The sequence below is a fragment of the Lactuca serriola genome, chromosome 7 (assembly GCF_051521515.1).
Source record: "Lactuca serriola cultivar US96UC23 chromosome 7, Lser_US96UC23_V15, whole genome shotgun sequence".
Classification (NCBI taxonomy): Eukaryota; Viridiplantae; Streptophyta; class Magnoliopsida; order Asterales; family Asteraceae; genus Lactuca; species Lactuca serriola.
Genome location: NC_136414.1, coordinates 129,754,151 through 129,826,239, shown reverse-complemented (window position 1 = coordinate 129,826,239; position 72,089 = coordinate 129,754,151). Strand labels below are relative to the sequence as shown.

Genomic DNA, 72,089 nt, shown 5'->3' with positions numbered 1-72,089 from the left:
TAAAAGGAATTATATTTTTATTTATAATACCATATACCAATGGGTATATGTTATTCATCCCTTAAAACTACACACAGACTCATACTTTACATCTGCATATTTTATACTTTAGCAAAGTACACGACTTAATCCCTTTATACCATCAATAGAGATATTACACCCTTTTTACTATATATAATTATATATATATATATATATATATATATATATATGTATATATTATAAGAAACTAGTGTTATAGAGACAAAGAGAGAAAGAGAGAGAGAGAGAGAGAGAGAGAGAGAGAGAGCTTTGAAGGGTGTGAGAAATGGAGTGACCCCGACCTGCAATTTTTAGCCAGTCTAAGGGCATGTGTCGCGTAATTTCTAAGGGTGCATGTCGTGTGTGTGCTCGGTGGCTCTACCTGGGTACTGACACGTGTCTCTCTTCTGACGGGCCACATCACTCATAACTTCGCGAATCTTGGCGTCTGGGCGCTCGTGATGCGTGCATAAATTTATAAATTTTATATATTTTGTAACTCTCACGTACGAGTCCTGTTTTCGACGTTCTATATACCTATACGGTGGTCTCTGTTATGGAATTAGCGTTTGTGGTGGAGATTTGGATACCAACTTGGATCGTGAGAACACTTTCTGAACTGATATTTCTACCCTATGACTGGGTTGTAAGAAATTCAACCTAGGATAATCCAAGTGGACACATACGATACTAGGCACATAAATTGTAAGCAAAATTGCTAGAAAGATTCTTTGAAAATTTGAAGAAAATGAGAGCTAAATTCCGTGTATTTCTTCTGAGAAGGAAGAACCATTTATATAATAAACGAGGTTAGGGTTTCATTATGGTTGGGTCGTCATGAGTTGCTTTGGAAGCAAGTCAGGGTAATCTGGATTTTAATGGGGATTAGGTAACGAGTTTCGTTAGTTTTACCATAATCACCCTCAAGAATCCTAATTTCCCACTAGCGAGACCCCAGCTAGGGGCTCTTCCCCTTGGACCCCGCTAGGGGCGCTGCCCCTTTGGAAACCCCGGACCCAGGGGCGTACCCCTGGACCCCCGACTTGTCGTCGAACCGACTTCTAATTCGATCTTATACATGCGTGCACTCCAAACAAAACCAAACATATATTAGAATACAAATTATGAAGCCCCTTATCTCACATATTAATTCCAATTACATAAAATGACATGGTGACACTAAAATCACCAACAGTCTCGACGAGAACTACAACTCTCCTTTAGGTTATTTTAGTCGATTCCAACTTTTCTTTCTTCCTAATATTTAGTAAGGAAGGGGTATTCTAAACTGATTTTATAAAAATCATATCTCTCTCATACGAGCTCCGATTTTGGTTTTCTTTGTCTCAAAATCTTATCTCAAGGAGTATTACGATTCTCTTTTTTATGATTTCAACTAATACTCAACTAATCTCTCTGTAACTTTTTTGTCGCAAGTTTTTATGCTTTGTTGATTTTTGTATCTTATAAAACTCATATCCCCTTCATATAAAGTCTTATTTTTATGAAATTTATGCTTTCGGGAACATGCCAACGTGTATTTTGCGAATATGTCATTATATATATATATATATATATATATATATATATATATATATATATATATATATATATATATGTATGTATATAGGGTGAGCTTCAATAGAGAACCATAATTAACCAATGAACCAAGGAACCAATCTTTTTTTCAACTTTTAGAACTTATTTTTTATCAAAAGAAAACTAAAAATACAGAAATTCATAACTTTTTATCCTTTTTCCAATGATATAAAATTCAATTTTTTTTTACGTCAAATTCACAATGTGAATCTTCGAAAATTCACAACGTGAATCCGGATTCACACGGTGAATCCGAAATATATTTTTCACATTCACAATGTTAATATATGAATTTAGATTTTTTTTTCGATAAAGAATAAGCTCTAGAAATTTAAAAAAATATTTGGTTCCTTGAAGAACCCATAATTATGGTTCTCTATTGAACTTTTCCCTATATATATATATATATATATATATATATATATATATATATATATATATATATATATATATATATGTGCGTGTGTGTGTTACCCGGACTTTTCGCGCACTCGATTTCTAGTCTTTTGGTCTGAGTAGCCGTATTTTTATGAATATGTAAGGACGTAATCGTATAATTTATTAATACTAAATAAATTTCACATCCTTAATCTATTACATTCATTTGTTTCCACTATTTCTAACGATGTTTGTTGATGTTTTTCCTTCGGTTGTCATAGTAAGACCCAAGATTCCAAGTAGCAAAACAAGGAAAACCCTTTTAGGGTTTATTTGAAAATCCCATAACCCTAGAGAGGGATTATGATTTCCGTGTATGGGGAAGAGAGAGAGAGAGAGAGAGAGAGGGAAAAATGAAAATAAGAGGCTCCTAAAGTCTCTTAGGATGTAATCACAAACCCTCTATTTATAGGCAGCTGATTAATCCTTAAGCAATTCAAATTCCTAAAGTATAATCATTACATTATTCAAAACATGCCTTATATTTGTTAGGATAAGTAGAAATCGTCTACCTCCTCTTTCTGGGGAGCTCTAGAATATTCCAATTCATCCAAAGGTTTTGATTAATACTCAACCCATTTAATTGATTAAAACTATTTAATTAAATACCAAAATACTTTCCAGCTAATATGTTAATTCATAATAAATTAGCAACTTATTTTTCTCCAATTCCTTATTTCTAATTATGTCATAAGGCCAACCCAAAAGGACCCTATTATTGTTTAGAAATATTACCAACTGGTTAAAGACCTTGTACACTATTTCCAATAGTTTTCCCTGATGCCACTCAGTTACTTTGTAGATGGCACATTACTTAAAATATTAGAAAGTGTTGGAGGGATTCTATCAAGTTGAAAGATGAGTGGAATTCCTTTTGTTTAATGTGGTCTACACTTTTTGACTCTCCAACGTGGATAGTGTACACCGAAAGCTACACAAATCTCCTGTTAGGACTTGATTTGTGGTTAATACTTTACGTTACAAAGCTTTTAGGGTACTCGGTCTACGACCGTGAACACCATGAATTTGGTGGTGTTTGGACCGAAATCACCATGTGATATCGGTGGGCTTAATGATGCTTTCGGTGTGTTTTTGGGTTGGGCCTTTGTATTTAGGTCTAAGTATGTATAGTATTGTTTCAGCCGTGTAAAAAGGTTGGTGATTCCATTAGCTAATTTTGAGTTTAGAGAGATAGAGAGAACCAAGAAACATAGAAATATTATGTACTAGACTATTCATCAATATAGTGTGCATTGAAGATTCGATATTGTGTTCTTAATTCGTCATAACTGTTTTGTGTTAATCATTAGATTGGGATTCCACACCAATTCTAATGATTTCGATTGATACGTTAGTTTGGTATTACAATTTGTATCAGAGCAAGGATTGGTATCAATCGAATTGACCAAATATTAGCGGTTTCTTGGAGTTTTTAAGTTCTATTTGACGAAAATTGTTGTTGCTGTTCTTCGTGTTCTACACTAAAATTGGAGACTTCGATCGAAATTCGTTTTGATAAATCACCAAATTTGTGTGTCCGATAATTTTGGGAGTTTTTCGAACAGGTCTAGACATTTTCGGCGGCAAGTTTAAGTTCTCAGTTAGGTTTAGGAGCTTTCAGCGGCCAACTGATTGACTTCGGTTAAGGCAGCTCCTCAGACTCGACCTTGATGCAGACTAAAATTAACTTTGGAGCTCTCGGTCTCAGCCTCGGAGTTCTCGGTGGTGACTCTGTGATCTCAGCTAGGTCAGCTTCGCTTCTCGGTGCTCTTTAAGTCTTCGGTTCAGCTTCTCGGTTATTGAGATTTCGGCTAAGGTTCTCGGTCAAGAAAGCTTTTTCTTGTTCAGGTTTCTCTTCGGAAAAAGAGTTGACCTTCAAGGTTCTCGGTCAACAGGGTGTTGACTATTGGTGTTTTCGGTCAAAGAGCATTTACTTTTGGTCTTCGGTCAAAATAAAATTGCACAATCAGATTTTTACTGTTGATAAATAATGAGCCTCTACAATAGGTCAATCACCAAGGAGGTAAGTAAAACCTTATGCTCTCAATCCTATGAAGATAATGTTAGGTCCAGTTAAGTGTTGCGTCTTTGGGCTCGTTAGCTAGTCCAAGTTTTGTCTCCGGTATGGGCATGTCCATCCGTGAGTTTCGTATAGGGTTTATTATATAAAGATGCTTGCATGCATTCTGGAAAGTAATGTTTTGATAGAGATTTTATAGCGTACACGTTCTTATCATCTGTAACCCTAGAATCCTCGACAGCGGAAGTTCTTTATCGAGCTCTGCTGAGGATTGAGTTAATTGAATCATTCAACTCTTTCAGATCCATAATTGTGTTTTTGTTTAACTGTTATTGCTTTCTTTATTCGTCTGTTTTAAAGATCTAATCGATCAAAGAGTTTTATAAACTCATCAATTGGTATCAGAGCGGGAGGCTGTGTAATTCATACATATCTCTTCTGTGAAAGAAGCGATTAGGGTTATTCCGCATTAACTGATATTTATTGAGCCGTCACTCCATAATTGACGTATCTCTTTATTTATTCGTTTGCCCTAATATTACATATTACAAGTCTGATCTTTTAAACAGGTTAAACGATCAAGCATGGACGATTCTCAATCTAATCCTATCAACATCTCAAACAGTATTGGATCAACGACGAAGATTCCTATTCTATACATCCAGGATTACGAAGTTTGGGCTCATCATTTTGAAGACTATGTCATCGGATCTGAAGATAATGGGTATCTTATTTGGGAAGCCAGTGTGTCTGGACCATTTGCTCACTCAGGAACATCCAAGATCATTAAAACTCAGAAAGAATATAATGATCTGTTAAAAGATGTTAAAGACGTTGCTCAAGACGAAAAGGAGAAGTTTCAGTGCAACACCAAAGCATTGAGACTGATCCGATTCGCTCTTCAATCTGACACGTTTAGGTTGGTGAGTTCCTACAGTACCGCTAAAGAAATTTGGGATAGGTTGCGAGAGTTGTATTCCACAGAGGAAGATTTAGAGCACTCTATTCAGACGTTGCTTTTGTCTGAGTTTGGAGAATTCAAGCAAAATTCTGATGAGACCGTCACACAGACGTTTGATCTCTTCAATAATCTTCTTAGCAAAATGATCAAACATGATATCGAAAGGAAGCTGATTGAACAGAAGGTCACCTTTTTGAATGGCCTAAGATCTGAATGGAGAGCTGTCGTTTCTACAGTTAAAGCTCATGAGCAGTTCAAGTCATATTCATTGGCTAAACCGGTGGGGATTCTAAAATCCCAAGAAAAGATTGTCATGCAAGAGAAGAATGTGGTCTCAAGTTTGGGGTCCTTGGCACTCCTGTCCAAAAGCAAGAATGTAGTAGAAGATGAAGATCTGAACCTGGAGGACTACGATCTTACTTCAGAAGATTATGCTATGATGGTGTCTAATCCAAAAAGGTTCATCAAGAAGAGGTTTCCTACCAATAAGAATCGAAATTGGCAGGGAAGCTACAGTTCAGAAAAGGTAAGGGAGACGCCGAAGACTAAGGAACCAAAGAAAGAGGTGAAGGTTGATGGAGATTCTGGTGTGAACTGCTACTACTGTGGAGGAAAGAACCATTATGCCAAAGATTGTGTTCTGAAGAAAATGGCAGAGAAGGATGAGGAGAAAGATGAAGAGGCTGTCTTGATGAAAAAGCTGGAAGAGATCAAGAGGAAGAAAGCTGCTACTAACCCTTCTATGAATGCTCTTATTGTACAGGGTTCGGCAGAGGATGACGAGTTCGAAGGCGTGCAGGTGTGGTCAACCGACTCAGAAGATGATGAGGTGAGAAAGCCTTCGCATGGAAAGGCGTATGTGGCAAGAGGTGGTGAAAGCGGCGGAAAGTGTTTGATGGTGACTGACGTATCTCACATGAGGGGATACAATACAGATGGTGGAAATGAGGACACCAAGGAGCGAGAGGACTTATGCTTCACAGCAAAACCTCTTAGTGTGCAGATCAATGAGCTTGATGAATTGATCAAGAAGGTACAATCTCTTTTTATCTCGTTCAAAGTTCCATAGAAATCATATGAAAAGGAATTAAATAACCTAAATTCAAGAATCTCAAATCTGGATAGTTGTTTAACTCAAACACGGGTCACCAATTCTAACCTAACTGACCAAATAAGCAGGGTGTCATCCAAGAGTGAGGAGCGAAGGATGTGGATTGAGCAGAAGGAATCGGAGCTGATTAAGTCTAAGGATGAAAACATTTATTTACAAAGAGACAATTTGAAACTTTTAAAACAAAGAAATGTTTTCTGTTTGATTGCTAAAAGACTTTATGCTAACATTACTCAACTGCATCTGAATTGTGAAATAGGGCAGAAAATGCATCGCATGATTTTACCCTTCCTTGAGTTTAAGGAGGATGAAATCGATGCTGAGGCATACAACTGTGAAAGTGTTGTATCGTCTGATGATGTGAATCCCACTTACATGTATGGTCTGGACAAAATAGAATCTTTCATAAAGTCCAAAGACCATAAGGACATGCTGAAAAATCTTTTGGATGAAAGCGATAAGCTGAAACTAAGGACCGAAACCATACAAAAATTTGACTCATTGAGTGCTAATTTAAGTTCAGAAAATAAAATTGATGTTGAAAACGCATCTGAACTTAATGAGGACAATGATATGAGTGAAATTTATGTAGAGGATGTAGTCGACTGTTCTGAGTTTGTCAAGAGCGAACCCGAAAACCACAAAAATCTTATTTCTAAAAATTCTGTGGAGTTCGCTCGTTTGTCCCAAAATAAGTCCTTGATTCTTGAAGAAAAGGCTGTTGTGTACCAAAAGGTGAGAATAACACCAAATCAGGTGTATAAGGTCACAGGAGTAACCGAGCATCAAACAGCCGAACTCACTGCCATAGTGAACGAAGATAACGCAGATGGCTGTGATGAGTTCTTTTGGTCTGCTCCTATAGATAATGTCGACGAAACATTTGGTTTGTCAGAGCGAACGTCCTGGAAAACAAAAGGAAGATATGTACCAGAGCCACTGAACACGCCTGACAACTTTGACGTGCCAAGCACAAGTGGTACAAAAGAAATACCTGTTGAAGAAGTCACTTCCACAAGCGAAACATCTTCTGTGAAAAGTGAACCGGCTGACAAGAAGCTGAAACAAAAGGCCAACATCCACAGACAGCCAAAACAAGTGAAAGATCAAAAGCAGCAAAGAAACCTAAGATACAAAAGGAATCTCTCTGAGCGAAAGCAGTTTTGGCGCTCTCAAAACAATCATTTCTCTTATCATGATAGAAATTCAAAGTCAGAGAAAAAGGCTTTCGGGCCACATGAGGAACATAACCGAAAGGACAGGTTCAGTCCCGAAAGCAATAGCTACTGAACGTCCAGGTTCGGTCCCTCCAATGACCAAAAACAAAAGGGTCATATCGAACCGCAAGTCAGAAGAAATTCCCATTCTAATTCTTCTAGTTCTCAATTCTCTTCTAAACCCAATTCTGTTCGTGCACAAAACTCTAAATCGTCAACAAACCTGAAAGGAAAATCGAAGATTTCCTCTGTCCAGGAAGACCGAAAGCAGTCTAAAGCCCAAACACCAAAATCTGAAACCAAACCCACTGTTGCTAATCCTAACAAAATCAAAGTGTTTACCATTAAAAGAAAAGATGAAACAACATTAATAAAAAGAACATATCTTATTGATGTTTCTCTTACTATTCCTATTCCTGTGAAAGGCTCACGTGGACCCAAGAAACTTTGGGTTCCTAAATCTGCTTAATTTTTGCAGGTTATAAGTGACGAGCAGTTTGACGAAGAATGGTACATTGACAGTGGTTGCTCACGTCACATGACAGGGAGGAAGGAGGAGCTAAGGGAGTTTCGATCTCTTCAGAATGGTGGTAATGTCAAGTTCGGCAACAATTCTTATGGAACGATAAAGGGCTATGGGATGATAACCAATGGAGACTTCACAATAAGAAAGGTGGCGTATGTTGAAGGTCTACAGCATAATCTCATCAGTGTGTCTCAACTAGTAGGAGGCACCGGTCTCAAAGTTTCATTTGATGATGAAGGTTCAGAAATCATAGAGAAGAAATCAAAAAGGGTAATTCTCAAATCAGAACGCAAATGCGAAATGTTTCCTCTCAATCTCAAACCAATCAAAGGAAATCCAGCTATATGCCTATTATCCAAAGCTCATTCTGACGAAAGTTGGTTGTGGCACCGAAGGCTCTCACATCTCAACTTCAAAGACATCAACAAGCTTGTCACAGGAGGTCATGTTCGGGGTCTCCCGTTGCTCAATTTTGATCGAGAACATTTGTGTGCTGCGTGTGAAATGGGGAAGCAAAGTCGTCAAAGTCACCCATCCATTATAAACACAAAAGTTGTTGAACCACTTGAGTTGCTTCACATTGACTTGTGTGGTCCATCATCTATCGAAAGCATTGGCGGTAGCAAGTATATTCTTGTTATTGTTGATGATTTCTCACGTTTTACATGGGTATTCTTTCTGAAGCACAAATCTGAGGCTACTCCTAAGCTAAAGATGTTTATTAAGCAGGTTGAAGTGCAACTGAGAAAAGTCGTTCGCAATAGCAGGAGCGATAATGGACTGGAGTTCAAGAACAAAGAATTTGAAGACTTTTTGGCAGAAAAAGGAACCAGTCACAACTTCTCAGCTCCCTATACACCTCAACAGAACGGAATTGTCGAAAGACGAAACCGATCCTTGTGTGAGGCGGCCCGAACGATGCTAAGTTTCGCTTCTCTTCCGTTATATTTTTGGGCTGATGCTATTGCTGCAGCATGTTTCACACAGAACCGGTCTTATCTCAACAAGCGTTTCTCTCTTACTCCTTATGAGATCATCAATAACAGGAAGCCGAACGTAAAATTCTTCCATGTGTTCGGCTCATGATGCTTCATCTTCAACTCCAAAGAACATCGTAACAAGTTTGACGTTAAAGTTGATGAAGGAATTTTTCTGGGATATTCTCTTACTTCAAAAGCTTACCGGGTCTTAAATAAGCGCTCTAGGAAGATCGAAGAAACATATTATGTGACTTTCGATGATAACTACATCAAAAAGCTAAAAGCCACTAAAGAAACAATTGGAGAGATTTTCAATCAAACAGGTCAAGTCACGGCCTCAATTGCTAATCTTTTCGATCAGTTTGTAGAATTATTCGATGAACCTGAGAAAGCTACTCTCTCGGAAGCCAAGGCAGCAGACAACAAAGTTGACCATCTGAAGCAAATTGTCGAAGATGCCGCCAAACGAATGGGTGAAGGAGAACAAGTTCCAAACGAACCTCCTGAGCAAGGTGCTTCAGTTGAGGGGGAGAATCCACCTTCTTCAAAACAACCGAGCTCACAAATTGAGGGGGAGAATTCTATTCCAGTTCCACCCGAAAGTTCAACTGCACCCGAAATCCCTTCAGCACCCGAAAGCTCGACAACACCAGAAAATCCAGCTACACCTGAAAGCTCATCAGTCGAGGGGGAGAACTCTAATATGTTCTACGACGACGATAGTCAATCTGAATTGGAAGAAATGGTCAACGCTGAATTGGATCCATCCTATGATCCAAATTACCCTCCTCTTGTTAAATGGACCAGAGATCATCCTGTATCTCAGATAGTGGGTAATGTCTCTGAAAACGTCCTCACCCGGTCTCAACTGAAGGCAAAGCAAACATCTCTATTCTCCAAAGTAGAGTTGTGCATGTATAACTCTTTCGTATCAAAAGTTGAACCGAAGACAGTAAATACGGCTCTTGATCATTCTGACTGGGTTCAAGCTATGCAAGATGAACTCAACGAGTTCGAAAGAAACAAAGTATGGCGCCTCATTTCAACTCCTAAAGATGCCTCAGTTGTTGGTCTCAAATGGGTGTTCAGAAATAAAATGGACAAGGAAGGCAATGTGATTCGAAACGAAGCTCGTCTCGTGGTGAAAGGATATTGCCAGGAAGAAGGAATCGATTATGAGGAAACTTTTGCTCCAATAGCGAGGCTGGAATCTGTTCGAATATTTCTGGCCTATGCTGCACACAAGAACTTCGAGGTCTACCAAATGGACGTGAAATGCGCCTTTCTGAATGGAGAACTTGAAGAAACGGTCTACGTGGAGCAACCTCCTGGTTTTGTCAATGAAAAGTACCCAAATCACTGTTATATTCTGGACAAGGCAGTTTACGGTCTGAAACAAGCACCTAGGGCATGGTATGAAACGCTAACCAAGTTTTTAAAGATGTCAAAATTCAAACAAGGTTCGGTTGACCCAACCTTCTTTCGTAAGAAGGAAGGTAACCACCTTATGATTGTTCAAATCTATGTCGATGATATCATCTTTGGCTCAACGAATCCTAGCTTAACCGCTGAATTCAGAAAGCTGATGGAGACTAAATTTGAAATGAGCTCAATGGGTCCGATTAACTTTTTCCTTGGTTTAAATATTAGACTGGGACCCGAAGGCGTCTTTATCAACCAGGAAGCATACACCAAGACTCTTCTTGCTAAATTTGGCATGATGGGAGACTCAAAGGTTAAAGTTCCAATGGCATTCGGCACCAAGCTCACACCATCCTTGGAAAAACCTGCAGTTGATACTACGCTATACCGACAAATGATTGGGTCTTTAATGTACCTTACCGCTAGGAAGCCTGATATAATGTTTTCTGTGTGTTACTGTGCTAGGTTTCAAGCGAATCCTCGTGAACCACATATGCTAGCAGTGAAAAATATACTTCGGTATCTGAAACGAACTACCTCTCTCGGTTTATGGTATCCATCAAACTCAGGTTTCTTCGTTCAAGCCTACTCAGATGCAGACCTTGGAGGTTGTGGTTTAGATAGGAAAAGCACCACTGGAGGCTGCCAATTCCTAGACGGGAAGTTGGTTAGCTGGCAATCAAAGAAACAGACATGTGTTTCTCTGTCTACAGCCGAAGCAGAGTACATCGCAACAGCTTCCTGTACATCTCAAGTGATTTGGATCCAAAGCCAGCTCCGGGACTATGGACTCAATATGAAAAAGATCCCACTATATTGCGATTCAGAAAGTGCAATTAGGATCTGTCATAACCCAGTGCAACATTCCAAGACAAAGCATATAGCACTGAGGTATCACTTCATTAAAGATCATGTGGAAGATGGGAACGTCGAAATTCACTTTGTTCGAACCACTGATCAACTAGCTGACATCTTCACTAAAGTTCTTCCTGGAGCATCTTTCAATAAAATTCTACAAGGGCTAAGTATGATGGAATCAGAGTCAGTACCAAAAACTATTTCTCAAAATTAAAAGTCGGAAGCGAAATGAACCGAACGTTCGGATTCAGTTCACATGTGTGCCGAAATGAACCTAACACTCGGGTTCGGTCCTATCATCTAATCTTCGCTTATCACTCAAAGGTAGTTTCTTTGGTTGTAAAACTTTTTGTATCATTTTCTCAAATTCATTTCACTTATTTTCAAAGCTATTTTCTTTTTCAAACTTATTTTTTTTGCAACCGAAATAGACCGAACGCTCGGGTTCGGTTGCAAATTTTTTTTTTTGCCGAAATAGACCGAACGCTCGGGTTCGGATCCAAAAAAAATTTTGTGTCTCAATTTTTTTTAAAATCAAAAATTCCAAAATCTTTTTATTTTTTTTAATCAAAAACTCCAAAAACATTTTTTTTATTTTTATTATTAGTTCGATAATTTTTGTTTTGTTTCTTATATTTTTGTGTGGATATTTGTGGGGAATTATTTCATTAGTTAAGTGTCCCTAGAAGCATGCTATTGTATGTGTCCAAAGCCTCACTTGATTCTGAATAATAGCCTTACTGACTTGGTACATACAAACCTTGTCTTCCCAATTAGGCTTTCATATTTATTCTAATCATGAGCTACCTGACTCTCTTCTCACATGAGATAAGAGTTTTCTGCTTGGTCCTTATTTTAACAGCAGAGGTACTTTGGTTTCTTTACACCATCTACACTACTTTTCTCCATATCATTCGCTTCATAAACGTAACCCTTGAGACTCTCAGAAATTACCATTGGGGTTTATGGTTACATAATTTCTGTGTTTATGATCTTAGCTTCGTGTCACTACGTACTAAGTGAAACCCACAATTCAATACCTACTATGCATTGACGGTGAACAATCAATTTTACTCTAAGCTTTCACTAACGAATTGACGGATTTATCAATGAGGATGGAAAGTCAAATCTCTAATTTTCTTTTGTGTGATTCCTATGAAATTGTTAAGTCCTATAACATTTCTTCCCTTGGAATCGAGTTTCAAATTTTTTTTGAGATTTTACATAAACTATTTTATCTAGCCACTTAAATTATTTCAAACCTACTTGTTCAACAGACTGCATTGGTCTCACAAGTACTTCGTTCGATTTCTGTCTTATATCAAGATCAGGAATTCTGAATTGAAGCGAAAGCCACCCAAATTAGCCTGATTAAAAGAAGCCTTTCAACACTTCTCAATAAGTGTCTGATCGTTATTCAACGGGAAACCATATAAACACTTTAAAGTCTCTCTTGACTTTGAAGGAAGAGATTCATGCCCGGGATCCTTTGTTTCGTGTCTTTACTGACATCACAAAATCCCTCATATATGTTGCTTTATTTCCTTTTCTTTTACACACTAAGCACGAAAATCTCTTTGATTTTCCAAAATTCTGGTTTCATTAGTTACAAGGCATAATTTTTAAATGGGATTTGCAGTTATAAGGGAGTTGTGGTTAATATTGATCCACGTGGTCAATTTTTCTTTAAGATGACATTTAATCTAAAAGGGTAAGATGCTGACTCAGGCGGGAGTCCAATCGATTTGATTTTCAAACGACGCTTGAAGGCCAGGCGTGTGAAGTGGAACCGTTTCGTTTAAAAAAAACGGCGCCTGATGGGAAGGCGTGTGAATCGGGACTGACACTCTCTCTCATGCGTAATCATCGGTGCAACCAACTGTCACGCATCAATCACTTCCGAAAAACCCTTCGTATTTCCCTTGAAGATTTGGGACAGATTCTTCTCTCTCCTCTACCTACAGTATAAAAGGTAACTTCAACCCTTATTTACCTCTTTACTGCACCCAAAAATCAGAGAGCAAGAAATTCTTCACGTATTCTGCTATTCATCATCTCTCCCAACTTCTTCACAACAATGGCGGATTCATCATCAGTTCATGCCACTTCCCACATCCTGCCGATTCATCCCCAACAGAGTTTGATCATCGATCTTACTCCTCAGGTCTATGATGCCTTCATGTTCCCGATAATCGAATGCCTCAAGTACTCGCCACTTGCTCCTGCACTCACCAAAGCTGAAGCAGTTCCTATGAGTTCTTATCTCAGATTTTCGCCACTGCTCATTACGACAAGTCAGTCGACAGGATCTTCTTCGATGTGCTTGATCACAAGGCATTAATCTCTAAGCAGCGATTCTGCTCAATTTTAGGGTTTGAACCTGATTCATCTAGGGTTAACCCTGAATCGATTCCGGTGGGTCACATGTTCTCTATGTTCTACAACATGGGGTATACTGAGGTGCTGACAATGGTCACAAAGTTCAAGAAATCGTGCTTGCCTCCTCAGTGGAATGGGTTGTTTACTGTACTGTTCAAGGGTCTATCTGAACGTAGTGTTGGGTCAGACGGTGCAAGTCGTCTGTTCATCACGCTTCTCTATGGGGTCTACAATGGTATCAACCTGGACTATGGGTCGGTCCTATGGCAGCAGCTTATTCAGAGTCTGGCTTTTACTTCTCAGCATTCCGAGATCTCCTATGCTCGTTTCTGGACTCTCATCACAAAATGGGTGATGGACAAGTACCACGTCCCCATTGTTGCTGGTTCTCCAATGTCTTCGATTGGTACTTTCCATACCACGAAGATCATTGTCTCCGACGCATCCAAGTTTCAATTCATTGGCTCTATCCCTGAGTCGATGTATGGAGATGTTCCTGCCGACAGCGGGATCATTAAAACCTACAAGGAGTTTCGTCACTCTGGTCCTAGAGAGCTTACTCCTGAGATGCTCAAGTCCATCCATGAAGCCGACAAGCCTGCTCCAAGGGGAGCGAAGAATGACAAAGGAAAAAGACAAGTAGGTTGGAAAGGGAGCGAAAGGCCCTTCTCCTAAGAAGCGTAAAACTACACAGACCGTTCATTCTCCTCCGCTGAAGAAGAGAAAAAACCCAACCAAGGCGAAAGCTGATAATCGCTTCCTCCTCAAGCGAATCTGAGGAAGATAATTCAGACTCTGATGAGTCTCCTCGTGGCAACACTCCTCCACGATCGCCTACCCCAGAAGTTCACTTTTCCACTTCACCTATCTCTTCTCCACCCGTTACCATTCCTTTTTCCATTCCCCCATAACCTCCACCACTCAAATACCACCTACCTCCATCCCAGTACCCCCACCCATCTTTACAGAAGCAACCACCACAACCGTTGAAGTAAGAACCAACGTATCTGATACGGGGGCTCCTACTACAGCACCCGAACATACTCCAACTACCGAGCCTACACCCTCACCACCACCCTCATCTCCTGCTCAGGCAGCAGAAGACGAAGAACCATTCCTCGGCGGGGAGGATATGACATTTGATTCGGTCTATTACAATCCATTTCAGGTACAGAGTGACGACGATGATGATGCTCCCGTTACCAAGAAGCATCTCAAGGAGCTTAACGAAAAGATAGATTCGCTCATCGCCTCCTCTTCTTCATCACAGTCCTCCATCTCTGAAGCTGCTATTCAGAGGATAGTTGACGCTTTTACTAAGGCTCATGACGCCTCCGTTAGCTCAGCTACTGCCGCCATTGCTGCATCCACCAAAGCCTGTGAGGCTGCGACCGAAAAAGTCGAAAAACTATTTTCTGATGCTTCCTCTCTGTTACAATCTTTACAGGAATCTGTTGATAGCACTAAAACAAAGTTGGAACCAATTGTCAACCAGCTGGCTACCTCAGTTGCATCAGAACTGAAGTCGTTTGCTTCTCTTCGTCAAAATCTCTCAGACGACAACTCCGCCTTTAAGACGACCATTAAGGAGCGACTGACCAAGCTCCAAGAGGATCTTGCTGCTGAAAATTCTGTTATGGATGCTCTTGCCAGAAAGACCACTGCTCTGAAGGTCAAGAGTCTTCAACTCTCCAATTCTCAAAAGGAGATTGAGTCTCTTCGATCTGAAAGAGAGATTGTGTCTTCGTGTGTTTCAGATGTCCACGCAACCATTTCAAACATCCTGGAAGCACATGACCCGATACTCAACTATTCTGTGAGGCGAGATCTTGCAGAAAAACTTGCTCCTGCCCTTTCTCTCCTGAGCAAGATTGAAGGGCTCCTTGCTTTCGTGTCCATTCCGAAACAAGGGGGAGAAAAAGAAAATGTGTCTCAACCGCCTCCTACTTCAACAACAACCAAAACAACCAAACCTCCTCCTACAGGCCAAGCCTCAGGTTCGGGTGTTAAAGACAAGGGCAAGCAAATTGCTGAAGAGAGCGATGATGACAAAGAGACCATTGCCGATCTTTTGAAGAAATAGGGTCGAGACAAAGATGCTGACATCAGCGCTCGTGTGGCTAGAGAGGCTGAAGAAGCCGAAAGAAAACAGAAAGAAGCTCATGATCTTCTCGAGAGTAGGAAAACTCTTTTTCCTCCTTGGACTCTTGAGAAGTTTCTGAAAGAAGCCATAGAAACTCCAAGCATCTTGTGGCTAGAACCGGTGATCTCACTTGATCGTGATAATTCTGTCGATTCTCAGTTCGACATGCCACTAACCCGAAAGGCGTTTGTCTTTCATGCTTTTGACAACATTGCTGAGTTCCCTCATCCTCATCCAAAGGTTGACAGGGACTTAGTCGAATTCTATCTGAGGGCCGCTCAACCACAGTATCAAACATGGAGTGCTTAGAAGATTGTCAATGTTCGGGTTCTAAAGCCGTATAGGGAAGGAAACTTCAGCAACGTTCGGTTTAAGGTGCTGAGAGGATCTGCCAAGACTGAACATGCCATCTCGCTTGCTGATCTTCCCAACTTGAATCCACACGACTGGATTATTTTGCACAACATCCTTCTTACTAATGAAGCAGAATATGGTCCGATCATCGACCACTTCAAGAGGATGCTTGTTTGTTACATCATGGAAGTCGCCAAGATGGATCAGGAGATAGCGAGTGTATTCAAGAAAAAGCCTACTATATCTCCTGTTGGCTCTGCCAGTGATCTCAACATGATGCAGATAGGGAAGATAGACCCGAAGAGAAATTCAGTTATGTTTACCAGAAACGAAGGCCAAAAATGCCTATTCGCTTTGGCTGACAAACATCTCTACACCACTGCATGTCTGGAACACGTCTTAGGGATCATTCATCGATGCAAGCAGAATTCAGCGGATGACAAGAAGTACTTTGATGATATGATTCAATGGTACATTCGCTTCAGACAGACAATTCTCGCACTTATCTCTCGTCTGTTTGATACAACCAAGAAGGTTCCGGCAGCTGGTCCGAGCAAGAAGAAATGATAGTCTCGCTCCAAATTGACACAAAGGGGGGAGATTGTTAGGTCCAGTTAAGTGTTGCGTCTTTGGGCTCGTTAGCTAGTCCAAGTTTTGTCTCCGGTATGGGCCTGTCCATCCGTGAGTTTCGTATAGGGTTTATTATATAAAGATGCTTGCATGCATTCTGGAAAGTAATGTTTTGATAGAGATTTTATAGCGTACACGTTCTTATCATCTGTAACCCTAGAATCCTCGATAGCGGAAGTTCTTTATCGAGCTCTGCTGAGGATTGAGTTAATTGAATCATTCAACTCTTTCAGATCCATACTTGTGTTTTTGTTTAACTGTTATTGCTTTCTTTATTCGCCTGTTTTAAAGATCTAATCGATCAAAGAGTTTTATAAACTCATCAGATAAAATAAATAAATATCGTAAACAAAATGAATTATTAGTTAGAGAGGTTTTTTACCTTAAAATTGAAATTTATGAAATTAAGAAAATCAATAAGCCTCTTAAAGAAAAACTAGATGCTCAAAATAAAGATTTAATTAGGATTAGGGAGGAATATAGCACCAAATGTGTTAACCATCGTTATGCTAAAGAAGAAATTGCCAAATTAACTGCCGAACTTGATGCGTCAAAATCTAAATTTAAAGATGTTGATTTTAACTTTAAGAAATTTGATGTTTCAAGGGAGATAGTTGAATTTGTGATAGAAAAACAATTGAAATAGAAAGATAACCAGAAAAATGGATTTTGGTATCATAGTGTTCCTCCTCCTTTTAATGATAATTATATTTCTACCTCTGAAGCTATGGAATTAGAAAAACTTGCTCAATATGGCCAGCTCCCTGTATCAAATTCAGTTAAGACTGAACAATCTGGCCCCACTAAAAGTGTTAAGGTGAATGATACTAACGTCTATACCTCATGGGCAGATAAAAAAATAATGCAAGATGAGTTTGAGCAGAATAAAAATAATTCCAGTTCTGCTGAAAATGCTCCAAAAACTTGTGATGATGATAAAATTCAAGCCACAAAAATGTGTTAAACAGTCTAATAAATGTGCATGTGCTTGTCCTTGTGGAAGTTCTTTGAAACAAACTTCATTTGGACAAGGACCAAGTTACAATCTTATTTATTTGAAACAATAAACTTGTTTTAACTATGGGACTCCCGGTCACATTGCTAGAAATTTTCCACATCGTTGATATGTTCCATACTATGAACAAGGTTGGCATAATGTGCCAAAGGGGAGATATTCCAAAAGAAATCCTTCGAGGTCACATTCACGCAATGGTGATTGGAATGCTAAAAAGGCCAAGAATCAGACTCCCAAGGACAAAAAAGGCATGTCGAACAAGGAGCCTAATTCAAGAGATGGTTCAGCCAAACCGAAATTGGTGAGTTTGAATTCATCTCAAGGATTGTCCTTTAGCTCACACTTGTGATTCAAGTCTAAATCAAAAGGGAGATCCATTTCAAAATCAAGTGTTAAAGCACCCATTAGGTTAAACATTATAATGCTTAAACCTAATTACCAATGGGTTCCCAAAGGTCACATTTCAAAATCGTCCAAAAGTCTTGTAACTTCCTTATGTTCCTTATCAGATAAACAAGATATGTCATGGGAAAGAGTATCTTGTGTAGATAGTAATGGTAAACCTAGTTTCAAAATGGACTAGATTCCCAAAACCAACTAATCACGCACTCTGTGCCAGAGCAGCTATGGAGGAATATCATCAGACTTCAGTATGTTGATAGTGGCGGTTCTAGGCACATGATAGGAGACATCTCTCAACTGCACGACATTTAGAACTTTAATTGAGGGTATATGTCCTTTGCGATAAGGGACAAATAAAAGATCACTCAAATGCGGACCGTATTTAACGGCGTGACGAATTTTGAATAAGTTAACTTCATTCTGGAATTAAAACACAATTGAGGCTGAATACATTGTTGCTTCTGCTTGTTGTTCTCAAATTATCTAGATGCAACTTCAATTGCTAAATTACGGTTTGAATTTTCTTGATACTCCTGAGTTTTCTTAAAATGATTCGTTTTGAAGACTGACAAAAATTTTTCTTTGTATATTTTGTATTTTATTTTTGTTTTAGTTAAATTTGTTCATATTTTTTCTTATCTGCACAATTTAGGGGGAGAATTAAAATCAACAAAAAATATCATAAAATTCAAGATTCCAAAAATATGTTTATTTATGTTTTTATTTCTTTTTCAGAAAAATCAAAATTTCATAAATATTTTTATTGCTTTTGAGCGTATTTTAATTTAATTTTATTTCTTGGTTATTTTAATTATGTGCTAAGTTTATTTTATTTTTATTTTTATTTTTATCTCAAATATTTCATTTGTCTTAAACGCGAATTCAAAAGAAGAAGAGACTCAAGGAGACTGTGTCGGAATTTTCTGTGCTAAAAGAGATCTTGAAAAGGAATTGACGGAATTACACTTCACACTACTTTCACAAGGAATTGAAGGTATGAAACCGTATAAATTGTCAGTTAGCCAGTTTTTCTCTTAGAACTGTCGTATTCACGGAATTGAAGGCATGAAACTGTACAAACTGTAAGTTAGGCAGTATCTTTTTAAGAACTGTCGTATTTAAGGAACTAAAAGTTTAAAACTGTACAGATTGTCAAAATTGGTCTTGTCAGTTATCTTTACCTAAGAGCTATCATGGCACCAGGAAGATTCACCCAACCAGGAAATAGATATCGATGAACATCCTACCCGGGGTATTGACATTCTTTGTGTCATGCAAAACTGCAGAGACTCAAATGTGTTCTCGGATATGTTCTCTGTAGGTAAGGAATTAACGATTATTGGCACTAGGGCGATGCACCTCGCAAGGCACGATTATCGTTGAATGTCCCGCCAAAGGGCCTTAACCTCGTGTCATGCTAAACTGTTGAAATATGTCATCGGATATTTTTGTCACATGATAGTTTTGTGAGTTATTCCTAATTAACTCTCACTGGCACTAGAATGGTACACTCAGCTGAGATTCAAAAACCATTGAACGTCTCGCCAAGGGCCAAGTTAACTTGTTAACTTAAAAAACTGTATTGAGATCTTTGATCGAGGATATGCAAGAGCTAACATCAAAATAGCCATGAGTAGTTCTCCAATACTCAACAAATTGCAGTGCGTTCCTCCGTGTTCATACAGATATTGCGAGTAGTTTCCATCTGAGCCAAGGTTGGGTCCTTAAACAACTATGGTGAGAAGGTCTGTGATCCACGATGATTTTTTAGTCATGGTTACTTTTCAAGACGCATTTGTGATCGAAAAAGAATATTCATTCGAAGGAACAAAAAGTGAATATTATTTTTTAGCACACAACCTGTCAACCCCAAAAGCAAGGTGAAGCTGTATTTGAAGTTATGTGTTGAATTTAATTGAATCCTCCTCGATCAATTTGATTCTATCTATGAACTTGCTGAAGTAATCCAGAAGAATCAGTCTCTCTGTAATTATATCTATAGTATTTCAAAGCTAAAAGTGATGATTTTCAAGAACCTATACAAGAAGCCTCTATACTTAATGTGCGTTCAAAGTAAAATTTTAAAGGAAGTCCAACTATTCAAGATGAAGTCATTCATGTAGAAATTCATATGTTCAACTTGAAGTCATAAAGAAATCGAAGACAAAAGCTGAAAGTCAAGATCAAAGAGAAGATTGAAAAGAAAAGAAAGCTATAAACCAAGGGGGATATTGTTAGGACATGATTTGTGGTTTATACTTTACTTTACAAAGCTTTTAGAGTTCTCAGTGTAGGACCGAAAATACCATGAATTCGGTGGTGATTGAACCGAAATCACCATGTGATTTCGGTAAACTTAATGATGATTTCGGTTGGGTTTGGGGCTGGGCCTTTGTATTTAGGTCTAAGTATATATAGTATTGTTTCAACCGTGTAAAAGGGTTGGTGATTCCATTAGCTGATTTCGAGTTTAGAGAGATAGAGAGAACTGAGAAACATAGAAATCTTATGTACTAGACTATTCATCAATATAGTGTGCATTGAAGATTCGATATTGTGTTCTTAATTCGTCATAACTACTTTGTGTTAATCATTAGATTGGGATTATGCACCAATTCTAGTGATTTCGAATGATACATTAGTTTGGGTTTTACATCTCCAATCAATGTTGAACAAATATCAAGGTACAAGTCTCCTTATTTTATAACTAATTATTTATGATTTTAGGTTATTTTTATATATGAGTAACATTTATATTTTTTATATATAAATAAAATTTATATAAATCTAGATGTTCTAAATTATTTCAATGAAGTTTGGTTAAAAACTATATGGAAATGTTTGTTTTCGTCTGGATCGATCAACATCTCAGCTTTGGATAACGACCTACAAAAAGAATTGAGAGCCAATATGCAAAACCAAAGAAATATTTGGATCCGACAAATTCTTCTCTTGATAAATTTATTGGTTTTATTGATCGATTTGTGAGGTCTCAACTTGAATCGATATATGATAGTCTTGAAAAGAGTAGAGTTGTCCTTAAATAGGAACAAAACTTTTCATGTTTCAGATTATTGTGGAGTTTTATGTCACATTAAGCTCTCGACATACTAATTGGGGAACTTCATCGGTTGAGTGAAAATCAAATTGACTCTTAAAATTGTCGTTGTAAACTACATCATAGTTGTGGCTTACCATGTTCTTGCGTGTTATCGGTTTACTTGAACTTGGGTGAGTATATTCAACAAGTATTTTTTTTTTAATGTAATTAATATATTGATTTTTTTTATATTAATGGTATTTCAGTACTGGTTTGCGTTTTCCATTGGACTTGATGTGTGTGTATGTATATATATATATATATATATATATATATATATATATATATATATATAATGGAGAAAGATTGATTTATGAGAGTCAATTTCTATAGCAGATGAGGATAATTATTGTAAGGGTGAATTAGAAATGATTAAAGAAAACATCTATCAACAATCGGAAGCAGGAAAAAAAGTATGATAAGAAAGCTAAGAGATATGTTCTTACCAGGTAACACACGCATTAAAGAACCTGCAATACAAAAAAAACAATTGGACGATCAACCTGAAGAAACAAAAACAAAAACGAGTTGATTCTACAAATCAAGATCACACAAGACGTATTTATTCAACCACATCAAAATATGGTGGGTTTATCTCACTTGGTTGAACAAGGAGCCGACGAGACATAGTTCATACACAACCTCAATTCCAAACTTAAATGGAATTCTAGATTTGAACCAAGAGCCTCAATCATGCTACATTCATCCATTATTGGATAAATTTCCACTCATGTTTCATCCATACGTCTCACATATAGAAAATGTTAGGGTTAATGGAAATTGTGGATTTCGAGCAATATCTGTTTGTATTGGGTATGGCAAAGATCAATGGTTCTACGTTGGAGAATAACTGGAGACGAGTTACAAAGTACATCCAATGTATACGCTATGGTTTTGAAAGATGGAATCCATGAAATGTGGACTTCATTGTATTTATTTGGAATCTCCTAGACCAATGAAACACTGAATACTTATGCCTAAAACAAGTATTCTGATTGCCAACAGGTTTGGTGTGGTTCTAAATTTATTAAACAAGCTTTGTTCCATAACTTTCTTTTCTCTTTGGAAAGTTCTGAAGGATTTTTTGTACCATAGGATAATTACGATTTCACTTGTACATGATAATCATTATGTTATGATACTATTAGAAGGACATTGTACAATGCCTACCATTTCGATTTACTGGATCTGCCACAAAGCTCCATGTGCAGTAGGATGGAAAACGATGGTTATGTCACATCTACAGTTTTATTGACAGTTGAAACATTGTAATCATGAACTTATAAATATATTTATTTTTAAATAGGGGAAATAACACAAATGCCCTACAAAGTTTCTAGGTTTGGTCCATTTAGTCCCTAATTTTTTTATAGCTTTATAAGGCACAAAGTTTTTCTTGTCAGGTCCAAATGGTCATTTTGGAAGATCTGAAGGGGTAAATCAGTAACATTTTTGTCAGCTCTGTGACAACCGTCAAATTCAAGTCAAATTCAAAGTCAACAAGTCAAAGTCAAGTTAACAAGTCAAACTGGTCAATCTTGTATAATACTTGTATGATTAAAAGTTATTATATGAAAACGTACACTTGTATGGCAAGAATTCGAATGTCTCGGTAAATCTATGTGTTTATCAATTTGAAACCCTAAGAAGGGAGTTAAACGCATCAAAACACGACTATGGACCCTTTTGGGGACTTAAAATAATCATAAACGAAGTATAACGGGGTCCATAGACCTTGCATTGCAAGATTATTCGATGATAATGGCTAAGAATGAATCTCTCCCAAATCTCTCTCAACTTTTTATAGTCAACCGGGTCATCCCGACCCTTAACATGGCCAAAAATCACTCAAAACGAGAAGTTATATTGAAAACGGCTATTTAGGATCGAAACCCTCTTCGGAGTCGAACCCTCAGGGCCGAACTTCTCTTAAGAACCGAAGATGTCAGAGGAGAGCTTGTCAGAAGCAAACTACCCTTCTCGGACTGAACCCCTGTGAACCGAACCCTTCGGGCCCGAGCCTCCACCTTTGGTCCCTCCTTGTGCCTCTCTCGGTCCTCAGCAATAAGCACCGAACCCCTCGTAGGTTCGCTTCCTTCTTCCGGTTTTCGACTACTTTCGCCTCCTAAGCCCGTTTTTGACGTTTTTTACGGGATTTTTTCACCAAATTCATATTTTTACCATTTTAAACCCCCAAAACTCATATTTTAATTATTTCTCAAGGATTTATTAATTAAAAATCATTATTTTATATTAAGAGGATATTTACCCCCACAAGTGGGTCAAGCGTGCCCACTTGCCTTCCATGTTTCATCCTCTCAATAGTCCAACCCTATCCACATCACACAAACCAAGATAAACATCTCTTAAACCTTGCAAGTTGCTCCAGAAACATTTATATAAAGAAATCCCTGGAGGATTTCTTGGTTCACTTTGATCAATCCTTCACTTACACACTTCTCAAACCACCTCAAGAAAACTCTTTTCTCTCTACTTCCCACCACTTTGTGTTAGTGTTCTTAAGCTACTACTTCACTTTTGGTAAGTATTTCATCTAAACTCAAGTGTTATTCCATGTTTCCATAACATCATTGAATCATCTACACACATTTTAACACCAAAAATCGTTCTTAGGATCATCCAAACTTTCACGTGTTCATCAAGTGTTCTTGACTTGATACTCCTCATCTTCGACCTTCCACTCTTCCAAGAATCACTCAAGGTGAGTTCATACCCCTACATTTTCTAGTTTTCTTTAGTTTTCATGGGGGAATACAAGTTAAAACACCAAAACATATTTGAAACTTAACTTGACAGCTTACAACAGAAAATTTGTGACCTGTTCACGAACTGTTTTACCCAACTTAAACTTAATCTTTTTCAAAACTGTTCAATATGCAAATGGTTCAGGTTTATACCTTTAAAATGACTACTTGTCATCTCCATACAATTTTTCTACAATTTATGGTGATTTTTACAAGACTGCCTATCACTGCATCAACGAAATCGGACTAGGTTGTGAAAATGAACTGGTTTGAGACCACCAAAAATTATAAGAAAATTTGTGAACATAGTATACTTTTTTTCCAAACTCTCCGAGTTTATGGATTTAGTTTTCAACTTATGATTGTTTTCTATAAATAATCTAAAATAGTGATAGTTAAGGGTTAAATTGTTAAAACAAGTTTAAGAGTTATTCACACCTTGTAACATGCTGAGCAAGGTGTGTAAGATTTTATACTTAGCTTTTTCAATGTCATTTTATTGAAATACAAGGTCATGCATAACAAGGTTTTATTTACAACATAAAACATTTTGATAAAACTATAATAGGTATAGTTTGGACACCTCATTTAAACAAAGAAATGGTAATACTATCAATTTACAAAGCGGGTATTTTATTACAAACTACGTGAACATGTTAATGAATAAATTTGTGAGACATTCATCTTCAGAGTACTCTTTAGTACAACAGAAAAGTCCTGTAGTTATAGCCAGAATCTCTTGTAGGGAGAGCGTGATAGTTGTGTATAGATCTATATTGGGTTTGACAACCCGCACCTGAGTTGCTTGCAACAACTATACCGAAAGGTCTGGGGTGACAAGTGTCATAACATTCCGACGCTTGGAGAATGTCGAGTACGAGGTCTTCGAGTCATATTATGGTTATACCAACTCACATGGGAAATTAACAAACACACCGTTTAGGGGAATTTAAGGATTTCACAAAAAGGAGTTTTATTTAAATATAAAACCACATATAAGTATGATGATTTACTTACATATACTAAGTCTTGGTTCAGTTATGACTACAATAAACCTTTTAGAAAATATTGGATTTTCTAGAAACAAACTTGTAACAAACTTTAAGGAACAACATTCATTTTTCATTCATAAATTGCTTATGAACTCACCAGCTTTAATGCTGATACTCTTTCAAACACAACTTGTATTCACAGGTAATCAGTAATACAGGTAACCACAAGACTTTTGTAGGCAAGACGCTAAGTTGCATATTTCTTTTGAACTATTTTGACATCATATGTAATTTATTTGGAAACATGTATTTTCGCAACGATGTAACCTTTTAAATTATATATATGATGGTTGTGTTTACTTTCTTCACTATGGTTATGATACTGAGCATGACGTCCTCCGCCCCCGAACGTTTCCGTCGTTCCGGTTTGGGGGTGTGACAGATTGGTATCAGAGCTTTGTTTATAGTGAACTAAGTATATCGAATCACGTAAGATATACAAACTATAAATGCAACAGGACAAAACTCCTCTGGCGTAACGTTTCAAAAATACTTTAAAAATAAAAATTCGTATTTTTATAAAAGTATTCGTACCATCGCACTCACTAGTTGAGTATCACAATGGCAATAACATAAAAGTATTGAGACAAGTTGGACACCATGATCCAGCTTCGGGGTATGTAGTCAGATCTTGGATGAATAAAGCCTGATCAACTATATTTAGCCAAGGTATGACCAACGTATGCCGAAGAAGGATCATGATGAGCAACAAGTCTTCAACTTACCAACAACCTTGAGAATTAAACACAAAAATATTATAGGAGTATTTTAACACAAATAATCACATTATAAATTTGCGATAACTAATTTCTTATACCAAAATTTCTCGCGATATCCTTCTTATCCCTATCCTCGTACAGGCGCGATGGCAGGATTTCAATTTCCGAGTGATCCCTACTTTCCCAACCAAGGGAATGCTGGTTGGATTGTGGAAGACCCAAAGGTAGATTCCGAAGAGGAACCCATGGAGGATGAAGAATCCGTAGACGGTGAAGAGGATGAAGACTCAGATGGAACCGACTCAGAACCCGAAGTTTATAACCCACACCCTGCCATATCCCTCCGCAAACTTCCAAGACCCGATACCCTAATGGGCTGAAACTATACATCGATGGAGCAAAGAGCAAGGTCAACGACCTCCCTATGGCATGGAACGAGGTTTTTATGACCTCGGCCAAGGAGGGTCAACTGACAGAGCCCTTCCTATCATGGTTCACCATGTCGCACACCACGAGGAGAAAACTAAGGTACACACCCGACATCTCATGGAAGTTGGTGCCACCAGCCATGTCAACTCCGTTCGTATTCTTCGGTTGGATGATGACCACGATCGAAATCGAGACCGCACCGAGCTTCTTCGACGGGAGATGGCTGTGACCCGAGCTAAAGTACAAGAACTCCGAGAACAACGAGCCGCTCTAGAAGGACGTCCGACAGACACAGAATGCCAGGCGGCTGAATCCATAGCCGAAATGAAGAACTTCGTGTCTTCACGTCGTGATCCTCAGAGCTTTAGCCGCCGCAAGTAGTACTTGCACTGCTCGCTTCAGCTTAATCTAGTTTTGCAGATAAATATTACTATTATTTTCTAGTATATTATGTCCGATCTCACGATTTAAGTGTTTACACTTCCGGGATCTGTTAGGCGGTCAAAAAAATTCCATACATTGATGTAACATAGACCCTTATAGGGTCAAATTTTCCTAATATTGTATAGTAAGTTATATCAATGAAATTGACACGCTATTTGCTTTATTACATCAAGTTCATGACATGATTGTTTTCAAACTAAATTTACTGGTGGCCAAATTCATGATTGCTTGATGCATAAATCAAAGTTATATATAATTAAGACCATGTCGACCTAGAAATGGTGGTTCCGCCTTGGATCCTGTTCCTTGTTTGGTTGTGGGCCTAGGGCAGACCCATTAGATTCAAAAGTTTATTTAATCTTAATCATATATAAATATTATACATCAGACGGTTGATGGATGGGCCCAGTATGGATTCTATCACAGACATTTCATGTAAATCAAATCTATCAACATTCATAAAGTCTATATTTTATTATCTATAGACCTCTAGTATGAATGGATTCATACAATATCTTTACAAGTCGAAATCATGATGCACATAAAGAACTAATAATGTTAGTTTAACTCTCGACTTTTGGAGCGCTATCAAAGACTTATTGTCTTTTCATTCTTGTTATGGCAGAAAATGCCACCTCGTAGAAATCCTAGACGTGGCGGCGCCGCAGGAGCTACACCACCGCCACCACCACCTCCACACCCCCTCAGTTCGACCCGGTAATCTTCCAGGCTGCGTTAACAGCCGCAATGTCCCAAATCAACACCAATAATGCGGGTGGTGCGAGTAATGGTGCCACAAATTCTATCAACAGGGACAGTCAGTGACGCTCGAGAGAGTGTACCTACAAAGACTTTACTAATGCCAAACCAAAAACCTTCAATGGGAGCGGAGGTGTCATAGCATTGCTACAATGGTTCGAGAAAACTGAATCCGTCTTTGAAATATGTGCATTCCCTGAAGCAAACAAGGTCAAGTTTGCAGCATGCACATTCTCTTAAAGGGCACTCACCTGGTGGAATGGCCACATCAAGACATTGACACTTCCGATGCCTAACTCGATAACATGGGAAGATCTGAAAACCATGTTGATGAAGGAATACTGCCCAGGGGGCGAGATACAAAATTTGGAAGAGGAACTTTGGGGTCTCAAAATGATAGGCTCTGACATCCTGTCTTATACCTCAAGGTTTAGTGATCTAGCCATACTGTATCCGGGGATGGTTCCGTCGGAAAGCAAGAAGGTGGAAAGATACATATGGGGACTATCTTCCTAACTTCAAGGGAACGTATTGGCCTCAAAGCCAACTACCTTTGATAGTGCCAAAGAACTAGCACAACAACTCATCGACCATAAAGCCAGCCATGGCACTGTGACAACCACCTCCAAGCAAGCTAAAGGGGGAAACAACAAAAGGAAGTTCTGGAACAAGAAGAAGGGTCAATCTGCTCAAGACCCTGCCAAAAAGCAACAAGTGGTTGTTGTGAACGCCGCCACAACTACTGCCAACCCAACCTTGACAAAGCAATGCGTCGGGAACATGCCAAAGTGCAACAAGTGCAACTTTCAACACAATGACGTTTGTCGTAAAATGCACTGCACCAACTGTAACAAAAAGGGGCACACCACTCGATTTTGTAAAGCTCCAGTCCAACAAAACGCACAAGCTGCCAACGCCAGAGCAAGTCAAACTTGCTATGGTTGTGGAGAGGCAGGACGCTTCAAGCGGAACTGCCCGAAGGCAAGAAACCCCAACCCTGGTGAAGTGGGCAGAGTTCTGGCGATAGGACATGAAAAAGCAGTTGCAAACCCAACTGTGGTCACCAGTAGGTTTCTCCTCAACAATACATACACATGCATTCTTTTCGATAGTGGCGCGGAGAAAAGCTTCGTGAGCCATCAATTTAAAAGTTTGCTTAAAAAAACCACAAACACTAAAAGATACATTCACCGTAGAAATGGCTAACGGAAAAACAGAGAACACTAATGAAATTTACATCGGGTGCACCCTCACCCTAAACAATCACTCTTTCCAGATCAACCTTATGCCGGTCACCATAAAAAGTTTTGATGTCATTATTGGCATGGATTGGTTATGCCTCACCATGCCGAAATCCTATCTCACGAAAAGGTCGTTCGCCTTAATCTACCAAATGGCGAAACCCTCGTCGTCTATGGCGACAAACCCAGCTCAAGCTTTCAGATCATTTCGTGTGTCAAGGCCCAAAAGTACCTCCGCAAGGAGTACCACACCTTCCTAGACAACGTCGTGGATAAGAAACAAGAAGCTAAAAACATAAAGGAAATTCCGGAGGTCTGTAAATTCCCTGACATATTCCCGGAAGACCTTCCAGGAGTGCCCCCTGCTAGGCAAGTCGAATTCCGAATCGACCTAATTCCTGGAGCTACTCCTGTAGCCAAATCGCCATACCGTCTAGCCCCACCCGAAATGAAGGAATCGTCTAGTCAATTGAATGAACTACTAAGCAAAGGCTTCATAAGGCCAAGCTTCTCGACTTGGGGAGCACCAGTCTTATTCGTCAAGAAAAAGGATGGATCGTTCCGCATGTGCATTGACTACCGTGAATTAAACAAACTCACTATTAAAAAGTGATACCCTTTGCCTCGAATCGATGACCTCTTCGACCAGCTACAAGGAGCAAGTTTCTTCTCAAAGATGGACCTTAGATCAGGATACCATCAACTATGACTTCAAGAGGAGGATATACCCAAGACAGCCTTTAGAACGCACTATGGTCACTACGAGTTTGTAGTGATGCCTTTCGGCTTATCAAATGCACCCGCGGTGTTTATGGGCCTGATGAATTGGGTGTGTTGACCTTACTTAGACAAGTTTGTGATTTTTTTCATCGACGATATACTAGTCTACTCCCGAAGTGAGGAAGAACACAACTAGCATTTACGTCAAGTCCTGGAGAAACTGAGGGCAGAGAATTTGTACGCAAAATTCTCAAAGTGTGAGTTATGGATTCAAGAAGTGGATTTCCTCGGATATGTAGTCAGCAAGGAAGGAATACATGTGGACCCTTCAAAGAACAAGGCAATCGAAAGTTGGACAGCGCCAAGAACGCCCACAGAAATCCGTCAATTTTTAGGACTTGTCAGTTACCATCGAAGATTCATCCAAAACTTCTCCAAAATCGCAAAACCGCTCACCAACTTGACTCAGAAAGGAGTAACTTTCGTCTGGGGGGATAAGCAAGAGGTTGCGTTTCAAACACTGAAGCAAGCTCTATGCAGTGCTCTGATCTTGTCCCTACCAGATGGGAACAGAGGACTTTGTGGTTTATTACGATGCATCAAACCAAAGTCTTGGATGTGTGTTGATGCAACAAGGAAAGGTCATTGCCTACGCCTCAAGACAGCTGAAGACGCATGAGATAAACTATACAACACACGATCTCGAACTAGGAGCGGTAGTTTTCGCCCTAAAAATCTGGAGGCATTACCTCTACGACACCAAATGCACTATCTTCACCAATCACAAAAGCCTTTAGCATATCCTCAACCAAAAAGAACTCAACATGAGGCAAAGACGATGGGTAGAATTGCTAAACGATTACGAATGCGAGATTCGTTATCACCCAGGAAAAGCCAACATGGTTGCAAACGCTTTTAGCAGAAAGGAATACTTTGGCCGACGAGTAAAGGCATTAACCATGACCATCCATTCACACCTGTCCACACAAATCAAGGAGGCACAAGAAGAAGCCTTAAAACCAGGGAACGTAATAGGTGAAGCGTTGATAGGAATGGACAAAAATCTTGAAGTCAGGGATGACGGGGTTCGTTGTCTCATGAACCGGATCTGGACACCGAAATTTGGTGGTGGATTCAGAGACGTTGTCATGAACAAAGCTCATAAAACTCGTTAATCAGTGCATCCTAGCTCATGCAAGATGTATTTAGACCTCAAGAAGCTGTAATGGTGGCCAAACATGAAATCCGGAATAGCTACCTTCATGGGCAAGTGCCTGACTTGTGCAAAGGTTAAGGTGAAGTATCAGAAGCCCTCGGGACTACTTCAACAGGCAATGATACCCGAGTGGAAATGGGAGCGGATTACAATGGATTTCATTACCAAGTTACCTAAGACAGTAGGTGGACTTGACACCATTTGGGTAATTGTCGACAGATTAACCAAATCCGCTCACTTCCTACCAATAAAGGACACCGAAAAAATGGAGAAACTGACAAGGATCTACATTAAAGAAGTTGTGCGACTTTACGGAGTACCGGTATCCATTATCTCCGATAGAGATAGTCGTTTCACGTCACGATTCTGGCAGTTACTGCAGAAGGCTATGGGAACTAGGCTGGACATGAGTACAGCCTACCATCCACAGACCGATGGGCAGAGTGAAAGGACCATTCAAAAGTTAGAGGACATGCTAAGAGCTTGTGTGATGGACTTTGGTAAAACATGGGGTGCTCACTTACCCCTTATCGAATTCTCATACAATAATAGTTATCACACTAGCATCAAAGTTGCTCCGTTCGAAGCCCTCTATGGTCGTAAGTGCAGATCACCCCTGTGCTAGGCTGAGGTGGGCGATACGCAACTAGCAAAAGGGCAAGTTCCTAACAGCACACTCACTGGCCCAGAGATCATAAGGGAAACAATAGAAAAGATCGTCCAAATTCGAGAACGGATGAAGGCTTCATAAGACCGAAAAAAGAGATACACCGATAAAAGACGGAAGCCTTTGGAGTTCCAAGTTGGAGATCGAGTACTACTGAAAGTATCACCTTGGAGGGGATTAATACGTTTTGGAAAATGTGGGAAGCTAAATCCAAGGTATATCGGGCCATTCGAAATCCTCGCCAGGATTGGCCCGGTGGCATACATGCTTCGATTACCACAGGAACTCAGCAACGTGCACCCTACCTTTCATGTGTCGAACTTAAAGAAATGTTTGTCTGATGAGACACTTGTCATTCCTTTGGAAGAAATTGAGATCAATGAGAACCTCCACTTCATAGAGGAACCTGTTGAAATCATGGATCGAGAGGTCAAATTGACGAAACAAAGCCGCATCCCCATCTTAAAGGTCCATTGGAACACCAAGCGAGGACCCAAATTTACATGGGAATGTGAGGATCAAATGAAGCAAAAGTATCCACATCTATTCCCCAACCCATGAAGTCCCTCTCAAAATGCAAATTTGAGGACAAAATTCCTTCTAACGGGGGATAATGTGACAACCGTCAAATTCAAGTCAAAGTCAAAGTCAACAAGTCAAAGTCAAGTCACCAAGTCAAACCGGTCAATCTTGTATAATACTTGTATGATTAAAAGTTATTCTATGAAAACGTACATTTGTATGTCAAGAATTTGAATGTATCGGAAAATCTATGTGTTTATCAATATGAAACCCTAAGAAGGGAGTTAAACACATCAAAACATGACTATGGACCCTTTTGGGGACTTAAAATAATCATAAACGAAGTATAACGGAGTCCACGGACCTTGCATTGCAAGATTATTCGATGATAATGGCTAAGTATGAATCTCTCCCAAAATCTCTCTCAACTTTTTATAGTCAACCGGGTCATCCCGACCCTTAACTTGGCCAAAAATCACTCAAAACGAGAAGTTATATTGAAAAACGGCTATTTAGGGCCGAAACCCTCTTAGAGGAAACCTCTCAGGGCCGAACTTCTCTTAAGAACCGAAGATGTCAGAGGTGAGCTTGTCAGAAGCGAACTACCCTTCTCGGACCGAACCCCTACGAACCGAACCCTTCGGGCCCGATCCTCCACCTTCGGTCCCTCCTTTTTCCTCTCTCGATCCTCAGCCATAAGCACCGAACCCCTCGCAGGTTCGCTTCCTTCTTCCGGTTTTCGACAACTTTCCCCTCCTAAGCCCGTTTTTTACAGGATTTTTTCACCAAATTCATACTTTTACCATTTTAAACCCCCAAAACTCATATTTTATTTACTTCTCAAGGATTTATTAATTAAAAATCATTATTTTATATTAAGAGGATATTTACCCCCACAAGTGGGTCAAGTGTGCCCACTTGCCTTCCATGTGTCATCCTCTCAATAGTCCAACCCTATCCACATCACACAAACCAAGGTAAACATCCCTTCAACTTTGCAAGTTGCTCCAACAACATTTATATAAAGAAATCCCTGGAGGATTTATTGGTTCACTTTGATCAATCCTTCACTTACACACTTCTCAAACCACCTCAAGAAAACTCTTTTCTCTCTACTTCCCACCACTTTGTGCTAGTGTTCTTAAGCTACTACTTCACTTTTGGTAATTATTTCATCTAAAATCAAGTGTTATTCCATGTTTCCATAACATCATTGAATCATCTACACACATTTTAACACCAAAAATCGTTCTTAGGATCATCCAAACTTTCACATGTTCATCAAGTGTTCTTGACTTGATACTCCTCGTCTTCGACCTTCCACTCTTCCAACAATCACTCAAGGTGAGTTCATACCCCTAAATTTTCTAGTTTTATTTAGTTTTCAGGAGGGAATACAAGTTAAAACACCAAAACATATTTGAAACTTAACTTGACAGCTTACAACAGAAAAGTTATGACCTGTTCACGAACTGTTTTACCCAACTTAAACTTATTCTTTTTCAAAACTGTTCAATATGCAAATGGTTCAGGTTTATACCTTTAAAATGAATACTTGTCATCTCCATACAATTTTTCTACAATTTATGGTGATTTTTACAAGACTGCATATCACTGCAGCAACGAAATCGAACTAGGTTGTGAAAATGAACTGGTTTGAGACCACCAAAAATTATAAGAAAATTTGTGAACATAGTAGACTCTTTTTCCAAATTCTCCGAGTTTACGGATTTAGTTTTCGACTTATGATTATTTTTCTATAAATAATCTAAAATAGTGACAGTTAAGGGTTAAACTGTTAAAACAAGTTTAAGAGTTATTCACACCTTGTAACTGTTGGATTAGTGTCTAAGTCCATAACTATTTTGGTATGTACTTGACCCGATGGTGCATGGTCTTTTTGGGTTGCCTTCACCAAAGCAACTTGATAGGATGAATTATGGAGAGAAAGGATTAAATATGATTTATTAATATATTATAGGAATAATATATTAAAGTAGAAATCATATTGTTTAATTAATATTAGTCAATAATTAATTGGAAATTAGTTTTGTGACTAAAAGAGATTAATTAAACTTAAGGGACTGGAATTGTAATTATAAGATAATTGCAATTTGGGCCATGGATTGCCTTTTATTATAAGGTGGACGAATTCTATGGGGGAAGCCCATATGAAGTCGTCCAAGGCCTTGAGAAAAGGGCTCCATGGGTTGCTTAGGGCTTAAGCATCCAAATTAGGGTTTCCTTGTTAGATAACCACAATTGCCTCACTATATATAGAACCCTTAAGGCTCAAAAACGTGGAGAAGCAACCTTCTAGGGTTTTCACACGGTTTTGGCAGCCTCCATCCTCTCTCCTCTTCATCCTATTGCTTATGGTGTTTGTGAACCATTAGAGGAGTGACACTTGTGACTCTAAGCCTTCCAAAGTCAATTCAAGAAGGAATTGGGATTGTTATTGCTACATAACAATCAAGGTAATATCTTAAACCTAATTATATGTTAATATTGATTTCCATATGCTAGAATTAGGGTTTATAGTCTTGGATAACTTGCATGTACAATAGAGAAACCTAGATCCAAGCATTAGGGTTTGTATGAGCACATAGGATGTCTTATGACCAAAACCCATCAGTGGTATCAGAGCCTAGCTTGGTTTCAATTGTATTGATGCATTGTATAACTGGAAAATTCGATTTTTTGGATTCTGGAGGCTGGACTCACCGAGTCCATGGCTGAACTCGCCGAGTCCATGCAAACTCGACGAGTCCAAGGCTGACTCGACGAGTCAACTCGTCAGATGGAGGGTATTTCGCGATTATATGATATATTTGACTATATTTTTGATCTAATTGAAGATATTTATCAATTAATAAGATAATTGTTTCCTTATAAGATAATTGATTAATTATTTTGAGTAAATTGATAAATTGTTTTGCAAGAAATCATTAAATAAATCAAATATGGATAATTATGTGATTAACTGTTAATTTAGATTATTTGTTATTTGATCCTTGTTGTTATGAAAAGTTTCATATTTTTCCCTTTAGGTTTTATAGTTTAAATTTGAACCCAAAAGTTTTGTTGTTTTGAAATTTAAATAGTTGAAACCTTAATGTTTTGAAAAAGGTTTCAAAACTTGCCCTCAAGTTTTGGAATTTAAATTTTGATTAAATGGTTTAATTTTGATGTATATTTAAATTCTAAACCCTAATGTGTTGAAATGCTTCAAAACTTGCCCTCAAGTTTTGGAATTTAAAAGTTGATTAAAAGTTTAATTAGGAATGTTAAATTCTAAAACTCTAGTATAGTTTTGAAAAAGTTCAAATCACACCCTTATGGTTTCATTAATTAATTAAGGTGTATAATTAAAAGAGGTTTAATAAATCCATAAAAGTTTAGGTTTACAATTTAATTGAATTAAAAGTATAATTGTTAAATTGAACCACCTAATATTTTAAAAGTGTAAAATACACCCTATACTATATATATAACATTAAAAGTCTAACATTATATATATGTATGAGTAAAAGTCAGTCTTACCGTTAGTAGGCCTCATTCACGAAGCTGGTCTATAAGGGGTGTTTAAGGAAATTGCCTATAAAATATCGATTGAATGGGTATCCACTCTTACCCACCGCACTCTTGACTAGTGGAGGGTCGTTAGCCGAACGGGTAGGATAGGACGAAACCTTCCATTATAAGTATAATGAAGTATAAAAGTAACTAAATGTTTTCATAAAATTCCCAATCTTAGTTACTTAGGCAAAAGTGAATTGATGCAATTCCATGAAATTACACTTTGTGCCCTTGCGAAGACGTTAGTGGAGCGTGTGTGGTTTACCGGCACACTAAATGGTTCTAAGCAAAGGTAGCAAAGGGTGACTCAATGTTTGTCATAGTTCGGTGGAGCATGTGTGGTTTACCGGCACATTGAATAGGTGACTGTAACATGTGAGGGCACCATGTAATTTTGCATGGTTATTCACACCCACTTTGTGATCCTCGACATCCCAGTCACAAACAAGAGGGGCATATCGAGATATAAACATGCCATTGAAAGTTCAATGTATCTCAAAGGATCTAGGAGTTTTCATAGATTTAAAACTTAAATTTCTTTTTCGTTTTTCGTGGTGGAAATTCGTGAATCATCATTCACTTACCTTCAAATATTCTGCAATTAGGGTTACGGCATCCCTCTCCCGAGTTGTAGAATATTGTGTTGGGTCCTAGACTTAGTATTTCATATGGGTGATTTACTAAGGACTCAATCTATCAACTAACTTGAATTCGTTTTTCTCCCGTTTTGTAGATGTCAAAGTTCGACAACTATGGTCATCTCAAATCCCGTGGAACAAGCATTCCACATGAAGATGATATTCCACGATTCGATCGAGGAACAAGAGATCATACTTCACTTCCTCCTCCTCCTCTAATTATTCTCCCTAACCCACAAGTTCAAAGGCTTGAAAAGTTCAAGATCACTCAAGCCCTTTTGGCAAGTAAACATAAAGAAGGAAAGTCGGTGTGTGCACACGTCCTAGGGATGAAGTCACACATTGATAGGTTAAGAATGTTGGGATCCGTTTTCTGTGAGGAAATGGCTGTTGATTGGGTTCTTCAGTCACTTCCTAACTCGTATAGTGAGTTCGTAAGAGAGTACTATATGATGAACCACGACGTGACCCTTATAGATCTCACCTATATGCTTATTGTTGCTGAATCGGCAATGGTTAGGCGCAATAGAAAAGCAAAGTTGACTGGTGAATCTGCCTTCAAGACCTCTATGGATATAGACAATGGCAACGAAAGACATGTTATGATCGAAAAGGTTGATCATAAGAGAAAGTCAATGTCTGAAGTAGTTCCATGTCATGTTCCAAAAGAGTCAATTTGCTTTTATTGCCAAGAGAAAGGGCATTGGAGACGAAGCTTCCCTATTTACCTAAGAGATCTAAGAGATGGGAGAGTCAAAACGTATGGCTTTGCTTTAGGTAAAATCCATTGACTAACTCTTTTAAGCTTCTATTCTAGATTCTTAATACATAATGTGATAAGATTACAATTGATGTTTTGTAGGATCGAAGAAAAGAAAGGAAGCTTAAAGGAAGAAGTGAGCAAAATCTAACCGTGAAGGAATGGATTTCGATCGCATTTCTCGAAGATTAGATTCTTGAGCTACTACTTAGAGTTAGAATTAGATTGCTAAGAAAGATGTATTAGCATAGGTTTTCAATGAATTGCATTGTAAGGACAAAAATTTTTCCACAATAAAATAAATTTTGATTTTATATTATTTATTTATCCTTGCAATGGCGTATATGAAAAATTGATGTTTGGATGTTTCTATTATTAGCAATAATGGATTTGGTTCTTATTATGTTATTTATGGAAAGTCGAGAATTTACCAAATAAGGAGAGTTTCTCATCGCCCAAGTTTCAATTGGACAGAAACTTTGAATCATGCAACTTGGTTGCACGATGAATGAGAAATTTCACATTTGGAAATTAGACTAATTCATTGACAAAGTGTCAAGTGAAGGACTAGGAGATCGAGCACACAAAGTTGCGTGTTGATCAAGTCCACCATAAGAGTAAATGTGATTATACTTACAAGATTAAGTGTAATTTTGAATTGATTAAAGGGTTTAGATCAATAGCAGAATGAATAAGAAGAATCAAGTAGGCAGAAAGATAAAAGTTTCTCCATTCTAAGAAGATGGGAGAGTACCTTTTATGCTTTATGATAGGTCTTAATGATTAAGAACCATATCTCAATTGATCCTTTAAGTGAGTCTTAGTACAATTGTATGTCTAAGAAGAGGAATCAAGAATTGAAGAAATGGTTAAATCAATAAGTCAATCATACTTCGTTCCAATAACAAGTCTTAAAGTTAAGATTGTGACAATGAGTGACAAGAATTAGAAAGGTTTATAACGTTCATCAAATGTGGAAAGTTGTGATGTCTTGGATTAGACAAAGATCAACTAGGACCAATTTATGAAGCGTTTTGAAAAAAAAAACTACACTAACTCTTGAATATTTGTTTGTCAAGAAATGTTTTGACAAGAGAATCTTATATGTCAAGGAGTCAGTGGGAGTCTTAATGGTCTTGAAAGGTTTCAAGAACAAATCAAATAAACCTTATCGATCATCACTAGCACACGAGTTGAGGTTTACAACATATCGTGTTGACATTATTTAGTTTCTGTGCCAATCCAATCGAGTTAATTATGCATGTGAGTCCTATGAGTTCTCATTTTGAACGCATAAAAGGCAAAGCACCTTAATCAATGAAAGGTACATTGATAGGAAAGGGTGAGCTGCTTAACTACTTGGAAGACATGGTGGGCAGCTGTGCTACCATAAAGGCAAGAAATCGAGATCAAGAAAGTTCGATCCATAAGAGTTTGAATTTGTCGTAAACTTTGGTTTTGACAAATTCACATGGATAGGAACAAATACACTGTTTAAATCTAAGTGTCATAAGATTTCCTCCTTCATGAAAATGATTGTGAGGAAATGCTTTCACTAAGACAGATTTTAAGAAGATAGTGATTGTAAAATTGCATTCTCGAATTCAATTATGGTTACGGCATCCCTTTCCATAATTTGAATTGTGAGGTTTGGCAATTAGTCTTAATTGTTTAGACACACATATGAACTATCGAAGGCAAATGTGTACAAGTTCAAGAAACCTTGATAAAAGATTATCAAAGCACTAAGTATTAGAAACATGAACTTAAGAAATTCAATAAGCATTGTTTTTCTGAAAGTTAAGATGTTTATGAATACATGTCGAAGCTAGTGGGAGCATAAGTGTTACGTTTTATAATAATCATCAAGATAGTGGGAGCATAAAAGTTATGATTGTATGATTATTAAGGAAAGTATTGCAAGGTTAGCAATATTAATTATAGAAAACAAGAGTCATACTTTGCAAAGTCGCAATAGTTGAAGAGTTGTTTTGCTATAATTAAGGGAGAGAATATTATGCTTCATTTCAAATCTAAAGGCTTAGGTTGTGGAATGTTAATAAAATTTAGTCAAAGGTACATAGTGTGTTCTTAAAATTTCGATTATGATTACGGCATCCCTCTTCACAATTCGAATTTTGAGAACATAGCAAATAAAACCTTATGCGTCGTGTCCCATACGCTTCGGGTATAGGATCGATTGCAAATGCTTTAATGTTTGACCATTCTAAAAATTTTCCAAATGTCGAGCACATTTAGAGGGAAAAAGGACTAGAATCGGTTTAGACTAAAATAATTAAACAACTATCAAAGGACAATCCAAAGTTCGACGAGGATTGGTCGCTTGTGAGTAGTTGGAAGTATAGTATTGGAAAATATGGAAATGTTTCCGTATTGGATGGACCATATCGACATTATTATGAATAGACAAGATTCTATTAAGAATAAGTTGTCATATGGAAAATATGGAAATGTATCCATATTGGGAATTGAATATTGAAAAATCTATGACTAGATTAGAAACTTTTATGCAAAGGGATGTTCAAAGGAATGTACCTTGAGTGAGAGACATCATATCTAAGGAATTGTCTTGTAACAATCTCCAATAGAGGACTTTGTAATATCATTGGCAATAGTCTTTGTGACTTTGGTGCAGTGACATTACAAAAGAGATCATTGCATAAAATGTTAGAATCTATCATATTCTATAAGTAGCAAGAATTTGATATTCTTTCACTTATGAATAGGATTTGGAGTTGTGAAATGAGAAGGATTGGAAATGTGTGATCTATTTCACAAAGTAAGAACCATAGGTAAACATTGTGTGCATGCTAGGAGCATGGGACAAGTGTTGGAATTCAAGTAAGAAGTTGATTACCCGAAACGACAAATAATGAGTAATCAATATGGTGATAAATAAAAGTGTTTTATTTATGCTCAAAGGGTTGAGGCCATATGGGATTAGTATTATTCTTGTGTTTCACATTTTCATGTTTTGACTTCTAGAATAATTGAGTTTATTAAGAATAATCGAATTATTCAAACGGGCCACAGCCGTTCATATGTTGGAAGTAGATATGAATGAAGATTGTCGTGAATTGGTGTGTGGATTGTCTAAAAGAGTATTAGACATAAGCAAATGTTTGCTGCAACGTTCATGAGTGCTTATGAATGTGATTTGAGCATTGGATTAGACCCACACTCACTTGGATCACTCCATGGATTGTATCACGAGTGATTGGTGAGACGATAACATCTTATATTCTTGAAACCGAGATGTGTGAGTTGTATCTTGCAAATCGGTTGCACATTGATAATATGTAAATGCACCAGTAACTTGGTGTTATAAAACATATTGTTGTGTGTGATTCGGTGTGTGAGTACAAGCAAGCATTGTATCAAAGTTTATCCGTTCCTTTTATCCAAAGTAGGATAAAAGCGATATCTTTTGGGCCCCTCGATGGTTTAGTGATGACAAACGTAAATGCTCGGCCGGGCTAGGGCTAATTTGATTTGTTCAATTAGTTTGTCGTCATAAATCGGGAATCAAGATATAGTACAAAGAGAATGATTTGAAATCATATCTCATATGATATCTAGAATGGAGGAATATATGATCCCTTATCTAAGGACACGCGTATCTGATAGGATCAGAGTTGACAGCGGCTTGGGAAAGCTACGATTGCAGATCAGGATCTGAAGTCATACGCATAATAGTTATTAGACTTATCCAAGTGGGAGACTATTGGATTAGTGTCTAAGTCCATAACTATTTTGGTATGTACTTGACCCGATGGTGCATGGTCCTTTTGGGTTGCCTTCACCAAAGCAACTTGATAGGATGAATTATGGAGAGAAAGGATTAAATATGATTTATTAATATATTATGGGAATAATATATTAAAGTAGAAATCATATTGTTTAATTAATATTAGTCAATAATTAATTGGAAATTAGTTTTGTGACTAAAAGAGATTAATTAAACTTAAGGGACTGGAATTATAATTATAAGATAATTGCAATTTGGGCCATGGATTGCCTTTTATTATAAGGTGGACGAATTCTATGGGGGAAGCCCATATGAAGTCGTCCAAGGCCTTGAGAAAAGGGCTCCATGGGTTGCTTAGGGCTTAAGCATCCAAATTAGGGTTTCCTTGTTAGATAACCCTAATTGTCTCACTATATATAGAACCCTTAAGGCTCAAAAACGTGGAGAAGCAACCTTCTAGGGTTTTCACACGGTTTTGGCAGCCTCCATCCTCTCTCCTCTTCATCCTATTGCTTATGGTGTTTGTGAACCATTAGAGGAGTGACACTTGTGACTCTAAGCCTTCCAAAGTCAATTCAAGAAGGAATTGGGATTGTTATTGCTACATAACAATCAAGGTAATATCTTAAACCTAATTATATGTTAATATTGATTTCCATATGCTAGAATTAGGGTTTATAGTCTTGGATAACTTGCATGTACAATAGAGAAACCTAGATCCAAGCATTAGGGTTTGTATGAGCACATAGGATGTCTTATGACCAAAACCCATCAGTAACATGCTGAGCAAGGTGTGTAAGATTTTATACTTAGCTTTTTCAATGTCATTTTATTGAAATACAAGGTCATGCATAACAAGGTTTTATTTACAACATAAAACATTTTGATAAAACTATAATAGGTATAGTTTGGACACCTCATTTAAACAAAGAAATGGTAATACTATCGATTTACAAAGCGAGTATTTTATTACAAACTATGTGAACCTGTTAATGAATAAAGTTGTGAGACATTCATCTTCAGAGTACTCTTTAGTACAACAGAAAAGTCATGTAGTTATAGCCAGAATCTCTTGTAGGGATAGCGTGATAGTTGTGTATAGATCTATATTGGGTTTGACAACCCGCACTTGAGCTGCTTGCAACAACTAGACCGGCAGGTCTGGGTTGACAAGTGTCATAACATTCCGACGCTTGAAGAACGTCGAGTACGAGGTCTTCGAGTCATAGTATGGTTATAACAACTCACATGAGAAATTAACAAACACACCGTTTACGGGAATTTAAGTATTTCACAAAAAGGAGTTTTATTTAAATATAAAACCACATATAAGTATGATGATTTACTTACATATACTAAGTTTTGGTTTAGTTATGACTACAATAAACCTTTTAGAAAATATTGGATTTTCTGGAAACAAACTTGTAACAAACTTTAAGGAACAACATTCATTTTTCATTCATAAATTGCTTATGAACTCACCAGCTTTAATGTTGATATTATTTCAAACACAACTTGTATTCTCAGGTAATCAGTAATACAGGTAACCACAAGATTTTTGAAGGCAAGACGCTAAGGCGTAGATTTCTTTTGAACTATTTTGACATCATATGTAATTTATTTGGAAACATGTATTTTTGCAACGATGTAACCGTTTAAATTATATATATATATATATATATATATATATATATATATATATATATATATATATATATATATATATATATATGATGGTTGTGTTTACTTTCTTCACTATGGTTATGATATTGAGCATGACGTCCTCCGTCCCGGAATGTTTCCGCCGTTCCGGTTTGGGGGTGTGACCAACTCACCCCATATATGGTGACTATCACGTTGACCGAGATTTTTGTTGTTGAAATCTTAATTAACCCACACTCACTTACACGCAACCCTATGTTTCCAAAATCCAAAGATCTTTCATTTGATTCAAGTATTGAACCCTACAGTTTTATTCCAATTCATCAATCAAAATTTTCATCTTGATCGATTCTCTACTTAAATTGAAGGGTTGAGTGCAAAATGGGGGACGATGGCAATGCATAAGATGGATCCGAAAACAGTAGTTCAGATGTTGAAAGACAACGAGATTACTAAAGTGAAGTTGTTTGACGCCGATTAATCGATGATGAGTGCACTTGTCGGCTCTGACATCGAAGTTATGATTGCAATTTCGAACTATCAACTCGCCGCCATAAACGATTACAACTGATTTCACTTGATGTTGTACCTTGTGCCTTACTTGTTGTACTGTATGCATTATATGTTACATGCTCTGCTTAATTTTTCCGTTTATTGATACTGAATGCTAGTTATGAACATGATTTTCTAAAACCTGAGGGATTTACTTCACTTATATTGAAGTTTTGTATATTATTTTATGTAATTTCATGATGCATTTGCTTAATCTTAATTAGTTAAGAAAGAAGAAGACGTTTGGATATCTCAAAAATAAACTAAGACCTTCGTCTTCAATGTATGCTTCGAGCTCGAAAGTAAGAAGGGAGAAAAATACAAATATCTAGGTCTAGGACCACATACCTTCTTTAAGCTTAATTCACGAGTTCATCAAACTCTTTGAGGCAAAGAATCAAACACTTGGCGGGTAAGTCATAAATACTGGAATAAAGATGTGTAAAAGGTGGAAACCTAAGTGGATCACAATCAGAATCAACAAAGATGGTGACGGGGGAAGAAGAATCATGTTGTGAAGATGAAGAAGACGAAGCACATTGTGAAGAGGAAGAAGACGAAGCATCAGTATGAGAAAGGATTTATTTCGGTTTCTCTGTGATTTTGGAATAGTCAAGTAAGTTGGTTGTCATGCCATGGCTGATGTGTCAAATAGTGTGGACGTGACACTCCAAATCGGGTAAAACAAGTCCAAGGGACCAAAAAAACAGGTTGTTTGTGAGTTTGGCCCCTCATAAAGTAACAAAAATAGTTTATGGACTAAATAGACCAACTCTAGAAACTTCGTAGGATATTTGTGTCATTTTCTCTTTTTAAATAATATTATTTTCTTCTCGTATTTAAAGAATTATTAAATGATTAAATTTTGCCAGTTTATATATGAATTTATTTTTAATTATTAGATAATATAAAAAATTATGTACCTTTTTTTTGATAAGGTAATATTTACCTATCATTTAGTAATAAATGTATACTATAAAATCACACTTATTTTTTAATTAAAATGTTTTGAAGTAGCTACAACAATATCATTTTATGTATTTATAATAATTGAAGCTATAACTATCTAAACTTAAAAAGTATTCATGTGATAATTTTTATTATTTTCTCTTGATTTGTTTTCCTTTCATTTTAACTTGTCTTTTTTTTTTTGCCATTATAAATTTCAATTAAATTTATAAGAATTTTGATTGTAACGTTTTTTATTAACTCTTAACTTTTTGTTTTCTAAAATAAACTAAATCATTTAAGAAAGTAAAAAGTAATAAATAATCATTATAACATATCATTATTTAGAGATTATCATTATGTAATAATTAGGTTATCTAATTAGAAAATCATGTCAATAAAAAAAATTCTACACCTATATATTTTTCTTTATACACAAGTCTATAAAAAACAGTCTTTATAAATTTCAAAATTATTTAATAATTTATACACACGAGTCTATAAATTATTTTTTTTCAAATTTTAGAACTATTTAATGATTTATATTTTCTCTATCGTATTTTGTCATTTTCTTTTTGTTTTGCCATTTTCTTTTATTCTAATATGTATTTATATATTTCCAACTAATGTAATATATATTTTATTTTATTTAATTAATAAATCATAATTTTTTAGTATTCTTAATCATAATCATAAGTAAAGAAAAGATTTTTTTTAGAAAAAATATATATTTATTTGACTTTTTTTTTTCAATTTACATCATCATTTTTATGATTCCACAAAAATAAAATTTTTCTTTTTAAAGATGAATTCACTAAATAAATAACTACAAGCACACCCGAATGAGCAATATACCCTTTATTGCTACTTTTTTCTTTTATTTTCTTTTACTCTCATTAAAGATATTTATTTTCTCTCTCCTTCAAGGATATTATAATATCCTCTTTCCACCACTTTTGGGTTGTGGGCCGGAAGTCAATTGTGTAAGACTTTAGGCTTTAAGGAGGCAAGTTTAGTCCTTGTAGAAGGAGATATTGATAGTTAAAAGATTTAACCCTTGAATTGTGTTTTGGGTCGAAAGGTATAAAGGGAAAAGTCATAGGCCGGGTACTTGCATGAAATATGAATTTTTGTTCGAGAAGTTTTTAGTCCAAGATATTTAGAGACTATTATGGGGTTGTAACACCTTTACCTGGATATTAAGAACATCGAAATCGGAGTCAGAACAAAGAAGTTATGACCGTTCGAAGTTAGAAGGGTTTTGGGTTGAGCCTAATACGTTGGGTGTACAGGGAGTACGTTGGGCGTACTAGGCAAGTGTGATCGCGGACCCCAACCTAGTTCGTTGGGTGTACACAATCATGTGTCAAACCCTAATTTGAGGGTTTTGAGCCCTATTTAAGCTCCTTAACTCCCCCAAACCCTTGTCATTCTCATCATCCACCTCTCCAACGTCCCCCCATGAAACTTTAACCCTAGTTTGAGCATTGTGAGCAAAAAGAAGGTGTTTTTAAGTGCTTTGGGGTGTTCTTGGTGCATCTTGGAGAAGAATGAGCTCATTGGAGAAGTGTTAATTGCATTGGATCTTGTAGATCCAGACCTTCTTCACCTTGATCTTTCTTCTAGAGGTGACTAGTAGAGCTGATAATCGGAGCAGTGTCATGTTCAACAACATTTTCAGACTTAAAGGTGAGTTCTCCTCATTATACTTGTGGGTCGATGGTACCAATGGTGGCCCACTTGGTTATGTATCTTGGTATAGAGGATGTTGCTATCTTGTAGTGATCTGTTTGATCTGTATCCTGGTATATAGGATGTTTCTATGATATAGTGATATGTTAGATCTGCATCCTGGTATATAGGATGTTGTTATACTGTGGTGATCTGTTAGATCTGTATCCTGGTATACAAGGATGTTGCTATGTGGTAGTGATTTGTAGATCTATATGATTACTTGTACTTGCTGGCTATTGATTGTTATGGTATATGTTTATGTGATATGGTCGATTGGGTTGAGGCAGTCCTGCTATGTGTTGAAGGCCAAGATACTCGGGGTGGTCCGGATAGACTAAAGGCCTGCGAGGCGGTCCAGTCAGGCCAAAGGCTCGGAGAGCGGTCTAGATAGGATGTAGGCTCGGTGCGGCGGTCTCGTCATCCTGAAGGCTCTAAGAGCAGTCCAGATAGTCTGTAGGCCCAGTACGGCGGTCCAGTCAGGCTGAAGGCTCATGCAGGCATGCAGTTATTTGTATGGTTGTGTGATGGTACTGTGGGGGGGGGGGAATCACTAAGCTTCGTGTTTACGGTTTTAGTTTATTGTTTCAGGTACTTCAGATGATTATGACAGGACGAAGGCATAATCATGCACATTCTCTTGGTTTTGATACTGATTTGGGGACACTCTAATATATAATGCTATTTTTGGGAACAGTGTTTTGTAAACGAATGGTTTTGATTTGGATGGTATCTGAAAACAATGATTTTACTTGGTTTAAAAATGAAAAAAAAATTCGTGATTTTGGGGATGTTACAGATATTTATAATAATTATATTTATTAAATTTAAATATGTTACTTGTAACTATTTGTGTTATAATAATTATATCTATTAAATTGACATGTATAATACCGTACTAATGACAGTATAAAGTGTAAAATAAAGCTTGTTGAGCAATAAATTTAAACCAACCATTTTGTTAAATTATCGGGTGAGATCCATCCTAATCAGCAGGTTTAGATGTCAACTCAATTGTCACATATAACACCTATTGTAATGCTTTCTGTAGAACCCGAATCCGATCAAATCCCTTACCGTCTTTCATCTTCACCTGCTCCGATGTCCTCTTCTGTAGCTCCACTGATGTCTTCTTCGGCTCCAACGGTGGGCCTGATGTTGACTCCGGTAGAATCGAACACCAATCGTCGAATCAACACATCCACAAAACTACCAACTCTTCCCAAAACACAAAATCGCACCAACATATCTACGCCACCGGGTGTGGATTTAATGGCGCTATGCAAAAATAGGTTGATTAAAGAAACAATTGAGTTAATATCTTAAGGTGTGCCCGCAAGATCTGATGTTTTCGAGCTTATTTTGGAATTGTGTGACGATCTTGAACCGGGGAAGAAGGTTCAGCATCTTCTTATTCGATCTCCCTATTACGGTTTTGTGAATTTGAACTCTAAATTAATAGTACTATACATAAAATGCAACAACATGAGGGATGCACGCAGGGTGTTCGACAGAATGCGTGAGCGAGATGACTTAAGCATATGACATTCAATGATAAAGGGCTACACAGGTAACGGGGGGCCGATGCGGGTTTGTTGTTATACGACCATATGAAAGAGCTGGGGTTAACTCCAAAAAATGAGACTTTCCAATTACTTTTTCAGCATGTGCCAATGTTAATTCAATTCAAAATGCTTCAAACACTTCAAATCAATGAAGAACGACTACAATCTAGATCCAGAAGTTAATCATTATTTAGGGTTTATTGATGTTTTGGGGAAATATGGGAATCTAAATGAAGCTTTTGAATTCATCGAAAACATTCCTTTTGAACCTACATTTGAAATATGGGAATCATTGATGGATTCTACTTGAATCCATGGTGATATCGAGCTCAAAGATCGAGCCATGACATTTCTTCAACCATCAGTCGCATTACACAAACTTCCTTTACTTAATTAATCTGCAAGTAATATGCTTGAAAGGAAGAAGAACAAAGTCTATGAATATCGAAATCGAGGGCGGTGGCCCTGATGTTGGCTCCACCGTTGTCTTCTTTGGCACCGCATTCTCTCTGTTTACACCTACCACCACATCGAAAATCTCACATACACTTTCCAAGATTCTGGTTTTGGAATTAGAACGTAGGAGAAGTACATGGTGTTAATGACAAAGAAGAAGCTCCATTGTTACTGTTCGTAAGCTCTCACGTCCCAATGTAAATTGATGGATTAGTTCTATCTATGTAGCAATTAGGTTTTGGATTACGTTGCAATGATGAGTCGACTCACCACTTAGTCATTGTTGACTCACCTGCCTAGTTGGCAGTTGACAAGACATTGTAACCTTCAAAATTAGGTAAAGGGACCAAATTAACCAGTAAAACACAAGTTCGTACCATTCAAAGGCAAAAAAAAAATCATGAGGGACCATTTAAACCAATATACTAAACATTGTTGGGGTACAGTGACAATAACCTATATATATATATATATATATATATATATATATATATATATATATATATATATATATATATATATAAGTTCGTCCCCTTCAAAGGTAAAAAAAAATCACAAGAGACCATTTAAACCAATATACTAAACATTGTTGTGCTATAGTCACAATAACATATATATATATATATATATATATAGAGAGAGAGAGAGAGAGAGAGAGAGAGATCCATTATAATTGATTTTCTAAGGAACCAAACATTTTATCAAGTTTTAGAATTTATTCTTTTATCGGAAAAAAAAAACTAAAAGTATTTGCATTCATAACTTAACATTGTAAATGTTAAAAAATAAATTATATATTTTTCGGATTCACTGTGTGAATTTAGATTTGCATTGTGAATCTGCACAGATTCACACTGTGAATTTGACGAAAAAAATTAATTTTTTTTATCGAATTTGATATCATTGGAAAATTATCAAAAGTTACGAATTTATGTATTTTTAGTTTTTTTATTGATAAAAAATACTCTAAAATTTGGAAAAAAAATAGTTCATTGGTTAATAATTCTTATATATATATATATATATATATATATATATATATATATATATATATATATAGAGAGAGAGAGAGAGAGCTAGGTTTAAATGTTTTTGACAACTATTGTGTGACTGAATGCACCAATAGGAATTGAGGAATAATTAAATAATTAAAAAATTGAATAAGGGTAATTATGTAACTTTAGAATGATAATTAAAATAAAATCCCTTAATTAATGGGAATTACCATAAAAATCTCTTTGACCAACTACTTAACCCTAGCCCTAAATCTAACTCATCATCGTTTCTAATCCACGGCTTCTGCTTCTTCTTCTACAATCAATCATCAAGATTCAAAACTCATTACCAGGTAATTATCCTTCTCCAATCAATTATTAAGATTTTCTTTCTTTTAATAAACTCATTTTTTTTCTTTAATCGATCAATCATCATCGGTGATGATGGTGGTGGAGGGAACTTGTCACAAGAATTGATGGAAAACGTGTGTAGCCTCTTCCTCGTCTCCTCCGCTACTTATAAAATGGTTCAATTATGTTTCAGGCAGTCATGGCCAACACAAATTCCCCTTTTGTCCTCCAAGTCCTCAATCTCTCCCTCTTATAAGTTATCTCGTCTCACGGTTAGCTTCTTCTACTGCTCCGTTTCTTCACACGACTAAACCCTTGTAACTGAAGATGAAAAGGGCGTCGCCACCAAATAATTTCAATCCCAGGTACTTTTAATTTTTTTAGGCTAGTAATTCAAATTGACATCTGATACTGGTGCACATAATCTCAAAAGTACTTAACTTTTGATTGTGAATTATGTTTTCAGATTTCAAAACCTAATTTTGATTGCCAAAACTTAACCTAGTATATATGGAAGAAATTAAGTCACTTACGGTTTTGCAATTTCTCAGATTCAATATTTGCACAAACAGTGTAATGCTACTATTATGTTTTAATCAATCATCTGTAATTTCCTTTATCAAGTTTAGGTTTTCCCAAAGTTTGGCTACAAATTCAGTCGAGTACTTGATCTTTTTCAAAGGATGGAAAAAATTTATTAAGGTTTTTATCAAGACCTAAAAATACATGTTTTTATCTAAAACCAAGTCTTGATTGATTCGATCTACCTCACTCAAAACTGAAAAGTGGGCTCCTGTGTGGTTGGTGTGCCACTTCAAGTTTGTTGTTGATCTGATAAAGAAGGCTTTAGTTTGAGGAAGGCTACAAATTCTTTAAGAATATTTAAAACCATTCTGCAAGAATAGTTTATTCTTTAAGAATATTTTTGTTGTATTCTGAAAGAATTGCAATTAATTATTTGTATGCTTAAGGTGTAGTTGTTAGGATGATGCAGGAATGATGAGGAAACTTATGAAAAAAAGATATATGATACTTCATTCTCAAAGAATGAAGAAAAACAACAATATTATTTCAGAATTTCAAGATTCAACATCCAAAAACAACAATATTCTTTCAGGATTCAAGAATTCAAGAAGAAAACATGGCACATGATAGTATTCTAGCGGAATGTTGTTATTTTTTTTAAGAATGTTATTCATTTTTGTTTATATTCTTTTAGAATTTTTATAACTATATTAAAATGTATAAGACTTTTAGTCTGTAAGAATATGTATGAATTTGTATTTAAGTTCAGATGTATAAGAATATATTAGAATGTTTGTTATTTGAACATCTTATTCATGAATTTTTTTTCTTCAGTAATATTCTGTTAGAATAAAATTCTGAAAGAGTATCATTCTAACAAAAAAAATATTCTGATAGAATAAAATCGGTAAAAATTGAAATTGAATTAATTAAAAAATTCATATTTTTTTAAATTAGGAGAATTAATCATCCCTAAAAATCTGAAAATTTCCTTTTATAAATGTAGTTAATTGTCCAAAATACCCTTTTGATAAAAATTGTGTGATTATATGATACATGCTACCCTATTGTAATATCATAGACCCTCAGATCATAATTGTTGATTCTATTCATTCGATGGTCCAGATCTGTGCATTCTGGCACACAATAGTTACTAGAAACAATATAACCTAACCCTATATATATATATATATATATATATATATATATATATATATATATATAGGGTTAGGTTATTTTGTTCTAACTCTCTATTGTGTGCATTTAAGATTGATTCCGGACCAATCATTTTAGTTATTTTGAGAAAGTAATTAATGCATATTACATGTTAAGGATATAATGAGCATTAATTAAACTTTCAGCATTTAATATGCATTAATTACTTTCTTAAAATAACTAAAATGATTGGTCCAGAATCAATCCTACAAGCACACAATAGATAGTAAAAACATTTGAACCTAACTACATATATCTTACTATATTATTATACAAACCTTACTATTTTTAAAAATAGAATTAAGACATCCAAACCATTAAGCTGTAAATACTACAATTTATATTTATGCATAGTGGATTTTATATTTCTTAATTTTTTTGGTGAAAATAGAAAGAATTATTAAAAAAAATTCCACCCTTATCTCGAGTTTGACTCAGCCCCCTATGTTACCCATATATCGGTTGGATACCATGAATAGAGGAGTTGATGGTTAGTTTACCGCACCAACAGGAAGAACTATAAATGGCGTGATCTTAACCATCTCTCTCTACAAACCATGATCTCTATCCTTATATCTTTACAAACCCTGGCTGTCGATAGACGTTACTCCTCCTTCTGCCTATCACTACAACGACAGCCACCACCTAAATCGCCTTCCTCTCACCGCAACCAATAAACCTTCATTCCTCCATTGCAGATTTCCTATGTCGTGCTCTTTTTCATAGTATCATCTGGAAAAGAATAAAGAACGAAATCAAGGAATCCAAATCAAACTCATCTTTGATGCATTCGCCATGAATAGAGTAAAAGATATGGGGTTGATTCAATTGAGTATACATGTTAACCTTTTTTGTTTGTTAGTTGTTGCAAATTACATGTATTTACTTCCTCCAATCTAATTCTTGACGTGTGCTTCTGCATCGTGAATGTGAAAGGTAAATATGGAACTCTCCTATATCTTTCTCTGAATTAATGATTTCATGTGGTTTCAATATAAATGCTATTTTAAGTGTTAGATTTATTAACTTATTCTATATATGCGGAAGCTTTCAAGACCAAATCTTAAACTCGAATCTGGATACAAGAAAATAGTGAAGGAGATTGTGTACCTGCTTCCATTGAAGCTTTTAGATCTGAAGAACAAGCTTGGTTTTCCAGTTGATCTCAAGACAACTCTAAGAACCCTTTGCACTCAAGAAAAAACGAATTTGTGAATTAATTTCGTCCCCTTTGATTTGCTCCTCATCACATATATTTATAGATGGAGATAAACCCTAATGTGAGATATGGAAGGGATCTTGAGGATATTGAGTCAAACCGGGAACTCAAGCCACAAATGGTAAGTGAATATCGGTCCATCAACAATCTTATACACTTTCCATAATATTTGGATTTAAATGATAACAATATATATGTTCATTTATAGAATGGTCCCATGATTTTCTAACAATCTCCCACTGGACCATGAATATATAAATGTACATATAACCATATTAGCGCTTTAATGTATGGTATCATGATACTGGTACCCTTAAACAGTCTTGTCCATTAATCATAACTGTATAGGATCAATGCGGTCTTTGTTACAATTTACGTAACTAAACCATCAATGGTCACATATATAAGTATAACTAACGACATAGATTAAACATGATGCATGGTCACAAAATCAAAATTGATTTCCGACGAGTTCCTTTTTAACTTGAAGTGAGATCAAACTTCAAATAAGTGCAACTAATAATGAAATTTTACCGAATTCTTAAGTCTGTACAGAAAAACATAATTGTTCTTAAACCAAAATAAAGCACCCAAAAAATAAATTGTAAAAACTCCCACTAAAACAAAATATCATCAATATTTATCACACCCATGTGTGTAGTATGCTCATGAAAGACCTTGGGAGGTAATCCCTTCGTGAGCGGATCCGCTATCATGGAGTTTGTCCCGATGTGCTCTATTGCGATTTTTCCATTTTGCACTCTTTCTTTAACAATAAGAAACTTAATGTCAATATGCCTTGACTTTGTGGAACTTCTGTTGTTGTTGGAATACAACATTGCTGACTTATTGTCACAATACAACTTTAGTGGTCTTTCAACACCAATAATACGCAGCCCCGTGACTAAGTTCCGCAGCCATATTGTATGATCTGATGCCTCGAAACATGCTACAAATTCAGCCTCCATGGTGGAAGAAGTTACTAAAGTTTGTTTAGCACTCTTCCATGAAATAGCTCCTCCTACTAATAAGTAAATGTAGCATGATGTGGATCGATAACTGTCTTGGCATCCAGCAAAATCAGAATCAGAATACCCAATGATCTCCAAAACATCTGATTTCCTATATGTGATCATGTAGTCTTTTGTTCTCTGTAGATATCTCAAAACCCGTTTGGCTGCTTTCCAATGGTCCATACCTGGGTTGCTTAGATATCTTCCCAACATCCCTACAATGAAAGATATGTCGGGACGTGTACACACTTGAGCATACATAAGACTCCCAAACAACCGATGCATAAGGAATCTTCTGCATCTCTTTAACTTCAAGATCATTTTTAGGGCATTGATCGAGACTGAATTTGTCTCCTTTTGAAATAGGGGTGTCTCCTGGTTTGCAGTTTTGCATGCCAAATCTTTCAAGGATCTTTTCAATATAGCTCTTTTGTGATAATCCTAGAATTCCACGAGATCTGTCTTGTTGAATTTGGATTCCTAATACAAATGAGGCTTCCCCAAGATATTTCATCTCAAAATGCTTCGAAAGAAATTTCTTGGTCTCATATAAGACCCCTAAATCATTGGTGGCAAGTAATATATCATCAACATACAAGACCAGAAAAAATATATTTACTCCCACTGAACTTGTGATATACACAATCATCTACTATATTTGCCTCAAAACCAAATGAGACAATGATCTGATGAAACTTGTGGTACCACTGGCGGGAGACTTGCTTGAGTCCATAGATAGATTTATTTAGTTTGCAAACCATTTCCTTTGATTCTTTCGATACAAAGTTTTCTGGTTGCACCATGTATATAGTTTCATCAATGTCACCATTGAGAAATGCTGTCTTAACATCCATCTGATGTAACTCAAGATTGTAATGTGCAACTAGTGCCATGATCAACCTAAAAGAGTCTTTTGTTGAAACTGGAGAAAATGTCTCTTTAAAATCAATTCCTTCCTTTTGAGTATAGCCCTTAGCTACAAGACGTGCCTTATGTCTTTCCACATTGCCTTTTGAATCCCTTTTGGTCTTAAAAATCCATTTGCAACCAATAGGCTTCGTACCTTCAGGTAATGGAACAAGATCCCAAACTTTATTGTCTTGCATGGACTTATACTCCTCGTTCATGGCATCAATCCACTTTTGAGAATTTGAACTTTGCATGGCCTGAGAGAAGTTGATTGGATCATTTTCAATCATTCCATCTGGTTCTTCATTTTCTTGGAGATATACATGGAAATCCGAAGGGATTGCACTTCTCCTTTCTCTAGTGGATCTCCTAAGTTGAGGTTGTTGAGGTTGTTCATTATGAACAGGAGAGTGAATAACATTGTCTTGTTGAGGTTCCTGAATTACTTCTTCTCCGGCAGGCACATTAATTTGTGTATTGTCAAAAGTAACAGTAGGAATCGAGATTGATTCCTCCTCAAAGACAATGTCTCTAACCTTATTTCTCCCCCCAAACTCAACATCCTCAAAAAAACATTGCAGTTCATGTTTCAAAAATTGATTTTGTTGCAGGATCATAAAACTTATAACCCCTGGATCGTTCAGAATAGCCAATGAAGTAGCTGCTAACGGTTTTGGAGTCCAATTTCTTTTCATTCGGCCTTTAAGGCCTTGCCTCAGCTGGACATCCCCAGATACGAAGATGAGTTAAACAAGGCTTTTTCCCTGTCCAAAGCTCATAAGGTGTTTTCACAGCTGCTTTAGTTGGTACTCTATTAAGAATGTAAGCTGCAGTCTTAAGTGCTTCACCCCAGAGTGGCTCTGGTAAAGTAGAATGACTTATCATACTCCTTACCATATCCTTAAGAGTTCTGTTGCGTCTTTCAGATACCCCATTCATGCTAGGCGAACCTGGCATTGTGTACTGAGGGACGATTCCACATTCCTCTAGGAATTTAGCAAAAGGTCCTGGACGTTGTTCACCTGATCCGTCATATCTGCCATAGTACTCACCACCACGGTCAGATCTTACACATTTAATCTTTTTATTAAGTTGGTTCTCAACTTCAAGTTTAAAAGATTTAAACACTTCCAGTGACTGAGATTTTTCATGAATAAGATATAGATACCCATAACGTGAGTAATCGTCTATGAATGATATAAAATATTGTTGACCATTCCATGAAGCCGAAGGGAATGGTCCACAAATATTTGTATGTATCAATTCTAAGACATCTGAAGACCTAGTGGCATCTAATCTTTTGGTTTTTGTCTGTTTTCCCTTGATGCATTCAACACAAATTTTTAAATCTGTGAAGTTGAGGTTACTTAGCACTCCATCTGACACAAGCCTATCAATTCTCATTTTTGAGATGTGGCCTAAGCGTTTGTGCCATAATGTTGCCGAATTTTCATTATTTAATTTTCGCTTAGTACCACGTGAATCCACGTGCAAGGTTTCATTATATGAAGTAACAATATCAAGCATATATAACTTATCACAATACGTTAGAGAACCAGTACCGATAACATTTGAATTTAAAGACAAACTAAATTCACCATTTCCAAAAGAACAATAATAACCAGATTTATCCAATTTAGAAACAGAAACCAAATTGCGTCTAAAAGACGGTACAATGCAAGTGTTTTGAAAATCCAAATAAAAGCCAGTATCTAGTAATAAACGAAATGTGCCAATTGCTTTGACTTCAACCTGCTTTCCATCACCCACATAGATATATCTTTCAACATCATTTGGTTTTCGGTAGTTCAGGCAGTAGTAGCACCAGAATCTATCCACCAAGTATTTCTAGGTACAGAAACTAAATTAACCTCAGAACAGACCAAAGCACGGATTATACCTTTCTTAACTCGCCAAGCATGGTATTTTGGACAATCCGGCTTCAAGTGACTAGGTTCTTGACAAAAGAAGCATTTAGGAGGTCCCGATTCCTTTTTCTTTTAATCATTGCCTAAATGTTGTTTCTTTTGCATTGGTCCCTTAGTAGCAGCTTCTTTTCTCTTTCTTTTGCCCTTACCTTTAGAGGTACTAGCAAAATGAGCACTTTCAGTTGTTTCCTGCTTCATCCTTTCTTCTTCTTGCACACAAAAGGAAATGAGCTCATTAAGAGTCCATTTATCCCTTTGGCAGTTGTAACTGACCTTGAACTGATTAAATTGTGCAGGAAGAGAAAGTAATACCAAATGAACTAGAAAATCATCAGAAATTTCTAGTTTCAATGCCTTAAGTTTTGAAGCAAGATGAGACATCTCCATGATGTGCTCCCTTATGTTTCCTTTGCCTTTATACTTCATTGAAATCATCTTTTGCAAAAAAGTACTTGTTTCAGCCTTATCATTTTTTGCAAAACGTTGTTCAATTTCAGCAAGAAAATCTTTAGCATTAATAGACTGCTCGTTTGCACCTCTAAAGGCTTCTGGAACGCCGCGCTTAATGATCATTAGACTCATGCGATTTGAGCGATCCCATTTTTCAGCATCCCTTTTATTTTCCACTGAACTTGTGGCAGTAAGGATGGGTTGCTCAATCCGAAGTGTAAGGTCAAGATCCATGCAGCCGAGAACTAACATAATGTTCTCTTTCCATTCCTTGAAGTTAGTCCCATTGAGAACTGGAATGTGATTCAAATTGGAAGATATTATGCCACAATTAGCATTTGCTGTATTTCAGAACAAAATATTAATTAGTTTTTATGCTCATTAAACCATAACTATAATCAATAAAATTCAAATTATGACATCACAAGGTATCAACACAACATTAATATCAAGTCCTTGAACAACAATATTAACTTTTTAAGAGATATCTTGTTATAGTAGTAAAAATATTGACAATAAAACATGTTAATTAATAAGCCCCTCTTTGGATTGACTAATTAATCACATGAAACCCAAAAATTATCATATATTTACCACTATATATATGTATGTTTATCCGACCAAATATTAACCTACCTTTGGGTCGATTAATATCCGCATTGACAAACACATAAACCATAAAAATTTAATAATAATATTTGACAATAATTCATCCCGTTTAACAAGCCCCTCTTTGGATTGACTTGTTAACGACATGTAACCAAAAATAATTGTCACATATTCATTATCATATTCGTGTTTATTCGGCAAAATATCAACCTACCTTTGGGTCGATTAGTATCCGCAATAATAAACACATAAACCGTAATATTTAGTTTCTTAGAAAATTAATTTTCACAAAAAAACATCACTTTATGTCAATAAATTTGCCAAGAAAATAAATAATGTCATAACTGAATTTATTGACAACCAAAATAATTTCATAAAAATTGATAATAAATTCAAATATCATTTACAGTGCTTATCGAATAAAAATGTAGCTCTTTAATTAAATTGCATGCACTAACGTAATTAAATTGTAGACATGCTGACAACAGTAAACATTATCACATAAAAAAAAATTAAAAAAAAAAAAAAAAAAAAAACTGCTTTCTTAAATCATATACACTGCAAAGTCAAATAATAATAAAAGCTTAGAGAATATATGTGCATTATATGTACAGATCAAAACGAGAGATAATATAAACACAAAAGCTAAAGACATTTATTTATTTTAACAAAGTGCATGTATATGTGGTCTCCAAAACAACTTATGACTTCAAAACAAATTACAATCCACAAATATTTGCATGTTAATTTAAAGTTGTATTGGCACAAATAATACTTATTAATTTTATCTAATATGTACATAAGCAAAAATATCAATAGCCATTCACAAAAGACAAATATATATATATATATATATATATATATATATATATATATATATATATATATATATATATATATATATATATATATATATATATATATATATATATATATATATATATAGGGAAAAGTGAATATACCCTTAAGGGTATATAAGCTTAGCTACCCAAACCCATTATAACACGTCATTTTGTTTAATATATTCATTATAATGTTCTTAAACTTCAACCATTGAATTGATTTATTTTCAAAATTTTCGAAATTTCATTATTATCTTCCTTTTATATCACATCTTTTTGCCGAACACCTACTAGGCTATATATATTATAGTTGAAAATGAAAATTATGTAAGAGGAATATAAATGTGAAATTGATAAAAATCTTGGAAGTAAATCAACTTAGAAGTTGAATTATAAGAACATTGGACAATTACAATGTATATATATGATACAAAACGATGTAGTATAGTAAGTTTGGGTACCTAAGCTTATATACCCTTAAGGGTATATTCATTTTTCCCATATATATATATATATATATATATATATATATATATATATATATATATATATATATATATATATATATATATATATATATAACATAATACATAGAGTTGGCATGACATAATAGTCACTTTCAAACTTATTAGTCAAACGTTTGTTTGGACAACTGTAAAGCAATGTCAGTAACAAAGGGTAAAAAGCAAATATATATTACATCCTTCGTTATTCGTGACAGTCAAAGAAAAATCAAGCATCTGTTAAAATAAATAGTTCTCGACTTAACGAAGAATAGGTATGTTTCAAATATAATGATAGAGATCTTAAAACAACATAAAATTTCTATTATCAAATTCGAGAAAAGCTCTTATACCAATTGTTAGATTTATTAACTTATTCTATATATGCGGAAGCTTTCAAGACCAGATCTTAAACTCGAATCTGGATAAAAGAAAATAGTGAAGGAGATTGTGTACCTGCTTCCATTGAAGCTTTTGGATCTGAAGAACAAGCTTGGTTTTCCACTTGATCTCAAGACAACTCTAAGAACCCTTTGCACTCAAGAAAAAACGAATTTGTGAATTAATTTCGTCCCCTTTGATTTGCTCTTCATCACATATATTTATAGATGGAGATAAACCCTAATGTAAGAGATGTAAGGGATCTTGAGGATCTTGAGTCAAACCGGGAACTCAAGCCACAAATGGTAAGTAAATATCGGTCCATCAACAATCTTATACACTTGCCATAATATTTGGATTTAAATGATAACAATATATATGTTCATTTATAGAATGCTCCCATGATTTTCTAACATTAAGTGCATAAATTACGGGTTTTAGTTTCATATATCAGATTTATGGGGATGGGGAGGTATTTTATCAACTGATATTGGTTTTCTTAATCATCAGTCATCTATGATTTGTATGTTGTCGCTTCACCTCTTTCTAATTTATATTTTAACTTGATTTTTAGGACTCCGGTGATGTCGACGCTACCATCCCCACCGTTTGTTTCGGTCGTCACTCTCCAAGTAAGATTTCACATAAGCTTTCAATCACTTTCTTTATCTCCCTTCTATACATCATGTTTTCTCTGTTCTTTGGCTTTTTTAGGTCTGCTAACTCATCCTTTGGGTTCTCGCCAGTAACCTCCTTAGATCGGTTAGTTTCCTCGAAATCTAAAAGATGTAACCATTGTTAATTAATTCACATAAATTTAAATCTTTCATCTAGTGTTAATTAATTCAATCTTCGGACCTAATATGGAACCTTATAATCATTGTCAATTAATTCACAGAAATTTGAATCTTTCATCTATTATCAATGTGTGGTTTGTTGGAGTGTTCAGACATGTGTCTGGTTTGATTACAAATGTCTTGCTCTTGCAGCATACTTCTAATTATATTTCTTCCTATTTTTGCTCTAATTTTTCTTCTTATTACTTCTTTAAAAAGGAATAAGGACAGGTAGACCACCTAAGTTGCAAGGAAGGGTAAGCTGAAACTGTTTCTTTTTTATATCTTCGTTTTTTTTTTCTTCTTTAAATTACATTTTGACAAAAGTTTGGTGTATTTGACAAATTTGGTTTCCAAAAAGGGTGGTGTCGTCATATGAAATCTCTATTACATCATCAAGAATAACGGAATTGGGTAGAACCCATAAAGTTCATGCTAATCGGCTTTGAGGCATATTAGATACAACCCAAGAGCCAACCACCATGAATTTTCAGGTCTTCATTTTTAAGTATTGTTGGATTTTGATAATTGGATCATGCTTATCATTGTCTACTAATTCAAGCCTCGTAAACATTTTATTCTTGGTGAGAAAAAGGCCTCAGACTATTCAAGGTAAGTATAATGCTATTATGATTAAAATTTAAAGTAAATTGCCTAATTTAGTGAACCAAGTAAAGTACGTTCCTATCTTCTGCAATCCATTATCATTATTACATAAAAAGTTGATCTATTGGTTATTTGAGGAAGAAATGTACTTATATTTTTTTTTATAATAGGAATGTGCTACATTCTTTACTTGCAACATATTGCTATTACCGGTAAAAAAAAGTGTAAGTACATTGCTTTTGTGAGTAAAAGAATCAATTACATTGCTAATGGGATGCTCCAAGCCTACAACAAAATGAACACCAATACATACAGCTACGTTGCTATTTCTTACCTTTAAACTGAAAAAGGATAAATACAAGAAATAACAACCTACTTATTTTATAGTGTGATCATTTGTGATGGATGGCTCATTAATTGATTGGTTTTTTCTTTCATTAGGTATGGATAAAACCAGCAGGAACATCAGATCTGATGCTTTTTATAATACATGTTTTTTTGTATTTTTATATTTTTATATTTGATGTCTATTTATAGCAATAAACTTGCAGTTTTAATTTTTCAATAGCAATGAACTTGTAAGGCTAATGTATTTTTATATTACGTCTATTAACAACAATGAACTTCCAGTTTTAATATTTTAATAACATTGAACTTACAGATTTGATGCATTTAAAAAAAATTTCTATTTTTTTATTTTTGATGTTTATTAATAGCATTTAACTTGTAATTGTAAACTTCTAATAATAATAATAATCTTGCAGGTTTGATGACGTTAAGGAGATGTCGGAGCTGTTGTGATTGACCGATGATGAGATGAGGGAAGGATCTATGTATTTGTGTATTTCTTTCTTTTACTCTTTGATGACCAAGTGTCAACCTGAGAACTTTATTTCCCTTTCTGTTGGATGTAGTCAGCCAACTTGTGAAACATGATTCTCATTGTAGAATGAACTAGTTGAAAGAAAAAACATGTGGCAGAAGTAAACGAGTTGTAGAGGAAGGATAACTAAAGAAAGTTTAAGCATTTATTGATTTATTATATAGCCCAAGCATGACATTTACTTTTTTTTCTTTTATATTACTACGTTTTCTATAAAATACCAAAATAAAAAGTGTTGTCATTTTTTGTCTTACCTGATGCATTAGACTGTGGGGAGTGGGCGCGGCTTATCCACACTCTTTGCCACATAGGCAGGGGAACAACCCCCCCCCCCCTATGCGGTTTGGGGTGAGATTTCGCCACACCTCTCCCTTATACTACCTCGAAATCTGATTGGTTGCTCCCCTTTTTTTTGTTATTATTAAAAGGAAGAATTTCGTATATGCCCTTATTAAGCGTCTAAATATCGTATTTGCTTGAATTAAGTTCTAAATATCATATTTGTCCTTTTTAATCTTTTAAAATATCGGATTTACCAAAATCTATTTTTTTAATAGTTTTTAATATTTATTAATGTTTTTTTTATTTTAAAATCATTAAAAGTGAAAGAAAAAACAAAATGGACCATTTTGCCCTTTACTTCTATAACGCTAGAAGTCTTCACAAGAAACCATAAGGACGCATTTGGAAATTATAAGCATGACACTTGCATCTGCACCTGCAGAAGGTTCTATTGTTCATGATTCATGTGGAGTTTTTTTTTTTTTGGTTGTTGGGAAAGGTTTCATGAGGGATAAAAACGGCAGCATGTTTGTAGGTTTGCCCACCTCGATCCAAGTTTCAAGTGGAAGTAAGTCTTGTTTTTAGGCAGATTCTTCAATTAATCATTCAAGAAAAGGAAGAAGGAAACCCACGATTCTCATTCTCGAAGCAATATTCAATCAGTCATGAACTTGACAGAGCAGGTGTTGTGCTTACAGTTTGCAAAGGTGTAAACTGATGGTTCGAAACAGAGTTTATTTTCACAAAATAAAAAAATAGAGACCTTAGCCAAATGTGGTGATCTTCATCTTCGAAAGCCCATCTAAGAATCTGTTTTTATTCATGTTAATCTGCACATAATTTCATCAAGCTTAATTATATTTTAAACTTTCATCAACTATAGCAGAGGAAACAAAGCTATGTTCTTTACCATTTTCGCTTCAGGGTCTATGCTCATAACAACGTTGATAAATTCTCCATCTAAAAATGGGACTCGAGCTTTTATCTGTGTTATGTAAATCAAGATTCCAGAGGACTTAAATAACAACCTGAATAGGAAAAAAAACTTGAGTGTGATGGTCAAAGATGAAGATACCTTGCGATTAATCACACTCACATCAGGAAAAGTTTCCTGGAGTAATACTTCATCTGTTTGATATGGCCAGAGGCAAAAAGGAAGACGACAAAGTGAGCAACAAAGTTCGTAAGGAAGAAGGCAAATGCATAAAACCAAGGATATATGGATATTTCCTTCCTTTTAGAAGTAAAGGGTAAAATGGTCCATTTTGTTTTTCTTTTAATATTAATAATTATAAAATATAAAAATGGATTATTAAATATTAAAAACTATTAAAAAAATTGATTTTAATAAATCCGATATTTTAAAAGATTAAAGATGACATATATGATATTTATAGTTTAAGCGGCGCAAATATGATATTTAGACGTTGAATAAGGGTATATACGAAATTTTCCATTACTAAAATTAAATTGATAAAAGAAAATAAAGTGTGGCACCACTCTTTGGGTGTGTCAAGGAATCACTTTTGTAGTAAAATCTAACGTGACGCCTACTTAGCAGTAAAGGGAGTACGGTTTCGGTAGCACCACTTCTTCGGGTCTTAGACAAAACTAGAAAGAACCAAATGAATTGTCAATTTCTAAAGTGAATAGGAAAGGGTGCCATGTGACGTTGTTGTTTTTTTTTTTTTTTTTTTTTTTCTTTTTTCGCTTTTTTCGTTCGACTTTGTATCCTAAAATTGCCACCTAAAATTGTGCATTGGTTGTTGCTGAAATTTAGAACTCCTCCTAGAAATATGCATATATGTTATAAATAGAAATCTCAATAGTAAATGAATCCGTTGACAACCTTTTATTTCAACGACTTGCACAATTTATATTTTGTGATATCTAAACCATTTATTTTTATCGGTTAGTTGATGTATTATGTCACAAATAATGCCAAAGATGGAACGAAATTATGCGCCACTGTTGCTTTGCACTGGTGTGTATATATATATATATATATATATATATATATATATATATATATATATATATATATATAATGAAATTTCTTTTTAGCAAACCTTTTTATTATTATATAACAACTCATTGACAGCCTAACGAGTGTTTTATTTAGATTCCATAATTTTGAAGTATATATTTATTTAAAAGAAACTCAAACGGAAAAACTTTATTAAAAAAAAAATACGAATTTTTTATTTTTAGCTAAAAACTTAATCCAAAAATTACTTTAATTAGTTATTAAAAATTTAAATATTTTTTATATATTCTATATGTTTATATAAATTTAAAATATTTTAACTAATTTTTCTAAAAGATTTTTACAAAAATAAAAATCTTAACTTTAGCGAGTTTCAAAATACCAACTAATTTTTGGGAAAGTATCCCAGAAAATAAAACAAATCAGATTTAACATTACCACAACAATATTCAAAGGCTCATATTTTAAAGAAGTTTCATATATCAAAAAAAGGAGCGACATTCCATTCGATTCCATTCCTTTTAATTCTTAGGTAGTAAAACTATTTACATTTTTATCCCCGATATAGAAAGGGACACCAACCCTACACTACAAACTAAACTACCATATCTATCCATCTATACTTTACCATTTACTACTATCTACCTATTAACATAAATAAACCTTACAATTTCATCATCTTCTTCTTCCACCATTACCAAAACTAGTAAAATTCCATTCACATACTTACCTAAAAACAGATCCCCCACAAGACAAAGACATCAACAGAAAAGCAGCTTGTTCTACTTCCCCTAATTTCTTATACTCCTTTTCAACCCTTTCTCCCTTCACCTTCTTCATCATCCGAGATCTCCGCCGCTGCAACACCACCACCTCTTTTCCGACCGCCACCACCTTTATCCTCAACCGCTTTCTCATCCCAACAACCTCATCGGAGTACAAGGCGGCGCTCGTTGAACAAGAGGATGAACTCGAAGACGACGGTGAAAACGGAGCTTGTTTCTCGATTCTCTTATCTGATCCATTCGGACTCCTCTTCTTCCTGTACCTAATTCCACAAGCATTGCATAGCGACTGTGTAGCAAAAACAGAAACAAAAACAAATTTGTTTATACAACTTGATTAGATCGTGATTTGAAGAATAAAGGAAAAATGAAATCAAAGATCGAATCAATTAATCGAACCTTCGGACCAGCAGGACCGCTTCTCCACAACGGTGTTTTGGAGGTTTTGCAATCAACGCAGAGTTTCTCTTCACAACTTACTGATTCCTGAGAAATCAAAACAGAAAGAAAAATAAAACGATCAAGAACTTATCTTCGAGCTTTGAAAGTATCAATTAGCGATTGAAGATCGAGTATGTGTATAACTGTATATACCATTTCTGTTGTGTTGATTGTAGTTTGGTTTCTGAAAATCAGAATCCAAATCGGATACCGAAACTTGAAATCAGAATCAGAGAGTTTGAAGGAGAAGACGAATAACTGAGCATATGAGAGATGAGAATGGCGGCGGAGGTGAGTGGTGGCGCAACCATATAAAAGAACCGACAGTGACAGAGTATCGTGAAGTATTAAATAGTGGGATAAAGGGGGTGGGAAAAATGATGATGATCGGACGACTGAGAATTGAAGATGGAAAGAGAAAGAACCCTAACCAAGGACAAGGGTATGTGATGTGACGAAAGTGACCTTGGGAGAGTCACCTGCTAAAATATGTGAAAGGACACTGGGCCCATTATATGGCGCGAATGCCCACGTGTCACCGTTTATGAATGCCAAAATGCAGTCAGCATGAATTAGAAATAAAATATGACTCTTATCTACTAATGCCTCTCATCGAATAATTTCATTTATTTAACTTTTTTTTTTTATTTGTTTGTTTGTTTTATAAAATTATTTGACGGTTCCAAAAAATTTAACTTTTTTACACAAAAATAACAAAAAGGTTCGTATATACAAAAAATCATAAATATGTGTGTATCAATTAGTCAACATATTACAGAAAACAAAACAAGGAGTGTTAATCGGAAAAAAAAATGAAAATTTATTGGATTTTTTAAACAACTAAATATATAAAAAAAACAAAGCACGATGACTAACAAAAACTATCTTACCTTAAATATGCAAAAAAAAAATTATGTTAACAATCTTCCAATCGACGTGAATATCCGAAATTCGAATATCTTCTTAGTCTTTGTTCATATTCATCTTGCTACCCATTTGATCAAAATAAATGACAAAATTAAGAGATGTGATTAAAAAAGAAAATTAATGGTGTCCACGCTTAGTTATTCTGGAAAATATTTATATTATGTATGAGCAAAATGTAAGAGAATATTTAATTTTTTCAAAAAAATAATACCCACTCAGTTTAGCCTCGATCTAAAAATAGTCATTATTATCTTTTAGACTCATCGGAGTGGGATTCGGTCACACTCGGCAAATCGAAGGTTGACTTGGCAAGCATCGTGCCACTACCTCGGTGCGCTCTACTCGGCATCGATACTCGGCTAGTTTCTACTGAGTTTGAAAGCCCCCTCCAACCAATGAGTAATTGCTTTTTTTTATTTGTTTTTTTTAATAACTATAAATATAACTCAACATTCATTCACATACCACATCAAAACCTTCTTCAACATTCTCTCTAATAATGTCATCTTCATCTTCTTCATCGTTGGGTTTTTCTGATGTGTTGCTTGAATCGATTATAGAGGTCATTTAAGAGCCTGAACATAAGATAGAAGAACTACGTCAACAAAATATCAATAATGTTCATCGTAAAAAAAGGTTCGTACAAAGAAATCGTGAGGCGGCTCATCAATGCCTCATGCAAGATTATTTTGAAGAAACCGTGACTTTTCAAGGATTATTATTTTCATCGGCAGTTTCTAATGCAAAAACATATGTTTCAGCGTGTCGTCAATGACGTCATGGCAGTGTGTCCATATTTTCAATAATGAGCAGATGCTAGAGGTATAGTTGGTTTTACCCCTTTACAAAAATGCATCGCCGCACTTCGTCAACTAGCATATATCACTTCCCTCAATCCACTAGATAAGAATCTTAGGATGTTCGGACATACTGCACGACAAAGCCTTCATAAATTTTGTAAGTATGTCATTATATTGTACGATCCATGATATTTGTTCAAACTTACTTGTAGTGACATCCATCAATTATATGTTCATAATTCGTGTAACATCCCAAAAATCCAGGTAAAAATTTTCATTTTTAAAACCAATCCAAACCACAAGTGTTTACAAAACATAGTTTCCACAAGTCATAAACATGAAGCAGAGTATCCCAAAATCAAAATCTCATAAAATCCAGGATGATGTGCACAATTATGTCTTCGCCTTGTCACGATCATCTGAAGTACCGGAAACAATAAACTGAAAATGTAAGATAAAGCTTAGTGAGTTCCCCCAAAGTACCACCATACAACAGATAACATATACAATCATGCATGATGGGTCGACTCAGTCATCAGATTGGAATACCCTCGGGTCCACAACCATCGAGCTAGATTACCCCAGGCCTAATCAGTCATCGGGCTGGAATGCCAACATGTGACAGGCCCAATCAGTCATCGAACTGGAATGTCGATATGTAACGGGCCCATTCAGTCATCAGACAGAATACCCTCGAGTCCACAACCATCAGGCTGGATTACCCCCCATTTGTTGGCTCACGCACATAGCAGTAGAGCCTCAACATAGACCATACTTTGTCAACATAAGCAATAAATAAACACATAACCAATCAGCAGGCAAATCAGGTAGATCTACAAATTACTACTATATAGCAATATCCTATATACCAGGATACAGATCTAACAGATCACTACAACATCACAACATCCTATATACCAGGATACATAACCTGATGGGTCGGCATTGGTGCCTTCGACCCACAGTACAGTAAGGAAAAATCGCATCTCAGTCCGGAAAGATAGTTAAACAGGACATTGCTCTGAATATCAGCTCTACAAGTCATATATACATTAATTAGTGACCAATCTTAACTACAAATAAAAATACCCAAAATACCCTTAGTTCAAACTTAGTCAAATCCTGATCAAAGAAAAAAGTCAAAGAAGTAAACCGAGTCAACTCAGTTGAGTATGCCCAACGTACTCAGCTTGTATGCACAACGTACTAGGGGCTTGACCAAAAATAGGTTGTTGACCATGTACATGTAGCGTACTATATCATAGGCCCAACGTACGTTCCAACTAACTTCTCTTTCTATTAAGAGCTTAATCACTTAAGCCCTTTCATCAAAAATCCAGATTTAGTCCCAAAATAACATCTTAAGTCATAAAGTTTCCAACTTTATGAATTTGCATGACTAGGAAGTTCTCAACACTAAAAACCTTAACTTCTTAACTCGTTAAGACATTATAACCCATGCATGGAAGGAAACTAATGACCAAGATTGCATTTTTATGGCCTTAAACACTCCAGAACGTTTAGACGACAATCCATTTGGGTCTAGAGCATGCCATACTCAAGAACAGCATTGATGGGGGACAAAAGCACATAATACCATCATACAAGCTAGATCTAACCAAATAAGCATCAAGGTATAAACTTTATACCTTCTGGAGATGTAGGAGGGTGTAAAACTTCTAGATCTAAAGTTGCTCTAAACTTCCAAGATATTCTCTTTTCCTTCTCATTCCTTTATGAATACCAAAACTATTGGATTATGTGTCTAATCCCATAACTATAATTGGTATATACTTGAATTGATAGTAGCACGGTCCTTTTGGGTTGCCCTCAAACCTAGCAATTATATAGGATAACTTTTATAGAGAAAGAGATTGATTTATTAATTTATTATATGATTAATAAATTAATTGGAAATCAAAATAATTAGTTTGTTAATATATTATGAGAATAATATATTAATTGGAAATATTATTATTTAATTAATAATTAATTATAAATTAATTGGGATTAATTGGATTAATTAAAAGTATAGGGGCTGTTTGGTTATTTATTGATAGTTGAGGGAAGAAGGCTCTAGAACCTCCTTGAGAGAGGTGGATGAAAACTTCTAGGGAAGGGCCTAGAATTTTCGACCAAGGCTCTTGGATGGGAGGGTTTTGGGTTTCTTGGTCACCAAGTAAAGGGATTAGGGTTTCCTCCTTAAACCCTAGCTTTGGGACTAAGCTACCTCAGCTATATAAAGGTCCATAACCCCTCATTATTTCTAGACTTCATCTCCTAAGAAGATCTGGTTGAAATTTGCTCTTCTCCTCTCTCTCTCTCTTTCTCTCTCTCTCTCTCTCTCTCTCTCTCTCTCTCTTTCTCTCTCTCTCTCTCTCTCTCTCTCTCTCTCTCTCTCTCTCTTTCTCTCTCTTTCTCTATAGTCAGACTCAAGGGAGAGGGCACTCATACTTCATTTCAAATCTAAAAGTTTAGATTGAAGGTTTTAATAGACTTATTCATGGACATATATGAATATCATGTTGAAATGATTCAACATAGGAAATTCAATATATGGAAATATTATAGCAAGAGATAGAACATATTAGATCTTTATGTAAGACATAGTGAATCGAGTCTCATATGCTTCAGATATAGGATCGATTACATACGTTATAATATTCACTTGTTCTGATTTTTCCAAATGCCTTGGGCATTGAGATGGAAAAGGAATAGAATTTTTGTGACTAAAGTTGTTAAACAACTATCAAGAACATTCTAAGGTTATATCAAAGGATCGTTTGCTTATGGACAGTTGGAAGTATAGTATTTTTTGTAGGGACCATAGTGACATGTTTTAGATTGAGGTGATTCTTGATCAGAATTGATGGTCATATAGGAATATGAAAATGTTTACATAGTAAGAATTGATTATTAAATTCTACATGTGATGTAACATCCTGTTCCGAATCGATCCCTAGTCTGAGGATGTGGCACAAAGATCGGTCATCATAAGGATTAGGGATTTTGAAAAGGTAGGATCTAGGCCCATGTGGGTGCGGGAGATGTAGTAGAAGTGATTCGGGTGTTTGGTTCGTGTTTTGGAGCCTAGGGGTATATCGGTTCAGTGTTAGTTGGGCTTTTGTGGAAAATAGATTTTTGTTTGGAAGGTCTTAAGAAAGGTATGATTTGATAGAAGTGTAGTGCTTCTCGTTACCTTTCCGATTATATAAGGATCGTCGGAATCAGGCTTATAACAAAGAATTTATGGCCTTCGGAAGTTTCGTGGTTTTCAGGCTTAGCCGAGTACACGGGGCGTACACAAAGCGTACGTGAGGCGTACTAATGAAGAAGGTAGTACGCGAGATGTACCTTGGAGTACGTTGGGTGTACTGACTAGGATGGTTGCGAATGTTCCCAAAGTACGCTGGGCGTACTCCATTCAGATCAAAACCTATTTTAGGGTCTTGGACCCTATTTAAGCTCTTTATCTCATAACCTAACCCTAATATCTTCAGCCTCCACCCTCTATAACCCTAGGAATCATCCTTAATCATTCATGGTGGTATTTTGAGCTTATGGAGTCCATTTTTCGAGTGTTTGGCCCATTTTCAATAAGGTGGAGTTTGATCCAAAGATGGGGATCAAGGATAAGCTTATGGATCTGGATTTTATGACTCATTGTCAACTTGATGAAGGTATAAAGCTCTAAACTTGACCATTTACATCTTAGATCTCTCATTTGTGAGTTTTAGTTCATTTTGGTCCCAAGGATGAAGCTCTATGGTTCCAAATCCGTTTTTAGGCTTAGGGTTGCCACCGTTGGTGCTAACTGTGTCCCTAAAGCAGAAAGTTGCCATCTTGGAGGTCTTAATGGGTTCATGCAAGATTTATGGTCATTTTCATGGAAGTATATTGCTATACCTTAAGTTTGGGTTCATGTGGGTCATATAAAGTCACCAAGTCAGTGACTTTATTGATTAAGACGTTAAGTAGAGCTCAGATCTGTAATTTGGTCCCTTGGTTTGAAGCATTAAGTGCTTAATAGATAATAAGACTTAACAGAGGAGTATGCTAGGCGTACAAGCTGGTACACGTTGCGTATAAGTCACGAACCTAGTACACGTTGCGTACAGCTGAGTACGCCCTGCATACTCAGTCAGAATAGGTTTCACATATTGGGTTTCGGTATAGGCCAGCTGTTGGGATTGTTTATCTTGGGTCTGTTGGGCCATCAGGTTGTGGGCTGTTAGTGATGTTGGGAAAGGCCCCAGAAGGATTTGGGCCCAATTTGGAAAATTGGGTCATTGATGGATTTATGGACATTATAGTGCTTGGCTTTGTTTTGGGTTTGGGCCTTAGTTTTGGATCATACTGGGCCAGGGGTAGAATGGTAATTTTATCCCATGCATGGATTAAGGATTATGGTATACGACCCAATTGCTAATTGGGTATATTGATCGTTATTGATAGATCAGGAAGTGGACAAGCCAACAGCTAAGGATTTCCTTCAGGAAGCTTCTGCATTCAAGGTGAGTTTTCCTCACTATACTCAAGGGTCTAAGGCACCAATGCTGGCCCTTTTGTACTGTTATCCGGATATGTTATGCTAGTATGATCTGTTAGATCAGTATCCTGGTAGATAGGATGGTATTATGTTGTTATGATCTGTTAGATCAGTATCCTGGTAGATAGGATGATGTTATGCTAGTATTATTTGTTAGATCAGTATCCTAGTAGATAGGATGGTATTATGATGTTAAGATCTGTTAGATCAGTATCCTGGTAGATAGGATGATGTTATGCTAGAATGATCTGTTAGATCGGTATCCTGGTAGATATGATGTCATTATGTTGGTATGATATGTTAGATCGATTTGTTTGTCTATAGACTGTTATGTGATTATCTTATATATGTACACATGTTTGATCGGTGGTTGAGGCTTATCTGCTTTGTACGAGAGCCAAAAGACCTGGGCATTCCAACCCGATGGTTGTGGGTCGTGAGTATTCCATCCCGAGGATGTTTGGACTCGTAGTATGTGGGCATTCCAACCCGATGGTTGTGGGCCTGGGGTATTCCATCCCCAGGATGACTGGACCCATAGTATGTTGGCATTCCAACCTGATGGTTGAGGGCCTTGGGTATTCCAACCCGATGGTTGACTGGACCCACAGTATGCTGTTTGTGATTATATGTTTATTGTTGTCTGTATGGGTATTTTGGAGAACTCACTAAGCTTTGTGCTTACGGTTTCAGTTTATTGTTTCAGGTGCTTCAGATGTCTCGACAAGGCAAAGGCATGATCATACACATCCTCGCGTTTTGGACTTATGGTTTTTGGGATACTCTAATATGAAACTATTTTGAAAACATTGTGTAATAAGTAATGGCTTTTAGATGTTTGGAAAAGTTTTAAATTGGATTGATTTTGATGGGTATTACACGTTGGTATCAGAGCCTTGGTTTGAGTGAATTGGAGGAACACTCGTGTGAATCCAGTCTCAAATCAAGGAAAATATTTTCAAAATGATTTTTAAATGGTTTTCAAAATACTAAAGGAGGATGCAGATTGTACGATCAGACGGAGCCAGTAAGTAGACCCCAAAATACCATATGGATATTTGATATTATGATATGTTAAAACAACATGCTAGTACTAGTCTAGGGATCTTCAGGAATTGCATGATAGAATTTCCTGATTGTATGATGCATGATAGCCTAGGGTTTTCCTTATATGAAATTGACATCATTATTGTAGTTGCTTAGTGTATGCATCACGACCGTACATAATTAAGATCTTATAGCCTAAGAATGTTTGGTTTGGCCTTATTTCTTGTTCTTGTTTGATGAAGGGCTTAGGGTAGGATCAGGTATTCGAAACTCTATAGGGTCCAACATTATGTATGGCTAACATAAACGAGTGCTTTAGGGTTGGTGGAAGTTTCATGGGTGGGTTGTGTGAGGTCGGTAGGCCAGTATGAGATATTTAGCATTCCTCTAGGAGTGAGGATTGAGTGCTATCCATGTTATTGTATATTGTTAGGGTGTTGTGATGACACTTGAGACAAATATGGGTAGGTGTGGAAGGTAGTATGGGCCCGTACTACTGAAAGCACAGGACCCATACGCGTAGCAAGGAAGTCACAACCCCTAGGGTATAGTTGGGAAATTGGTTCCCTGTTATTATATAGATTATCTGAGATCTCTCTAGTGTAGTATCATAATGGTGGTTATGAGACTGGATCC

The 72,089-nt window shown here is 36.2% G+C and overlaps 2 protein-coding genes, 1 long non-coding RNA gene and 1 pseudogene across 7 annotated transcripts; 2 read left to right on the top strand and 2 right to left on the bottom strand.

The window, feature by feature from the left end:
- Window positions 1-46,387: 46,387 nt before the first annotated feature.
- On the top strand, window positions 46,388-47,383 carry LOC145064354 (pentatricopeptide repeat-containing protein At2g15690, mitochondrial-like; annotated as a pseudogene).
- Window positions 47,384-55,597: 8,214 nt separating this feature from the next.
- On the bottom strand, window positions 55,598-56,654 carry LOC145064353 (uncharacterized). The gene is made up of 2 exons (XM_079011820.1): window positions 56,612-56,654; window positions 55,598-56,316 (listed from the first exon to the last, which is right to left on the bottom strand). The coding sequence occupies exons 1-2, from the start codon at window positions 56,652-56,654 to the stop codon at window positions 55,598-55,600; spliced, it is 762 nt and encodes a 253-aa protein (XP_078867946.1).
- A 1,510-nt stretch (window positions 56,655-58,164) lies between these two features.
- On the top strand, window positions 58,165-60,794 carry LOC145063086 (uncharacterized). Of its 5 annotated transcripts, none has more exons than XR_013687836.1 (4): window positions 58,165-58,615; window positions 58,885-58,942; window positions 59,025-59,403; window positions 59,508-60,794. It is a non-coding gene; the product is annotated as an uncharacterized LOC145063086 (long non-coding RNA). The 5 variants fall into 5 exon arrangements; XR_013687837.1 differs by having other exon boundaries at window positions 58,169-58,615; window positions 59,025-59,976; window positions 60,517-60,794; XR_013687835.1 differs by having other exon boundaries at window positions 58,174-58,615; window positions 59,025-59,758; window positions 59,923-60,794.
- A 2,572-nt stretch (window positions 60,795-63,366) lies between these two features.
- Window positions 63,367-64,545, bottom strand: LOC145064968 (GATA transcription factor 16-like). The gene is made up of 3 exons (XM_079012325.1): window positions 64,284-64,545; window positions 64,089-64,175; window positions 63,367-63,978 (listed from the first exon to the last, which is right to left on the bottom strand). Exons 1-3 carry the CDS (start codon window positions 64,284-64,286, stop codon window positions 63,631-63,633), a joined length of 438 nt encoding a protein of 145 aa, XP_078868451.1. The 5' UTR covers window positions 64,287-64,545; the 3' UTR covers window positions 63,367-63,630.
- Between the last annotated feature and the right edge of the window lie 7,544 nt (window positions 64,546-72,089).

Bases quoted from the DNA above. Each gene is read 5' to 3' on its own strand.
- LOC145064968 (XM_079012325.1), bottom strand. The intron at 63,979-64,088 runs GTTCGATTAATT...TTTGCTACACAG, and splicing joins GCGGTCCTGCTGGTCCGAAG to TCGCTATGCAATGCTTGTGG.
- LOC145064353 (XM_079011820.1), bottom strand. From the start codon at position 56,654: ATGGTTTATGTGTTTGTCAATGCGGATATTAATCGACCCAAAG. The intron at 56,317-56,611 runs GTAGGTTAATAT...TCTGAAATACAG, and splicing joins GGATATTAATCGACCCAAAG to CAAATGCTAATTGTGGCATA.